Raw genomic sequence first — 72,089 nt, 5'->3', positions numbered from 1 at the left:
TAATCACTTCAGATATGGATAAAGGAAAAGGATGGAAAATGATTTGATAATGCTTTGAAATTCTCTTCATTTAACACCTTAATTTAACATCAGAAAGACAACCAAATAATATTTTAACCTCATTTTTGTATTCGGCTTGAAAAATATTCCTTATACTATGGTTTTGAAGGAAATCGATTTTTCTGACAAAAATAGTAAAAGTTGTAGGTAATAGTTCAGGGTATTTTTTAGCTCAAGAAACTTTTTCTTTCAAAATTGAAAATTAATATATTGAAACACTTTTACAACTGAAGCAATCAAGGGAAATCTATCATAATCATTTCAGTTACATCCTCAGACTTGTATTCAGTAAGAAAAATGATACTTATAATATGGTTTTGAAGGAAATCTATTTTTCTATGAAAAATAGCAAAAATCACAGGTTATAGTTCAGGATATTTTTTAGCTCAAAAAAACTTTCTTTTTGAATTGAAAAATAATCTACTGAAACACTCCTATACTTGAAATAATCAAAGGAACATATATCATAATCACTTAGTCACTGACAGATACCCAGAAAAAATGATGGAAATTATTTGATAATGCTTTAAAATTCTCTTCACTTAACAGCTTAATTAAACATCATAAAGATGACCAATTGATATATTAACCCCAGATTTGTATTAAGCATGAAAAATATTCCTTATAAGAGGGTTTTAAAGGAAATCGTTTTTCTGAGAAAAATAGCAAAATTCGCAGGTAGTAGTTCAGGGTTATTTTTAGCTTAAAATAATTTTCCCTTCAAAACTGAAAAATAACATATGGAAACACTTCTTTACTTGAAATAATCACCGAAAATCTATCATAATCATTTCAGTTACCAACAGATACCCAAAAAAACATGACGGAATTTATTTGATAATGCTTTGAAATTCTCTTCGTTTAACAGCTTAATTAAACATCAGAAAGACAACTAAATGATATTTTAACCCCAGAATTGTATTCAGCATGAAAAATATTCCTAATAATATGGTTTTGAAGGGTTTTGAAAAAAATCTGTTTTTCTGAAAAAAAAATAGTAAAAATCACAGGTATTAGTTCAGGGTATTTTTTAGCTCAAAAAACTTTTTGTTTCAAAACTGAAAAATAATGCATTGAAACACTTTTACAATTGAAGCACTCAAGGGAAATCTATCATAATCATTTCAGTTACAGACAGATACCCAGAAAACCAATGGAGAGTATTTGATAATGCTTTGATATCCTCTTCATTTAACAGCTTAATTAAGCATCATTAAGATGACCAAATGATATTTTAACCTCAGATTTCTATTCAGCCTGAAAAATATTCATCATAACAGGGTTTTGAAGGAAATCTATTTTTCTAAGAAAAGTAGCAAAAATCGCAGGGTATTTTTTTAGCTCAAAAAAATTTTCCCTTCAAAATTCAAAAATAATATATGGAAACACTTCTTTACTTAAAATAATCTAGGAAAGTCTATCATAATCATTTCAGTTACCAACAAATACCCAAAAAACATGACAGAAATTATTTAATAATGCTTTGAAATTCTCTTCATTTAACAGCTTAATTAAACATCAGAAAGACAACCAAATGATATTTTAACCCCAGAATTGAATTCAGCATGAAAAATATTCCTAATAATATGGCTTTGAAGGGTTTTGAAAAAAAAAAAATTTCTGAAAAAAATAGTAAAAATCACGATATTTTTTAGCTCAAAAAACTTTTTCTTTCAAAACTGAAAAATAATATATTGAAACACTTTTAGAACTGAAGCAATCAAGGGAAATCTATCATAATCATTTCAGTTACAGACAGATACCCAGAAAACCAAAGGAAAGTATTTGATAATGCTTTGAAATTCTCTTCACTTAACAGTTTCATTAAACATCATTAAGATGACCAAATGATATTTCAACCTCAGATTTGTATTCACCATGAAAAATATTCATCATAACAGGGTTTTGAAGGAAATCTATTTTTCTAAGAAAAATAGTAAAAATCGCAGGTAATACTTCAGGGTATTTTTTAGCTCAAAAAAAATTTTCTTTCAAAATTGAAAAATGATATGTGGAAACACATTTATAATTGAGGCAATGAAGGAAAATCTATCATAATCATTTCAGTTACTGACAGATACCCAGAAAACATGATGTAAATGATTTGACAATGCTTTGAAATTCTCTTCATTTAACAGCTTCATTAAACATCATAAAGATGACCAAATGATATTTTAACCTCAGATTCATATTCAGCATGAAAAATATTCCTTATAATAGGGTTTTGGAAGAAATCAATTATTCTGAAGAAAATACTAAAAATTGCAGGTAATACTTCAGGGTATTTTTTAGCTCAAAAAAAAGAAAAGGTAACAGTTCAGGGTATCTTTTATCTCAAAAAAAATTTTCCTTCAAAACTGAAAAATTATATATTAAAACACTTTTATAATTGAAGCAATAAAGGAAAATCTATCATAATCATTTCACTTACAGACAGATACTCAGAAAACTAATGTAAATTATTTGACAATACTTTGAAAAACTTTTCATTTAACAGCTTAATTACACATTATTAAGATAACAAAATTATATTTTAACCTTAGATTTATATTCAGCATGAAAAATATTCCTTATAATATGGTTTTCAAGAAATCTACTTTTCTAAGAAATGTAGTAAAAATCAGATTCTTTTTTTGACTGAAAAAAAATTTTCTCTCAAATTGAAAAATAATATATTGAAGCACTTCTGTACTTGAAATAATCAAGGAAAATATATCATAATCACTTCAGACATGGACAGATACCCAGGAAAAGGATGGAAAATTATTTGATAATGCTTTGAAATTCTCTTCATTTAACACCTTAATTTAATATCAGAAAGACAACCAAATGATATTTTAACCTCATTTTTGTATTTGGCTTGAAAAATATTCCTTATAATATGGTTTTGAAGGAAATCTATTTTTCTGACAAAAATAGTAAAAGTTGTAACAGTTCAGGGTATTTTTTAGCTCAAGAAACTTTTTCTTTCAAAATTGAAAATTAATATATTGGAACACTTTCACAATTGAAGCAATCAAGAAAAATCTATCATAATCATTTCAATTACAGACAGATACCCAGAAAATTAATGGAAACTATTTGATAATGCTCTGAAATTCTCTTCCTCTAAATATCTAATTAAACATCATCAAAATGACCATATGATATTTAATCCTCAGACTTGTATTCAGTATGAAAAATGTTACTTATAATATGGTTTTGAAGGAAATCTATTTTTTTATGAAAAATAGCAAAAATCGCAGGTTATAGTTCAGGATATAGTTCAAAAAAATCATTCTTTTTAAATTGAAAAATAATCTACCAAAACAGTGCTACACTTGAAATAATCAAAGTAAAATATATCATAATCACTTAGTCACTGACAGATACCCAGAAAAAATGATGGAAATTATTTGATAATGCTTTAAAATTCTCTTCACTTAACAGCTTAATTAAACATCATAAAGATGACCAAACGATATATTAACCGCAGATTTGTATTCAGCATGAAAAATATTCCGTATAAAAGGGTTTTAAAGGATATCGTTTTTCTGAGAAAATAGCAAAATTCGCAGGTAGTGGTTCAGGGTATTTTTTAGCTCAAAATAATTTTCCCTTCAAAACTGAAAAATAATATATGGAAACACTTCTTTACTTGAAATAATCAAGGAAAATCTATCATAATCATTTCAGTTACCAACAGATACCCAAAAAACATGACAGAAATTATTTGATAATGCTTTGAAATTCTCTTCGCCTAACAACTTAATTAAACATCAGAAAGACAACTAAATGATATTTTAACCACAGAATTGTATTCAGCATGAAAAATATTCCTAATAATATGGTTTTGAAGGATTTTGAAAAAAATCTGTTTTTCTGAAAAAAATAGTAAGAATCGCAGGTAATAGTTCAGGGTATTTTTTAGCTCAAAAAACTTTTTCTTTCAAAAATGAAAAATAATATATTGAAACACTTTTACAATTGAAGCAATCAAGGGAAATCTATCATAATCATTTCAATTACAGACAGATACCCAGAAAACCAATGGAAAGTATTTGATAATGCTTTGAAATCCTCTTCATTTAACAGCTTAATTAAACATCATTTAGATGACCAAATGATACTTTAACCTCAGATTTCTATTCAGCATGAAAAATATTCATTATAACAGGGTTTTGAAGGAAATCTATTTTTCTAAGAAAAATAGCAAAAATCGCAGGTAATACTTCAGGGTATTTTTTAGCTCAAAATAATTTTCCTTTCAAAATTCAAAAATAATATATGGAAACACTTCTTTACTTGAAATAATCTAGGAAAATCTATCATAATCATTTCAGTTACCAACAGATACCCAAAACACATGACAGAAATTATTTGATAATGCTTTGAAATTCTCATCATTTAACAGCTTAATTAGACATCAAAAAGACAACCAAATGATATTTTAACCCCAGAATTGTATTCAGCATGAAAAATATTCCTAATAATATGGCTTTGAAGGGTTTTGAAAAAAAAAAATTCTAAAAAAATAGTAAAAATCGCAGGTAATAGTTCAGGGTATTTTTTAGCTCAAAAAAATTTTCCCTTCAAAATTCAAAAATAATATATGGAAACACTTCTTTACTTGAATTAATCTAGGAAAATCTATCATAATCATTTCAGTTACCAACAGATACCCAAAGAACATGACAGAAATTATTTGATAATGCTTTGAAATTCTCTTCATTTAACAGCTTAATCAGAAATTATTTGATAATGCTTTGAAATTCTCTTCATTTAACAGCTTAATCAGAAATTATTTGATAATGCTTTGAAATTCTCTTCATTTAACAGCTTAATTAAATATCAGAAAGACAACCAAATGATATTTTAACCACAGAATTGTATTCAGCATGAAAAATATTCCTAATAATATGGCTTTGAAGGGTTTTGAAAAAAAAAAAAATTCTAAAAAAACAGTAAAAATCGCAGGTAATAGTTCAGGGTATTTCATTAGCTCAAAAAACTTTTTCTTTCAAAACTGAAAAATAATATACTGAAACACTTTTACAACTGAAGCAATCAAGGGAAATCTATCATAATAATTTCAGTTACAGAAAGATTCCCAGAAAACCAATGGAAAGTATTTGATAAAACTTTGAAATTCTCTTCATTTAAAATAAGTTTAATTAAACATCATTAAGATGACCAAACGATATTTCAACCTCAGATTTCTATTCAGCATGAAAAATGTTCATTATAACAGGGTTTTGAAGGATATCTATTTTTCTAAGAAAAACAGTAAAAATTGCAGGTAAAAATTCAAGGGTATTTTTTAGCTCAAAAAAATTTTCTTTCAAAATTGAAAAATAATATGTTGAAACACTTTTATAATTGAAGCAATGAAGGAAAATCTATCATAATCATTTCAGTTACTGACAGATACCCAGAAAACATGATGGAAATGATTTGACAATGCTTTGAAATTCTCTTCATTTAACAGCTTCATTAAACATCATAAAGATGACCAAATGATATTTTCACCTCAGATTTATATTCAGCATGAAAAATATTCCTTATAATAGGGTTTTGAAAGAAATCAATTTTTCTGAAGAAAATACTAAAAATTGCAGGTAATAGTTCAGGGTATTATTTACCTCAAAAAAAATTTTCCTTCAAAACTGAAAAATTATATATTGAAACACTTTTATAATTGAAACAATAAAGGAAAATCAATCATAATCATTTCACTTACAGACTGATAACCAAAAAACTAATGGAAATCATTTGACAATACTTTGAAATTCTATTCATTTAACAGCTTAATTAAACATTATTAAGATAACAAAATTATATTTTACCCTCAGATTTATATTCAGGATGAAAAATATACCTTATAATATGGTTTTCAAGGAAATCTACTTTTCTAAGAAATACAGTAAAAATTAGAGTTTTTCTTATTTGAAAAAATTTTTCTTTCAAAATTGAAAAATAATATATTGAAACACTTCTGAAGGTTTGTTGAATGTGTTTGATGATAGAGTGGCAGATATAGGGTGTTTTGGTCGAGGTGGTGTGCAAAGTGAGAGGGTTAGGGAAAATGATTTGGTAAACAGAGAAGAGGTAGTAAAAGCTTTGCGGAAGATGAAAGCCGGCAAGGCAGCAGGTTTGGATGGTATTGCAGTGGAATTTATTAAAAAAGGGGGTGACTGTATTGTTGACTGGTTGGTAAGGTTATTTAATGTATGTATGACTCACGGTGAGGTGCCTGAGGATTGGCGGAATGCGTGCATCGTGCCATTGTACAAAGGCAAAGGGGATAAGAGTGAGTGCTCAAATTACAGAGGTATAAGTTTGTTGAGTATTCCTGGTAAATTATATGGGAGGGTATTGATTGAGAGGGTGAAGGCATGTACAGAGCATCAGATTGGGGAAGAGCAGTGTGGTTTCAGAAGTGGTAGAGGATGTGTGGATCAGGTGTTTGCTTTGAAGAATGTATGTGAGAAATACTTAGAAAAGCAAATGGATTTGTATGTAGCATTTATGGATCTGGAGAAGGCATATGATAGAGTTGATAGAGATGCTCTGTGGAAGGTATTAAGAATATATGGTGTGGGAGGCAAGTTGTTAGAAGCAGTGAAAAGTTTTTATCGAGGATGTAAGGCATGTGTACGTGTAGGAAGAGAGGAAAGTGATTGGTTCTCAGTGAATGTAGGTTTGCGGCAGGGGTGTGTGATGTCTCCATGGTTGTTTAATTTGTTTATGGATGGGGTTGTTAGGGAGGTGAATGCAAGAGTTTTGGAAAGAGGGGCAAGTATGAAGTCTGTTGGGGATGAGAGAGCTTGGGAAGTGAGTCAGTTGTTGTTCGATGATGATACAGCGCTGGTGGCTGATTCATGTGAGAAACTGCAGAAGCTGGTGACTGAGTTTGGTAAAGTGTGTGAAAGAAGAAAGTTAAGAGTAAATGTCAATAAGAGCAAGGTTATTAGGTACAGTAGGGTTGAGGGTCAAGTCAATTGGGAGGTGAGTTTGAATGGAGGAAAACTGGAGGAAGTGAAGTGTTTTAGATATCTGGGAGTGGATCTGGCAGCAGATGGAACCATGGAAGCGGAAGTGGATCATAGGGTGGGGGAGGGGGTGAAAATTCTGGGAGCCTTGAAGAATATGTGGAAGTCGAGAACATTATCTCGGAAAGCAAAAATGGGTATGTTTGAAGGAATAGTGGTTCCAACAATGTTGTATGGTTGCGAGGCTTGGGCTATAGATAGAGTTGTGCGCAGGAGGATGGATGTGCTGGAAATGAGATGTTTGAGGACAATGTGTGGTGTGAGGTGGTCTGATCGAGTAAGTAACGTAAGGGTAAGAGAGATGTGTGGAAATAAAAAGAGCGTGGTTGAGAGAGCAGAAGAGGGTGTTTTGAAATGGTTTGGGCACATGGAGAGAATGAGTGAGGAAAGATTGACCAAGAGGATATATGTGTCGGAGGTGGAGGGAACGAGGAGAAGAGGGAGACCAAATTGGAGGTGGAAAGATGGAGTGAAAAAGATTTTGTGTGATCGGGGCCTGAACATGCAGGAGGGTGAAAGGAGGGCAAGGAATAGAGTGAATTGGAGCGATGTGGTATACCGGGGTTGACGAGCTGTCAGTGGATTGAATCGGGGCATGTGAAGCGTCTGGGGTAAACCATGGAAAGCTGTGTAGGTATGTATATTTTGCGTGTGTGGACGTATGTATATACATGTGTATGGGGGTGGGTTGGGCCATTTCTTTCGTCTGTTTCCTTGCGCTACCTCGCAAACGCGGGAGACAGCAACGAAAAAAAAAAAAAACTTCTGTACTTGAAATAATCAAGGAAAATATATCATAATCACTTCAAATATGGACAGATACCCAGGAAAAGGATGGAAAATTAATTAATAATGCTTTGAAATTCTCTTCATTTAACACCTTAATCTAATATCAGAAAGACAACCAAATGATATCTTAACCTCATTTTTGTATTCGGATTGAAAAATATTCCTTATAATATGGTTTTGAAGGAAATCGATTTTTCTGACAAAAATAGTAAAGGTTGTAGGTAATATAGTTCAGGGCATTTTTTAGCTCAAAAAACTTTTTCTTTCAAAATTGAAAATTAATATATTGGAACAATTTTACAATTGAAGCAATCAAGAAAAATCTATCATAATCATTTCAATTACAGACAGATACCCAGAAAATTAATGGAAATTATTTGATAATGCTTTGAAATTCTCTTCCTCTAAATATCTAATTAAACATCATTAAAATGACCATATGATATTTTATCCTCAGACTTATATTCAGTATGAAAAATGTTACTTATAATATGGTTTTGAAGAAAATCTATTTTACTATGAAAAATAGCAAAAATCGTAGGTTATAGTTCAGGATATTTTTTAAGCTCAAAAAATCTTTCTTTTTGAATTGAAAAATAATCTACTGAAACACTCCTATACTTGAAATAATCAAAGAACATATATCATAATCACTTAGTCACTGACAGATACCCAGAAAAAATGATGGAAATTATTTGATAATGCTTTAAAATTCTCTTAACAGATTAATTAAACATCATAAAGATGACCAAACAATATATTAACCGCAGATTTGTATTCAGCACGAAAAATGTTCCTTATAAGAGGGTTTTGAAGGAAATAGTTTTTCTGAGAAAAATAGCAAAATTCGCAGGTAGTACTTCAGGGTATTTTTTAGCTTAAAATAATTTTCCCTTCAAAACTGAAAAGTAATATATGGAAACACTTCTTTACTTGAAATTATCTAGCAAAACTTATCATAATCATTTCAGTTACCAACAGATACCCAAAAAACATGACAGAAATTATTTGATAATGCTTTGAAATTCTCTTCGTTTAACAGCTTAATTAAACATCAGAAAGACAACTAAATGATATTTTAACCACAGAATTGTATTCAGCATGAAAAATATTCCTAATAATATGGTTTTGAAGGGTTTTGAAAAAAATCTGTTTTTCTGAAAAAAATAGTAAAAATTGCAGGTATTAGTTCAGGGTATTTTTTAGCTCAAAAAACTTTTTCTTTCAAAACTGAAAAATAATATATTGAAACACTTTTACAGTTGAAGCAATCAAGGGAAATCTATCATAATCATTTCAGTTACAGACAGATACCCAGAAAACCAATGGAAAGTATTTGATGATGCTTTGAAATCCTCTTCATTTAACAGCTTAATTAAACATCATTAAGATGACCAAATGATATTTTAACCTCAGATTTGTATTCAGCATGAAAAATATTCATTATAACAGGGTTTTGAAGGAAATCTATTTTTCTAAGAAAAATAGCAAAAATCGCAGGTAATACTTCAAGGGAATTTTTTAGCTCAAAAATATTTTCCCTTCAAAATTCAAAAATAATATATGGAAACACTTCTTTACTTGAAAGAATCTAGGAAAATCTATCATAATCATTTCAGTTACCAACAGATACCCAAAAAACATGACAGAAATTATTTGATAATGCTTTGAAATTCTCTTCATTTAACAGCTTAATAAAACATCAGAAAGACAACTAAATGATATTTTAACTCCAGAATTGTATTCAGCATGAAAAATATTCCTAAAAATATGGCTTTGAAACGTTTTGAAAAAAATTTTTTTCTGAAAAAATATAGTAAAAATCGCAGGTAATAGTTCAGGGTATTTTTTAGCTCAAAAAACTTTTTCTTTCAAAACTGAAAAATAATATATTGAAACACTTTTACAACTGAAGCAATCAAGGGAAATCTATCATAATCATTTCAGTTACAGACAGATACCCAGAAAACCAATGGAAAGTATTCGATAATGCTTTGAAATTCTCTTCATTTAACCGTTTACTCAAACATCATTAAGATGACCAAATGATATCTTAACTTCAGATTTGTATTCAGCATGAAAAATATTTATTATAACAGGGTTTTGAACGAAATCTAGTTTTCTAAGAAAAATAGTAAAAATCGCAGGTAATACTTCAGGGTATTTTTTAGCTCAAAAAGATTTTTCTTTGAAAATTGAAAAATAATATGTTGAAGCACTTTTATAATAGAAGCAATGAAGGACAATCTTTTTCTTTCTTTCTTTCATACTATTCGCCATTTCCCGCGTCAGCGAGGTAGCATTAAGAACAGAGGACTGGGCCTCTGATGAAACATCCTCATCCAGCCCCCTTCTCTGTTCATTCCTTTGGAAAAAAAAAAAAAAGAGGAAAATCTATCATAATCATTTCAGTTACCGACAGATACCCAGAAAACATGATGGAAATGATTTCACAATGCTTAGAAATTCTCTTCATTTAATAGCTTCATTAAACATCATAAAGATGACTAAATGATATATTAACCTGAGATTTGTATTCAGCATGAAAAATAATCTTCATAAGAGGGTTTTGAAGGAAGTCGTTTTTCTGAGAAAAATAGCAAAATTTGCAGGCTGTAGTTCAGGGTATTTTTTAGCTTAAAATAATTTTCCCTTCAAAATTGAAAAATAATATATGGAAACACTTTCTTACTTGAAATAATCTAGGAAAATCTATCATAATCATTTCACTTACCAACAGATACCCAAAAAACATGATGGAAATTATTTGATAATGCTTTGAAATTCTCTTCATTTAACAGCTTAATTAAACATCAGAAAGACAACCAAATGATATTTTAACCCCAGAATTGTATTCACCATGTAAAATATTCCTAATAATATGGCTTTGAAGGGTTTTGAAAAAAAAAAATTTCTGAAAAAAATAGTAAAAATCGCAGGTATTAGTTTAGGGTATTTTTTAGCTCAAAAAACTTTTTCCTTCAAAACAGAAAAATAATATATTGAAACACTTTTACAATTGAAGCAATCAAGGAAAATCTATCATAATCATTTCAGTTACAGATACCCAGAAAACCAATGGAAAGTATTTTGAAAGTTTTGAAAGAAATAATTTTTCTGAAGAAAATACTATAAATTGCAGGTAATAGTTCAGGGTATTATTTACCTCAAAAAAATTTTCTTTCAAAACTGATAAATTATATATTGAAACACTTTTATAATTGAAGAAATAAAGGAAAATCCATCATAATCATTTCACTTACAGACAGATACCCAGAAAACTAATGGAAATTATTTGACAAAACTTTGAAATTCTCTTCATTTAACAGCTTACTTAAACATTATTAAGATAACAAAATTATATTTTACCCTCAGATTTATATTCAGGATGAAAAATATTCCTTATAATATGGTTTTCAAGGAAATCTACTTTTCTAAGAAATACAGTAAAAATCAGATTTTTTTTATATGACAAAAATTTTTCTTTCAAAATTGAAAAATAATGTATTGAAAAACTTCTGTACTTGAAATAATCAAGGAAAATATATCATAATCACTTCAGATATGGACAGATACCCAGATAATGGATGGAAATCATTTGATAATGCTTTGAAATTCTCTTCATTTAACACCTTAATTTAATATCAGAAAGACAACCAAATGATATTTTAACCTCATTTTTGTATTCGGCTTGAAAAATATTCCTTATAATATGGTTCTGAAGGAAATCTATTTTTCTGACAAAAATATCAAAACACACGCAAAACATCATCAATGCTTTGCCTCATTCAAGAGATCAAGATCCTATGAACCCAAAACTTGGACAAGAAGACTTCAGGAACTTTGTTAATTCTTATTCCAAGCCTAGACATCTGCACATGGTAATCAAGGCCAAACATAAAAAAGTACTAACATGAGAGCGTAACATCATTGCAACGTGGATATATCTTAGAAATTATAAAGTTAATACATTTCTATACAACTTCTAAAATTTGAAAACACAGGTTTGGTAAAGAAATCTAACTCAGAAGTGAAGGGGTCAAAGATAAAGCTGAATGATATCATTTTTACCATTTTTACAATACAATAAGAAAATATTTGATCTTTTTTTTTCTTTTCATACTACTCGCCACCCCTTGCGTCAGCGAGGTAGTTTCCATGGTTTCCCCCGGACGCTTCACATGCCTTGATTCAATCCACTGACAGCACGTCAACCCTGTATACCACATCGCTCCAATTCACTCTATTCCTTGCCCTCCTTTCACCCTCCTGCATGTTCAGGCCCCGATCACACAAAATCCTTTTCACTCCATCTTTCCACCTCCAATTTGGTCTCCCTCTTCTCCTCGTTCCCTCCACCTCCGACACATATATCCTCTTGGTCAATCTTTCCTCACTCATTCTCTCCATGTGCCCAAACCATTTCAAAACACCCTCTTCTGCTCTCTCAACCACGCTCTTTTTATTTCCACACATCTCTCTTACCCTTACGTTACTTACTCGATCAAACCACCTCACACCACACATTGTCCTCAAACATCTCATTTCCAGCACATCCATCCTCCTGCGCACAACTCTATCCATAGCCCACGCCTCGCAACCATACAACATTGTTGGAACTACTATTCCTTCAAACATACCCATTTTTGCTTTCCGGGATAATGTTCTCGACTTCCACACATTTTTCAAGGCTCCCAAAATTTTCGCCCCCTCCCCCACCCTATGATTCACTTCCGCTTCCATGGTTCCATCCGCTGACAGATCCACTCCCAGATATCTAAAACACTTCACTTCCTCCAGTTTTTCACCATTCAAACTCACCTCCCAATTGACTTGACCCTCAACCCTACTGTACCTAATAACCTTGCTCTTATTCACATTTACTCTTAACTTTCTTCTTCCACACACTTTACCAAACTCCGTCACCAGCTTCTGCAGTTTCTCACATGAATCCGCCACCAGCGCTGTATCATCAGCGAACAACAACTGACTCACCTCCCAAGCTCTCTCATCCCCAACAGACTTCATACTTGCCCCTCTTTCCAAGACTCTTGCATTTACCTCCCTAACAACCTCATCCATAAACAAATTAAACAACCATGGAGACATCACACACCCCTGCCGCAATCCTACATTCACTGAGAACCAATCACTTTCCTCTCTTCCTACACGTACACATGCCTTACATCCTCGATAAAAACTTTTCACTGCTTCTAACAACTTTCCTCCCACACCATATATTCTTAATACCTTCCACAGAGCATCTCTATCAACTCTATCATATGCCTTCTCCAGATCCATAAATGCTACATACAAATCCATTTGCTTTTCTAAGTATTTCTCACATACATTCTTCAAAGCAAACACCTGATCCACACATCCTCTACCACTTCTGAAACCACACTGCTCTTCCCCAATCTGATGCTCTGTACATGCCTTCACCCTCTCAATCAATACCCTCCCATATAATTTACCAGGAATACTCAACAAACTTATACCTCTGTAATTTGAGCACTCACTCTTATCCCCTTTGCCTTTGTACAATGGCACTATGCACGCATTCCGCCAATCCTCAGGCACCTCACCGTGAGTCATACATACATTAAATAACCTTACCAACCAGTCAACAATACAGTCACCCCCTTTTTTAATAAATTCCACTGCAATACCATCCAAACCTGCTGCCTTGCCGGCTTTCATCTTCCGCAAAGCTTTTACTACCTCTTCTCTGTTTACCAAATCATTTTCCCTAACCCTCTCACTTTGCACACCACCTCGACCAAAACACCCTATATCTGCCACTCTATCATCAAACACATTCAACAAACCTTCAAAATACTCACTCCATCTCCTTCTCACATCACCACTACTTGTTATCACCTCCCCATTTGCGCCCTTCACTGAAGTCTGTTGGGGATGAGAGAGCTTGGGAAGTGAGTCAGTTGTTGTTCGCTGATGATACAGCGCTGGTGGCTGATTCATGTGAGAAACTGCAGAAGCTGGTGACTGAGTTTGGTAAAGTGTGTGGAAGAAGAAAGTTAAGAGTAAATGTGAATAAGAGCAAGGTTATTAGGTACAGTAGGGTTGAGGGGTCAAGTCAATTGGGAGGTGAGTTTGAATGGAGAAAAACTGGAGGAAGTGAAGTGTTTTAGATATCTGGGAGTGGATCTGGCAGCGGATGGAACCATGGAAGCGGAAGTGGATCATAGGGTGGGGGAGGGGGCGAAAATTCTGGGAGCCTTGAAGAATGTGTGGAAGTCGAGAACATTATCTCGGAAAGCAAAAATGGGTATGTTTGAAGGAATAGTGGTTCCAACAATGTTGTATGGTTGCGAGGCGTGGGCTATGGATAGAGTTGTGCGCAGGAGGATGGATGTGCTGGAAATGAGATGTTTGAGGACAATGTGTGGTGTGAGGTGGTTTGATCGAGTAAGTAACGTAAGGGTAAGAGAGATGTGTGGAAATAAAAAGAGCGTGGTTGAGAGAGCAGAAGAGGGTGTTTTGAAATGGTTTGGGCACATGGAGAGAATGAGTGAGGAAAGATTGACCAAGAGGATATATGTGTCGGAGGTGGAGGGAACGAGGAGAAGAGGGAGACCAAATTGGAGGTGGAAAGATGAAGTGAAAAAGATTTTGTGTGATCGGGGCCTGAACATGCAGGAGGGTGAAAGGAGGGCAAGGAATAGAGTGAATTGGAGCGATGTGGTATACTGGGGTTGACGTGCTGTCAGTGGATTGAATCAAGGCATGTGAAGCGTCTGGTGTAAACCATGGAAAGCTGTGTAGGTATGTATATTTGCGTGTGTGGACGTATGTATATACATGTGTATGGGGGTGGGTTGGGCCATTTCTTTCGTATGTTACCTTGCGCTACCTCGCAAACGCGGGAGACGGCGGCAAAAAAAAAAAAAAAACATAAGGAATAATCATAGGCTTTGGTTATCTTGATTCAATTAGCAATCTAGTAGTAACACATGCAAACTGAAAGAGGCAAAAAAAATTTTCTTAGGATTACTAACATATAAAATTATGTACTCGTTAGATTAGCTGTGTGCAATAACATGGTTAAAAATAAAGTTTATGGGTACTTCTACTTTTGTCATATTTGCTTTTCTGCTTTTATCACATTAATGTCAATGTCACAAACAGCCACAAAAGGAACCAATGCTCATTCTTTCTATTCTGTGAAGTATTACAAAGACTCTGTGTAAATACCATTCAACTCATTTCTCTTCATTGTTCATCTGTATAAAATCAAAGACATGAGACCTTAGCCCTTAGGATTTGCCTTTGTCTCTCTAATCTCAATGCAACTGTCAAAAATCAAACCAGAGACAACAATAAAAATGACTAAATTGAAGAAGTTGACTGGTGGACAATTGCAGTCAAAATAAACTATTCAGCTAAATGAACTACTACCCCAACTATTCATGAAATAGTCTGTTATCATCAGCATGAAAGCAAAACATTCAAAAAATACCTGAACTCAAGTATGACCATCAATATCCAGGTCCATACACCATACATCTAGAGTGAAATATTCCAGTATAACAAAAGGGAAACACAAAGAAAAAGCTTAAAAAAGCAGAAAACATAAAGTGAAGAAGTGTACAATTGCCACAATATCAGGGCATCTAACATAAGTGCTATCTCCCATGTGCACTAGTCCTCAAAAACTATTCACAATGATATCAAGGATATAGATCTGACACCTCTAAAAGGCCAAAAGTGAAAGAAATAATGCCACTGAAGAATGTGTACTATAGTCAATAGGCTTGCACTACCTATGAAGGAGAAAGTGACTGATGATAGTTGCTGTATGGTTTCCTGTCATTATGAATGAACATCTGCAAGCTTCATATGTGTTAAGATGATCAAAGATGGTAATTCTCAAGGACATACCCAATTCTCGGGATGCAATAGGGTTTTAACTCTGCATTAAGCAACTGATATTTCAGATGCACATGGGGCATGTCCATTGGTGAGAAATTCATCATATCAATTCTACCATAACAAGTCTTTTGGAAACAACTACCTTATCATCAACTTCACGCTGCAGGATACTGCTGAGGGAGGCTGCATCCATAACAATATTGGAAGCAAGCTGGCGAACTTCACGTAATTCCTGAAAGAATTTAAGACATTTTGTTTCTTACTGTCCAAAAAATGCAAAAATGATTGAAAACACACATCCATTTTACATAAAGAATCATCCTTCTCTTCCCTAATCAACCTTGAAATTACATTCCCTAACTGTAATCATCTAAATAAGGCCCCTCATTTGTACTTCAGCAAAAATTCAGTTTTCAACTCTGATTTGTCTTCACAATATGAACTACCATTCTTCTAACTCTAAATAGTTTATTCACACACATAACAGGTGCTCCATTTCTTTCTATGCATGACATTCATGTTCCTCATAAATGAACTTACATCTGAACAGTTTACACAATACATCAAGTAAGAGCAATGTGTTTGAAACTACCATTATACACTTGAACAGGAACTGCAAGTAAACTGATGTAAGAACTGTATCAAAAATATATGCCAACTCAGTATCAAGAGTTCACCCAGTTTATAAAGATTACCTATAACAAAAAGAAAAAAAATCTGTTAAATTACAGTATGAATAGCATAAATAATACCATCATTATCATTATACTTAATCGCCATCTCCTGCGTCAGCGAGGTAGAGCAAGGAAACAGACGAGGAATGGCCCAACCCACTCACATACACATATATATACATAAATGCCCATACACTCACATATACATTTCAACATATACATACATATACATTTATATTATATTCATTATACTTTGTCGCTGTCTCTCGCGTTAGTGAGATAGCGCAAGGAAACAGATGAAAGAATGGCCCAATCCACCCACATACGCATGTATATACATACACGTACGCACACATACATACCTATACATTTCAACATATACATATATATACATACACACATATACATATATACACATGTACATAATTCATACTGTCTGCCTGCCTTTATTCATTCCTGTTGCCAACCTGCCACACATGAAATGATGATCCCCTCCCCCCGCATGCGCTCGAGTTAGTGCTAGGAAAAGACAACAAAGGTCACATTCGTTCACACTCAGTCTCTAGCTCTCATGTACAATGCACCGAAACCACAGCTCCCTTTCCACATCCAGGCCCCACAGAACTTTCCATGGTTTACCCCAGATGCTTCACATGTCCTTGTTTAATCCATTGACAACACATCGACCCGATATACCACATCGTTCCAATTCACTCTATTCCTTGCACCCTTTTCACCCTCCTGCATGTTCAGGCCCGATTGCTCAAAATCTTTTTCACTCCATCTTTCCACCTCCAATTTGGTCTCCCACTTCTCCTCATTCCCTCCACCTCTGACACATATCCTCTTGGTCAATCTTTCCTCACTCATTCTCTCCATGTGACCAAACCATTTCAAAACATCCTCTTCTGTTCTCTCAAACACACTCTTATTACCACACATTTCTCTTACTCTTTCATTATTTACTCAATCAAACCACCTCACACCACATATTGTCCTCAAACATCTCATTTCCAACACATCCACCCTCCTCCACACAACTCTATCTATAGCCTAAGCCTCACAACCATATAGCATTACTGGAACCACAATTCCTTCAAACAAACCCATTTTTGCTTTCTGAGATAATGTTTTCACCTTCCACACATTTTTCAACACTCCCAGAACTTTAGCCCTCTCCCCCATCCTGTGACTCACTTCTGCTTCCATGGTTCCATCCGCTGCCAAATCCACTCCCAGATATCTAAAACACTTCACTTCCTCCAGTTTTTCTCCATTCAAACTTACCTCCCAACTGAATTGTCCCTCAATACTACTGTACCTCATAACCTTGCTCTTATTCACATTTAGTCTCAGCTTTCTTCTTTCACACACTTTACCAAAACATACAAAGACATATACATATATACACACGTACATCTTCATACTTGCTGCCTTCATCTATACCCAAATACTGTAATGCAAGGAATTCCTATAAATCCTCAGAACATTAAATACTAATACTGCACTTAATTATGTAAAAAAATCTTTAGGAGTGTTACCTTATTTTCTCATTGAGGTAGATGTTTTGGCTGAATTGGTTGAGACACTTAAAATAACTAAAACTGAACAAAGGAGACTAACACTCACATAATTTTGTACATCAGCATGGACAATGAAATGAATACAGCCTTTGAGACTTTACTCTCTAGAATGATAAAACATCTTTAAACTAACTATCCATCAGACCTATACATGGTAGTTATTTTTCAATAACCACATGTCAACATAGCAACAGATGTGTAGCACTATATCCAGCATATAAAGGAAGTGTTTACTATGCAATGTGTTTAACTATTCTTGGAAGTGGCCCTCTTGATCCTAATTCATGTAATCAATGAGTAAAACTGATAAAATCTGAGGGGATCTGTTCCATAGCTCACTTGCTTACTCCTTTCTTTCTCTCATTAGCATTGATGCAATTCTCACATACACTGCAAGATGACCATGGTTTAAGGAGACAACTGCTATGACTCTGCACATCTTACAGATCACTACAATTTCATACATTCATGTGCTGGGAACATAATCTGTCAAGTGGCTGAACCTATAGCAAGAAAAACCACTAAAACCAAAACTGTCCTCACCCTAATGTCAGACTCTTCCACATTTGTGGTATATACAAGGTTTGAGATCTACAATCAGCCTCTCTATGTTACAATAACAGATCAGCCTCTCTATCTTAGAACAACATCAATTAACCCAAGCTATAAAAATCATTTGATTTGCATGATCTTTGTTGCTGCCAACCAATCTGGGAGTGAAGGGAGTCTGACTGCATTACCAAATGTTGTCTCTCCTGAAGTTTCATATACTCGTGTTTATGACTAATTTTGCTCAGTATGAGCCAAACACATTATGAGAAAGATGTGGAAATAGCTGATCAGGAATGAGACCCACATTCATTTTCAAAATGAATGAATATGGAGCAATCAAAGCCAGCTGATACATCAGAATTATAAAACCAAAGTTCTATCACAAGAACAGGAATAATCAAAGTAACCGGTTCCACAGGCAAGATGTACAAAATAGTATTAGTATCTATTATAATTCAGTGACATCATTCAACAAAAGCATGAAGAAACAGAATCCTTCCCTCCATTATCAGCCTGCAAAACTCCTACAGCAGCTATCTATGTGTTCATGCAGTTCTGGGTAAGACAATTCTGTACCCTGCTGGGCTGAAAAACTAAACTGGAAGTGCTGCCACCTACAGATGGGCTTTAGAAATACAAGAAAGTGAGCCAGTTGTTGTTTGCTGATGACATGGCACTGGTGGTAGATTACATTACATTACAGTAACCCAGGACAGCTGACACAACCAGTTCCAAAACTCACCTTGACAGACACAGCAGCTGAGAAATCAGTTTGTACTGGAAGTGCCTCCTCACTGACCACTGCTGGGTATACAGCTAACTGTGTGGCTTCACAAAGGCTCTTTGTAATTTTCAGCAGTTCCTGCACTGCTAACTTGTCTGCACCATACAGCTTTACAGTATTCAAACGAACTCCCAGTTTTTGATACTGTCAAGAGAGGGGAATATTGTAGTGCAAAGGATTCAGTTTAAAATATCAAATAAAAGTCAATATGCCCATGAAAATTGGTCGAAGAACTGCAAGCTCTAACGAAACCATTAGATTGTGTAAAAGACAACTATATAAAAGACCAAATGAAAACAGGGTGTGGTGTTCAAAAAGAAACTGTCTTAAATATATGAATGAACAAAAAAGACAAACGAATTCCACAATCTAAAATGAAGTCTCACACTGAAAGCAAGATATTGAGAAAAATTAAAAATATGTAAATACTTTGTAAATTATAGTATTCAACAAAGACAATCCAGTGAAACATTATGAAGTGGGTGATTCTGACAGCAACAAAATATAGCCCAGTTTTATTTACACATGTGAAAAGTGAATTTGGGAGAAAAACTAGATAATACAGTGTACAAGAACCAGAGAGGAATGCTATAATAAACAAGATGCAAAATTCAGAAAGGGGACACTCAAATAGGATGAACCTTAAAGGAGAAAGAATTATTATGAAATCAGTTGAGGTAAATACACAGAACAGAGAAAAAAAAATCAACATAACAAACAATGAACTTCTGAGATAGAGAAGTACCTTGAGAAAAACAGGTAAGAGTGAGATAAGCAGCCATAGATATTGGGAGAACCAAAGAAATTACACAAAAAAAAGGTGCAGATAATGATGCATAATGATGAGTGTGAAGGGGACTTCAACAGACATGTGCAACACAAGCAATCACCTTATTGTGTTTTCTACAAAAGACTAGTCATTAACTTCCTAATAATAACATGATACAATGTATACTGTTAAATTAGTATATGCATCCTTATTTTCATTATTATTCTTCAATTATACTTTGTCGCTGTCTCCTGCGTTAGCGAGGTAGCGCAAGGAAACAGACAAAAGAATGGGCCAACCCACCCACATATACATGTATATACATACATGTCCACACACAGCACATATAAATACCTATACATCTCAACGTATACATACATATACACACACAGACATATACATGTATACACATGTACATAATTCATACTGTCTGCCCTTATTCATTCCTGTTGCCACCCCGCCACACATGAAATGACAACCCCCTCCCCACACATATGCGTGAGGTTGCGCCAGGAAAAGACAACAAAGGTCACATTCATTCACACTCAGTCTCTAGCTCTCATGTATAATGCACCGAAACCACAGCTCAATTTCCACATTCAGGCCCTACAAAACTTTCCATGGTTTACCCTAGACGTTTCACATGCCCTGATTCAATCCACTGACAGCACGTCGACCCCGATATGCACCATCATTCCAATTCACTCTATTCCTTGCACGCCTTTCACCCTCCTGCATGTTCAGGCCCCAATCACTCAAAATCTTTTTCACTCCATCTTTCCATCTCCAATTTGGTCTCCCACTTCTCGTTCCCTCCACCTCTGACACATATATCCTCTTTGTCAATCTGTCCTTACTCATTCTCTCCATGTGACCAAACCATTTCAAAACACCCTCCTCTGCTCTCTCAACCACACTCTTTTTATTACCAAACATCTCTCTTACCCTTTCATTACTTACTCCATCAAACAACCTCATACCACATATTGTCCTCAAACATCTCATTTCCATATCTTGGAAAGCAAAAATGGGTATGTTATATGGTTGCGAGGTGTGGGCTATATATAGAGTTGTGCGCAGGAGGGTGGATGTGCTGGAAATGAGATGTTTGAGGACAATATGTGGTGTGAGGTGATTTGATCGAGTAAGTAATGAAAGGGTAAGAGAGATGTGTGGTACTAAAAAGAGTGTGGTTGAGAAAGCAGAAGAGGGTGTTTTGAAATGGTTTGGTCACATGGCGAGAATGAGTGAGGAAAGATTGACAAAAAGGATATATGTGTCAGAGGTGGAGGGAACAAGGAGAAGTGGGAGACCAAATTGGAGGTGGAAAGATGGAGTGACAAAGATTTTGAGCGATCGGGGCCTGAACAAGCAGGAGGGTGAAAGGTGTGCAAGGAATAGAGTGACTTGGAACGATGTGGTATACCGGGGTCGACGTGCTGTCAATGGATTGAACCAGGGCATGTGAAGCGTGTGGGGTAAACCATGGAAAGCTCTGTGGTGTGCAAAGTGAGAGGGTTAGGGAAAATGATTTGGTAAATAGAGAAGAGGTAGTAAAAGCTTTGCGGAAGATGAAAGCCGGCAAGGCAGTGGGTTTGGATGGTATTGCAGTGGAATTTATTAAAAAAGGGGGTGACTGTACTGTTGACTGGTTGGTAAGGTTATTTAATGTATGTATGATTCATGGTGAGGTGCCTGAGGATTGGCGGAATGCTTACATAGTGCCATTGTACAAAAGCAAAGGAGATAAGAGTGAGTGCTCAAATTACAGAGGTATAAGTTTGTTGAGTATTCCTGGGAAATTATATGGGAGGGTATTGATTGAGAGGGTGAAGGCATGTACAGAGCATCAGATTGAGGAAGAGCAGTGTGGTTTCAGAAGTGGTAGAGGATGTGTGGATCAGGTGTTTGCTTTGAAGAATGTATGTGAGATATACTTAGAAAAACAAATGGATTTGTATGTAGCATTTATGGATCTGGAGAAGGCATATGATAGAGTTGATAGAGATGCTCTGTGGAAGGTATTAAGAATATATGGTGTGCATGGCAAGTTATTAGAAGCAGTGAAAAGTTTTTATCGAGGATGTAAGGCATGTGTATGTGTAGGAAGAGAGGAAAGTGATTGTGGCAGGGGTGTATGATGTCTCCATGGTTGTTTAATTTGTTTATGGATGGGGTTGTTATAAAGGTGAATGCAAGAGTTTTGGAAAGAGGGGCAAGTATGCAGTCTGTTGTGGATGAGAGAGCTTGGGAAGTGAGTCAGTTGTTGTTCGCTGATGATACAGCGCTGGTGGCTGATTCATGTGAGAAACTGCAGAAGCTGGTGACTGAGTTTTGTAAAGTGTGCGAAAGAAGAAAGTTGAGAGTAAATGTGAATAAGAGCAAGGTTATTAGGTACAGTAGGGTTGAGGGTCAAGTCAATTGGGAGGTAAGTTTGAATGGAGAAAAACTGGAGAAAGTGAAATGTTTTAGATATCTGAGAGTGGATTTGGCAGCGGATGGAACCATGGATGTGAAAGTGAATCATAGGGTGGGGGAGGGGGCGAAAATTCTGGGAGCCTTGAAGAATGTTTGGAAGTCGAGAACATTATCTCGGAAAGCAAAAATGGGTAGGTTTGAAGGAATAGTGGTTCCAACAATGTTGTATGGTTGCGAGGCGTGGGCTATGGATAGAGTTGTGCGCAGGAGGGTGGATGTGCTGGAAATGAGATGTTTGAGGACAATATGTGGTGTGAGGTGGTTTGATTGAGTAAGTAATGTAAGGGTAAGAGAGATGTGTGGAAATAAAAAGAGTGTGGTTGAGAGAGCAGAAGAGGGTGTTTTGAAATGGTTTGGTCACATGGAGAGAATGAGTGAGGAAAGAGTGACTAAGAGGACATATGTATATGTGTCAGAGGTGGAGGGAATGAGGAGAAGTGGGAGACCAAATTGGAGGTGGAAAGATGGAGTGAAAAAGATTTTGAGTGATCGGGGCCTGAACATGCAGGAGGGTGAAAGGTGTGCAAGGAATAGAGTGACCTGGAACGATGTGGTATACCAGGGTCGACTGCTGTCAATGGATTGAACCAGGGCATGTGAAACGTCTGGGGTAAAACATGGAAAGTTCTGTGGGGCCTGGATGTGGAAAGGGAGCTGTGGTTTCGGGCATTATTACATGACAGCTAGAGACTGAGTGTGAATGAATGGGGCCTTTGTTGTCTTGTCTTTTCCTAGCGCTACCTCGCACACATGAGGGGGGGAGGGGGTTGTTATTCCATGTGTGGCAAGGTGGAGATGGGAATGAATAAAGGCAGACAGTATGAATTATGTACATGTGTATATATGTATATGTCTGTGTGTGTATATAGATGTATACATTGAGATGTATAGGTATGTATATTTGCGTGTGTGGACGTGTATGTATATACATGTGTATGCGGGTGAGCTGGGCCATTCTTTCGTCTGTTTCCTTGCGCTACCTCGCTAACGCAGGAGACAGCAACAAAGCAAAATAAATAAAAATAAATAAATAAATAATATATATATATATACACTTATATACTTTATTATTAACTTAGTTAACTGTGATTAAATAACCATGACCAATGTGTGCTTATCTGCAATTATAATAATAAGTTTACCCTGATTTGTTGTGGTGTTTACAACAGTGGCTCTCCTCCTGCCAGCCCACAAGAATGCGACAAAGTCATGTTCCCCTGTAGCTCACAGTGTACACAGATGAGTATTCATCTGTGTTTTCACATACTATGTGCAATTTTCCTCAAAAGGGATATCATCCAATCCAAAGTTTCAGGATAGGACCTGATCAGCCTTCTCAACGTAATGGCTGGCAGGGTGTACTGAGTTTTCCATGGCAGAGACTGAGGAAGAGACAAAAGGAACTGACAGAAGAAGAGAAAAAATAGACCTAGAGGCATCAATGAAAATGACAAACACAGAAATTTTCTTAGTGAAGCTATAAGAAAGGACAAAATACTCTATTGGTGACAGAATCATCAGGGAAAAACATGAAGCATATGAAAAAAGATTTTGCAAAAAAGAGTTATCAAAATTAATGCATTATAGTGAAAATTCAAATATGAGAATGAATCACTGCCATGGAGGTGTAGGACACAGTCAACAATTGAAGTACCCCATCATTTAAAAAAAAGAAAAAGAAACTGCAGCCAAATATGAATGCTGAATGCCTACAGAAACAAATATTGTCTTACAAATATGTGTTACAATTATGAAGTGTCTTTGTCACCCTTATACAGTATAAAAATTCTACTCACTCTGTGATACATATCTTTGACAGAACCAACTTACAAGATTATGAGTGTCCTAAACACCTTAAAAGGACACTTTCCATATATGACCATTTCAAAAAGATAATGCTACCCAACATAGCAGGATCTGCTTAATGCTTCATCTGTAACTGAGTGTGCCTTAGGAAATATTTCATAATTAACAAACTTAGACGTAGTTGATGTTTCCTTTTTACCACACCATGAGACAAGAACAAACAAGAATCTGAGCTAAAGATGGTAAGTCAGAATGAATGCTAGATATTGGCCACATGAAGCACTCATGTCAGCAGACTGCAAGCGCTGATGTATCAGAGGTGATGGCCGCTATTTTTGCCATCATTAAGATATTGAAATGAAATTTTTCGAAAATTAGCATTTAACCATACTTCACTAATCACAATAATCACAATGAACTTATGAAATATATACAATCAAGCTTGATTAACTTCTTGACTGGTAAAAAATACTGATCTTATCTGACCAAAAAAACTTGCAAATCACAAGTTAAAACTTAACAATTTAATTGGGATAAGTTTATTCACATCAATTAAAATGATTTAAAAATAAGAAACTGCAAATCACTGTGTAGACTTAGCCACAAGCAGTATGCTTACAAAGTTTCACTAAACATCATCTGCTGTCAGCTTTAATGGTTTCTATTACTTATGTTCTTATAGGAGGATGAAATGAAAAGCATTACTTGTGAGATATTGGCATTTGGAAAGCACTATCTCTGGTGTTTATCTCAAGTAGATATTGAAGTGGAGTAAGGATGTGTTTCATTCCATCCCCCAGATATGTTTGATCATTCTTAATCATAACTTTCCCTTTATATAGCTAAATATATGTTGTGGTATTCTTTTGTTCTCCTTTACATCTACACAGATGCTCACTTCTTGCAATGAATTTGATCTGGTATTAGCTACAACAACCCACATGTAGGTAAACAGTAATTTTGAACTTAACATTACCAATTAATAAAAAAAGAAATTACAATGTATAACCTCTTACAACTCACAGAAAGAACTGCTGACAAAATAAACGTATGTGACGGTGTGGCCACTTTGCTGGTACCATGTACTGCTATCTCAGTTTTCCAAATTTAGAGCTCAAGCCACACATGAAGAATGACAACAAAAGAATCTTTCCAAGGGACTTATATTACAGGAGGACACATACAGAATCTTTTCAAGGGACTTATATTACAGGAGGACACATATAGTCTCACTTAAATGAACTTGTGAAAATCAGTGTTGGCCTGAGCATTATACATAACTTTGCTTCTATCATGAACATCACTTTCAGTCTTCATTTCTCCAAAAAGGCTCAAAGCTATTCAATTCTACACTTTCCCCTTAGTATAATAGTTTGTCAGTGCTACTATCATTAGGTAAGGTGACAATCACTTACTGTACTATGATTAGCTTTTCATCTTGAAAAGATTTTGGTACCTAAGACTGAAATGAGATTTATCTCATCTTGTTTCTGCTGGGTTCTCAGTATAATCTCAGTCTAGTTTTCAGTTGCTTGAAGAGGACAGAAATGTTTGCTTTTGAAGTAGTTTTTCAGTGAACGACCATGGCAATTTATTTCAATGGACACTAAACACTGAGCAATTCAAGAAAATCTTTAGTCAAACTTAGTTCCTGACTGTGTTCCCTTTCAATATAAAAGGTGCCCTCCATTCTTTCAACTGTTGATGTATGAATTCAATCAAATTCATATCTGTGAAACATTAAATAACTTAAAAAGCTCAGTACCTACAAAAAATATTGCAGCCAAGCGGACCATAATGACACGGTCCTGTTCTGAGTCAATGTTGGTAGGAAGATCATAATCACTATCCACCGTCATCATTGTCCAAGTGAGAATTTCACTCACAAGTTGAAAGTTGGGTGATGAGAAGTTCTCTAAGGACACCAACCTTGAAAAACCAAGTAGTCTCAGATGTTCCACTAGATCTGCAAGCATCAAGAACCAAATATTTATTACATTATATTATGGCCTCCAGAAACTTTCACTATACAACAGGTAAAATATACTGTAATTATACTTACCTGCTCTGTTTACATATACTGCCCTTAATATTCTTTTTGAAATGTCTACATTCTGATGTCCTTTCTATCTATCTAATGTGTCTATCATCCTTGTTCTGTGTCTATCATCCTTGTTCAACTCTCAATTCCATGGGGTTCATCTGGTGCATACAACCTCTTGAAATCATTCACACAGCCTCAACATATACAAAAGGTATTAAAGTGGAACATGAATTTCTACACTTACCTCTTCACAAAGCACAAAAAAGTCATTTGTCAAATGAGACCAACATCTCCACTCAAATCCCATTACATCACATAATACTCAATAATAATCAATCATTCCTCTACTATCCTCATCTGAAATACCCCCAGTCCTAATCAATTCTTTCATTGCATCTATCCATCTCTTATCAGAAAAAGCTTACAACCTGAATATATAATTACATCAATAAAGTTTATAAGTCATATAAAACAATTCAAAAGTACATAAATATACCATACCCTAAACAAGTAAGAAAAGGATACACATCTATGCTAGCATGGAAAACATCCTCACAAGTCTGAGATCCTGAAAATAATGAGGCATGCCAGTAACCTGAAGACCAGTATAATGACATCAGGGCCATGAAAAGGTTGCCGAATGGTTGGTGGGCGGATCCTGGCTGATCCAGCACACCACTAGCACTAAATAAGGAATTGATGATGGGTGAGAGTCATTTACCTATAAGGGATTAATGATGGGTGAGAGTCATTTACCTATAAGGGATTAATGATGGGTGAGAGTCATTTACCTATCACAAGATGCTGCTAAATTGTCAAAGATCCTGGAGATTTTGCCAAGGCTCATAGGATGATCCAACCCAAGGGAAAAAATACATCTCAAAATAAGCTTCTGAAATTTAAAGATTAACAAAGATTATACAATTTCTGATATGACAAGATTACCATATATTTTGCTGAGCAAATGTTTCCTCCCCTCTACCACAAGTTGGGACTGGCAATACAGTGAGTTGATTTTACTGTTTTTGTTTTGTTTCATATATATCTAGGTATATCTTATATTCCTGGTAGCACACTGGGTTGATGTGAGAGGAATACCACCTGTGATATGAAGAAATAGAGTGGAAGAATACTGAAGGGAGAAAAATGGCAGAAGAATGCATGGAATAGAGTATGTGAGGGAAGCATGTAAGGACAGGGATAAGTAGAGACTCTTTTGCCATGGCCTTCCACTTGATGGGAGTTCACAGAGGGAACAGGCATCAGAGGTACAGACAGATAGATCACTACTATACACATGTAATAGGATCTCTATGGGTCTCAAGACATGCTATTTTGTGCCAATGGTTGGATTGTACACAATTGCACAATACCATCAACCCCTCTTTGAATGAATTTGTGACTGTTGCCACAGGATATAAGAAGTATATTTTTCTTGCATTGTTTCATAGTTGTTACGGTGTATTTTACATTTTCTAAAAGTTACTTTGCAAAATCTTTTATTTCAGTTATTTGTTTCTCCAAGCCACAAAAGGGGAGGGGAAGTACTCATGACCACTCTGGATGAGTCAACCCTAAAACTGGGACCATCAATTAACCTCCCTACCACTGGGCACAAAAAACACAAAATTCAAATCTCTTAAAAACATTACATTCTCATAGAATCTGAAATATGCATGTACAAGAATAAAAAATTAAAAATAAATAATTTATCTATCTTTGTGTTGCCATGACGAAGTGCCATCATAAGTGTCTTGGGTTGTCAAGCTGTGTACCTTGCTGCATAGTAGGGGAGGAAGGAGGAGATTTGGCAAGGGAGGAGGAAAGATTGAATGGAGTGGTGAACACTGTCTGTGTGATGTGCGGGTGGTGGTAGGAGGCCTACTTAGACATGAGATGGAGTTTATGAATGTTAACCTTGGTATGCAGTTTGAAAAAAGGTACAGAAATCTGTCCTTATGTAAGACATGTTGCACAACAACAAACAAAGTAGCTTTCCAAATACAAATTGAAGCTTTCTTTTTTTATCTGATTTAGGCTTTCCTGCATGTGGCATCACAAATACTTTTCCATTATTAGTCAAGGTTTGTTTATACAGCCTATACCATGAACAATGACATGTACAAATTTACTTATAGTCATTGTCCATATTTCTCATCTTGTGGCCAGTAACTGGAATATGAAAAATTAACCTTCCAACCAGCAGTCTTTTGTGCATGCTTAGTAAAGAGACGTGTGCTCATTACTTTAACTGTGTTCTAAAACAAAGAAATGATACCTCAGTGTGGGGGAGAATATTGCACATATGAGAATATAAACTTTCCATGTTGTGTGGAAAAAAATTAATGGTTCTGCTTGTCATCTAAATAGTCTTGTGTGTTTGCTTTCCTAAACCAATGATATTATGAACCTCAACACATGGCAGTGATATAGATACCAAAAGCAATGGCAAGTTCATGAAAACTAATGAAAAAAAAATCAAAATTAGATAACTCATGACAGCAACAAAGTCCTCTTTCAACACAGCTAGACAACAAACTGTTAAAGGAACAAACTCTAGTGCCAGTGTGCTGATGAACAGCAGATGACCTTGTCAAATTCTTTACACAATACGATCACCTAAGGTGACTTAGCAGAGTACCTAAGCTTAAGGAAGTCTCTCTCAGTCGGCATGGTTTTGCTAGGCCATCATGAGGTATCAGAATGTGACATGGAGTAGTAAAGTACTGGACAGAGCTGAAACAATAACACAGCCAGCAAGCCTACTCAAGACTTTCAGTGTCTGAATATTTCCCCATAACAAGTACACAGTATGAGCAACCACATGTACAAAGACAAAATATAAGTCCAGCTTCACTTAATACACAAAGATGCCTCCAAAACACTTGTGTCCTTAATTACCTGCAGTACTGAACACACCATTGTTGTTAACACAAGTATGATTATGAGTGATCTGTTATTTAAAACATATTTCATGCAGATCAAAAAACTCGAAAAAAGGTAATTACTCAGACAGAAAATCAAGCAGCTTGCAGAATTTTTCAGCTAACATTTTGAGAGTTACTCTCAGAAGACTATTATTCTAAACTCAAGAAAAAAACCTTCTATAAAAAGATGTACAGTAAAGAAACAGACATGATGAACAGGATCCTTACTTCTAATTTCACGAAAAGACATAGTTAGATCTTATGGTAATATGAAAATCTTGTGCTATTCTCAGTCAGCGTCAATGAACTCTGTCTCTTGTACGTGTAGGGAGTCAGCATTTACTTCATTTCCTTCTTGACTTCTGGTGGGATCCCTTTTACATCTTACTATTCTAATGCTGGCTGAGATAACTGCTCCGTATGTGACTGAAAACATATTAAAAAAATGTTAAGACTGAAAACACATAAAAAAAAACATTAAGAATCTATATAATAAAACTAGGGAAGATGTGTACAAGAAGCAAAGGCACAAACACAGAGGAAAACTGCACTGAGTGAAGCTTTTGCATGACAGTTCTGTTATATAGCTGGGAAATTCAGAAAGAGCATGGAGAAAGACTAAAAACAAGACGTACAACCAGTCAAGGACAAACAGAAGTACCTGCGTGAAATTCAGTATAAAATTCTAGTTTCACTTAAAGAATTATTTCCCCTTAGTCACTGGAAGTGGGTAAAAACAGTTATGTGCCAATGCTATTTCAAATGGCAGCCAACATCAATTGATGCTTTATTTTTTCCGTCTGCTTAAATATCCAGCAGTTTATCATACAATTAGTAACCCAGAAAGGTCTCTGCCACTGCTACAAAGGTGAAAGAAAAATTTCTGCTGTCCTCATTATCCCTGAAGTCATTATTATATTTGCAGCTTGTTAGCCTGTTGAATATCCATACACAGTAACCCCATAGAAAATACACTGATAACTAGATAACATAGGTGATTAGGAGGAACACCTATATAACAGTCTGTGAGGAAAATTAAGAATAACAACATAGGAAATGTAAAGAAATAAGTGACTTACAGCAGAGTGATTTTAGCAAGACTACATAAAAAGGAAGGAGGCCTATATGGGATGTATTCCCTGTGACCCTACACTTATGGAAGAAACTACATAACAACACCAAATCTTCTCTTTATGAAACAATGGGATGATGGTGAACTCTGCTAATAGAAAACAAGTTAAGTGAGAATATTTCCAGAGAAATTATGCCACTAATATACTTCCCACACATGCCACATAGTTCTCACACTTATCTGAAGCATGAGTAGGTAACACCTCTAAACTGATTTACAGTATTTACCATCAAAGCTGAGCCTATGTATGAAATTAGGGTACACTGTGAAACTGTCTTCAAATTGAAGAAACAAACAGACCCTTCAATAACCTTCCCACATGAGTGAGCTACTTGCTGTCCTCACATGTGTAATATTTCTTGGCATCAGAGTTCACATTATTTACCATCAACATTGTTCATGGGCATGAAATAAGGGCACTGTGTGAAAACAAGCCCAATTTTTATAATCAAGAGCAATCAGGCATGTCATGCACATCCTCCTCTAGCCCTCATTCAACGGTATACCTGGTCAATACGAAGGTATCAATATAAGTTTCTGTATAATATCATTTCTAAAATCTAAGCTATAATGTCTTAAAATAAAAGGTATTTCCATCTTGTTCATGATGACAAAATTCCTGGGCTATGACTGCAATATAACCCACTGAGTAAAAATACTTTGGAGATATACTGTGCCTCAATGTAGCAATTCAAGAAAAGTTAAAAAAAATTATAATAATTTTTTTTAACTTTATCATCAAAAACAGATATTTTCAAAATATATGTTGTAGATGAGAGAGCTTGGGAAGTGAGTCAGTTGTTATTCACTGATGATATAGTGCTGGTAGCTGATTCGGGTGAGAAACTGCAGAAGCTGGTGACTGAGTTTGGTAAAGTGTGAAAGAAGAGAGCTGAGAGTAAATGTGAATAAGAGCAAGGTTATTAGGTACAGTAGGGTTGAGGGACAAGTCAGCTGGGAGGTAAGTTTGAATGGAGAAAAACTGGAGGAAGTGAAGTGTTTTAGATATCTGGGAGTGGATTTGGCAGTGGATGGAACCATGGAAGCAGAAGTGAGTCACAGGGTGGGGGAGGGGGTGAAGGTTCTGGGAGCGTTGAAAAATGTGGAAGGCAAGAACATTATCTCAGAAAGCAAAAATGGGTATGTTTGAAGGAACGGTGGTTCCAACAGTTGCAAGGTGTGGGCTATAGACAGAGTTGTGCGGAGGAGGGTGGATGTGTTGGAAATGAGATGTTTGAGGACAATATGGGGTGTGAGGTGGTTTGATTAAGTAATGGAAGGGTAAGAGAGATGTGTGGTAATAAAAAGAGTGTGGTTGAGAGACCAGAAGGTGTTTTGAAATGGTTTGGTCACATGGAGAGAATGAGTGAGGAAAGATTGTCACAGAGAATATATGTGGCAGAGGTGGAGGGAATGAGAAGTGGGAGACCAAATTGGAGGTGGAAAGATGGGGTGAAAAAGATTTTGAGCGATCGGGGCCTGAACATGCAGGAGGGTTAAAGGTGTGCAAAGAATAGAGTGAATTGGAACGATGCAGTATACCGGGGTCGATGTGCTGCCAATGGATTGAACCAGGACATGTGAAGTGTCTGGGGTAAACCATAGAAAGTTTTTTGGGGCCTGGATGTGGAAAGGGAGCTGTGGTTTTGGTGCATTATACATGACAGCTAGAGACTTAGTGTGAACGAATGTGGCCTCTGTTGTCTTTTCCTAAACTACCTTGCGCGCATGCGGGGGAGAGGGGGTTTTCATTTCATGTGTGGCGGGGTGGCAACGGGAATGAATAAAGGCAGTAAGTATGAATTATGTACAGGTGTATATATGTATATGTCTGTGCATGTATATATGTGTATACGTTGAAATGTATAGGCATGTATATGTGCATGTGTGGACATGTATGTATATACATATGTATGTGGGTAGGTTGGGCCATTCTTTCGTCTGTTTCCTTGCACTACCTCGCTACCGCGAGAGACAGCGACAAAGTATAATAATATATATATAAACGCCCACAAATGCACATATACATATCAATATATACATACACACACACAGACATATACATATATACACATGTACACATTCATACCTGCTTGCCTTCATCCATTCCCACCGTGCCACAGGTAACAGCATCACTAACCCCCCACTTCAGTGAGGTAGAGCCAGGAAAACAGACAAAAAAGCCACACTCTTTCACACTCAGTCTCTAGCTGTCATGGTTTAACCAAGACACTTCACATGCTCTGGTTCAGTCAACTGATAGCACGTCGACCCTGGTATACCACATCATTCCAATTCACTCTATTCCTTGCACGCCTCTCGCCCTCCTGTATGTTCAGGTCCCGATCGCTCAAAATCTTTTTCACTCCAACCTTCCATATCCAATTCAGTCTCTCCATTCTCCTTCTTCCCTCCACTTCTGACACATGTATCCCCTTTGTCAACCTTTCTTCACACATTCTCTGCATATGCTGAAATCATATCAGCGCACCCTCTTCTGCTACCTCAACCACACTCTATTCATTACCACACATCTCTCTTACCCTTTCATTTTTTATCTGATCAAACCACCTCACCCTACATTTTGTCCTCAGACATTTCATTTCCAACACATCTACCCTCCTTCGCACAACCCTATGTATGCCCATGCTTTGCACCCTTATAATATCAATGGGACTACTATTCCTTCAAACATACCCATTTTTGCCCTCCCAGGTAATATTCTCTCTTTTCAAACATTCCTCAATGCTCCTAGAACCTTTGCCTCCTCCCCTAGCCTGTGATACCTACACTTCCATAGTTCCATTTGCTGCCATGTCCACTCCCAGGTATCTAAAACACTTCACTTCCACCAATTTTTCACCACTCACACCCCAACTAACCTGTCCCTCAACCCTGCTAAACATTTACTAATAATTTTGCTTTTATCCACATTCACTCTCAACCTTCTCTTTTCACACACTCTTCTGAACACAGTCACCAGCTTCTGCAATTTCTCACTCGAATCTGCTACCAATGCAGTATTATCAGGTAAACAACAAATGACTCACTTTCCAGGCTCTCTCATCCCCCACTTGCCCCTCTCTCCAAGACTCTTGCAGTTACCTCCCTCAACACTATCAATAAACAAACTGAACAAGCATGGTGACATTACACCCCCCAGCCACAGACCAACCTTAATTTGGAACCATTCACTCTCCCCTCTTCCTACTCGTACACAAGCCTTACACCCTCAATAAAAACTCACTGCTTCTGGCAGCTTTCCTCCCACACCATATATTCTTGACTTTCCACAAAGCATCTCTATCAACTATATCATATGCCTTCTGATCCATAAATACTATATAAATATACATACATTTCTGTGTGTGACTGCTTATTCCCACATATGTGAGGCAGCACCAGGAACAGAGGAAAAAAGGGCCACATTTGCTCATATACATTCTCTGGTTGTCATTTTGAGGGCATCAAAACCATAGCTCCCTATCCATAACCAGGCCCCACAGATCTTTTCATGGTTTTCTCCGGATGCATCACATGGTATGGTTCAGTCTATTGAAAGCATGTCAACCCCAGTATACCACATTATTCCATTTCATTCTATCTTGTGCACACCTCTCAGATTCCTGCATGTTCAGACCCTGGTCACAAAAAATCTTTTTTGCCCCAATCTTCTTTGTCAATCTTACCTCACTCATTTTCTCCATACGTCCAAACCATTTCAACACACCCTCTTCTGTTCTCTCAACCACACACTTTTTATTACTACACATCTCCCATACCCTTTCATAACTTACTCAATCAAACCACCCCATACCACATACTGATGTTAAACATTTCATTTCTAACACATCTGCCCTCCTCCATACAATCCTATCTGTAGCCAATGCCTCGCAACCATATAATTTCGCTGGAACTACTATTCCTTCAAATATACCCATTTTTGCCATCTGAGACAACATTCTCTCTTTCTACACATTCTTCATCACTCCCAGAATCTTCACTCCCTCCCCCACCCTATGACTCACTTCCACTTCCATGGTTCCATTTACTGCTAAGGCCACTCCCAGATATTGAAAACACTTCTCTTTCTCCAGTTTTTCTCCAATCAAACTTACATCCCAACTAACTTGTTCCCCAACCATGCTAATCCTAATAAACTTGCTTTTATTCATATTTACTCTCAAATTTCTTCTTTTACACACACTTCCAAAATTCCAAACTTCTTCAGCTTTAAAAATTCTAATGGCAAGAAAGAAACAAACTCACTGGTAAGATCTGTGCAAGCTGGTTTCCTGTAAACTGATGTAGAAAATGCTTATCATCTCTCTAAACATCAATATCTAGGAACAGAAACTTATTCTGGTGTTCATTGCAAGTACACTGAATATCAGGGTATTTCAACTAATCTAAGAAAAACTGAATCTGATGACTACTTCTGATAAACACAAGTGTGTCATCAACTCTTCTGTCACATAATAAAGGTTTAAAACTTATAGGACATGTTTACAAGATAGATGAGAGAATTCTAGTATCATGACCTGTGTTCTGCTCTTATGGAATTGCTGTTGCCACTATCAAGAAAGATTTCAGAGGGTGGGATTTTCCTTTTTCTACTTTAAAAAGTAATCTTTCAATATCAAGAATATCAATATCGGTGGATTATAAGGAAGAAGGAATAAGTAGGGTTCAGTAATACATAAGTGCTACAAAATACCAATAAGTATAAAAACAAAAAAAAATAAGTTTCCTGCCCTGACACTTCAGAGGTCTTGTAGATTCTACTGTTAGTGAAATTTCATTATGAAAACGTGCTCCACTTTAAAGTGGCAAGATTCTTTTAGTATGAAAGACAGAAGTGAGTTCAGATCTGATAAGCATTAATTCAAGCCCTGAATTTATGCAGATGTATTAACTCACCAAAATATTTGCAAAACTTGCATTTAATCAGATTCAAAAGTTACAACACATAAAAGCATTTAGTGGAATTCATAAATAAAGAAGGAAAATACACATCTATACACTCAGCCAAGTTTTCTTGTATTACAGCTTCAAGCCAAACATATTGATATATGAAATGAATAAAGCCGTATAAAATCCACACCAGCATTAAGTGAAAGTTTTTTGAGACATCTGCTGGGGCAGCCACTATTGTAATGTCTCCTCACTATACATGAGGATATTAGAAAATGATTTTAAGATGGCAAAAGTATCCCTCCTGTTCGGCCACAACTAAACAGAAGCCCTACCCACTTTACATAAACTAGTAATCAATGGGGGCAGAAATCCTAACCTACGATTTATTTTTTGTGAAATATCAAATCTTATCATATATCAAAAAAATGTACTGGAGGTCCCACATGTATAATGATAGATAATTTCATTACATGCAAGCATAACTGTACAATCAAAGCTATCATAAATTATTTGGATCATTACTAGGATTAGGCCATGCACATGTAACATCTTGTTGCAGTCAATGCACTCTGCTGAGTCTAGCCATAATACTTCTTTAAATTCTTATCACTGCATGTACACATCTTGATCTGTATTTATATTTCTAATGTTCATAATGTTGCCTCGAGTTTCACCTTTTCATAGTGATTTTTCAGTTACCAAAAATACACATTTGGGAGGTAAAAATTAACAATCTATGAATTCTCAAGGGGAAAGCACAATTTTTCTTTTCGTCATTATCTGAGGTTCTGTACTGCAATACCTTTATTCTGAATCAAAGTATAGTTCTGAGGTAATGCTTTTGAGGTATAATATCAATTTATTTTGCGCTCAATTTACTTAGTAGATAAGATGCCACAGAATGATTAATGGTAAAGAAGAAAGGTAAATTGTACTCAAAATTCAATACTGTAATGCTATGTACAACGTCTTTATTGTTATTTGGTTTCTAATATTAATAATGGTGCTTCAAACTCCATTTCAAAAAGAAGTTTATTTAGATAAACCAAGTTTTCATTTGTTTTAAACATTAAAACTTTTTTCTTCTATGATATACAGAAACAGCTACTCTTAATTCGAGTTATTGTACCTCTACACTGGTATTTTGAAGAAAACTATAATTCTTAGATTATGTCTTTATGATATAATTTATTAACAATTTATTTTCAACACAATTTTTTGTGGTCTTAATGGGTGATACAATATATTTTCATTCAATGTGATCATTTTACAAGTTTTGATGAGCCTGCGTTCTAGTAAATAAAACTAAATATGCTTCAATATAATCATTTCATAATTCACAAAGATAAAAAGAAAGGGTCGCAAATTAAAACTATATTGAAAAAATAGAAAATAGAAAATTCTTTCTTCTAATGAAAGAGCACAACCTGGGCGAGTATGTCCCCCATTACATCCCTGCCCACATGCCACACAATATATGATCTCTCTACAATATAAGGATTCCATTGGTATCAAAATAGTTATTTTCCATAATTTTCTTGCCACTCGGGTCCATACACTACACTAATATCAGCAATTGTGCCGACTACACGGCAAAATTGTCTGAAACTGATGCAGACTCGACGGCATAATAAACTGCCGAAAATTAACTGCAAAACCCTTAATTGAACAACCTCACTTCTACTAGGTATACTAGACCACTGACATGCCATATCTATGTCATATCACATGTGACCCTACGCTAAAAATCTATCAAAATATATCACCAGTAACTTCAGCCTTCAACTGGTCAAGACTCATCTCACCTCCTGTACGAGACACTTTTCTATAATTATCTTTTCTTGTCTTCATGTACAGTGTCCTCTTCTACCTCCAAGTACTCCACTTGGTATTTAGATCTTTAGATAAATAAATATGTATCCACATAAATATCAATACATTTGTGTTTAATATCTTTAGTATTTGATGGTCAATCCCTTTGGAAGCTGCAGAGGCTGTGAACACAAACATAAACAATGGGTGGATTCCCATCGGTGACCTGGAATCAGATTAAACTCATTCCAAGTCTGACTTCCTTTCCTAGGAATTAATCTTATTCCAAATCTGTTTTCTTGCCCTGGGAATTATATTCATTCCAGGTCTGACTTCCTGATTTGAAATAACTCAAAGAGGATGTATATTTAACCAGGGAAAACCTTTCCCAGACTGGAAGGAAATTTTGGCCAAAGCGAGGATTGCGCTTACAAGATGCCAAACCAACCAGAAAATCTTTTGAAAGAAGACGTGTTGTGGATGAATGAAATCCATGTATATATACTGCAAGGAGACCTGAACTGGGCTTCCCGGAGGGGTATGGCTTGTATCAAAAGAAATGGCCCATATGTAAGAAGTTTTTAGAGTGCATGAAATACATTTATAAGAGTGGCGAATGAATGAAATTTAATGAATGAGAAAATAGTTAAGGCAGACATCGCACAGAAATGCAAGTTGTGTGATAGTGTACTGAGGGAAGTTAGCTAGTTGAGGTTGATAGGCTTGCGGGCTGGTTGAAGAGAGCTTGTCCGGCGGGTTGGTAACTTGGTTGCCTAAACGTATGCGCATGGCGGCTGCCATGGTTACACGTTCGTTAAGTTTGGTGAAAATTTTGCATTATCTTAGCAGGTATGTGGCTGACTTGTGGAACAAGCTTGTATATGGTGCAAAGAGTTATATGTTGTTGTGATGACATTGGGGAACTTTCGGCAGAGGATATTTTGGATTTTTGACAGAAAATAGTGTCGACGACTCGTCGTTATCTGAGGAAGGCCTGGCCGCGAATGTACGTAATGTAATACAGTATCAAGAATTGCACAGTATCAAGAATTGTGCAGCAGGTTCTGACCTGCTACTTTGTGTTACGGACGGCCATATTGAGGCCCTTATCATTCCAGCTGCAAAGGTACTGTCCTGTGCCAGTAATTGCACCCGAACGCATAAACCCCAGGAATGAAACCAGAAGGCGAATTTTACATATACACGTAACAGATAAATTCTACTATTTTTGCTATTTTCTTCCATGAAATACGACGTGAAAGACTTTTTTTTTCATGGGTCAACTAACTATTTAGAAGGAATGCGAAATGAAAGAGTCAAGGGCAATGGAAAATGTTACTAACATCACTGGACAAATCTTTTGATGTGTTGTATGTAGTTCATTCTGAGACCACAAGTGGCCCTTGACCACTCGGGGAGGATCAGTCCTCGACGTAATCATCACACATGTTAACATTAACACTTAAGCTTGAGTGGGTTTTCATAGGATAGCGTAATATTTTGCCATGTTTAATAGGAGCTTCAGTGTGGCTTTAAGATTCATTTGAAGCATTAGCATCTATTACATGTAATTCTCAAGTTTAAGATATTTTGACTATGTCGTCTAGCCTCTCTGAATATAACTGAATTTCCTATTAAAGATTGTGATCAGGATGAAGATTATACCATCAATTTCCTCTTTTATGTTCCTGTAAGGTAGATGCCTCATCTTCTTCTCCAGTGGTATTAGTATAAAGATGCTGGACCTTTCACACAAATTGGTTTATTGCTTGACAGTTTTATTGGCTCTACATTACACATTTAACAAATGTTGAATATCCTTCAAATATGGTGACTAATGTAAACCCCCAATGATCATGAGGACGAATGAAGGGGTCATACAGGATCTCAAACTTTTATATCACCGGAAAATTGTCCACTTCCCCCATCCAATAATTTATCTATGTAGATTAAATTATAATTGGTTACGTTCGTATCATAACCTAGCCTAAGATTTTTTTTTTTTTTTTTGAGGGGAGGAGGAAAAACGAATGAAGTTATCTTTCGTGTCAAAAATTCTCGTTGCTGCTTCCATGTTAATGATCAACGTTCCAATGTTGTACTCTCTATAATTTTCCCTCCTGATGTGTCTCCTTTTGCATTTTTGTGCACATATTTCGAGGCCATTCTATTAACCATTTACTTCCCTCAAAGGTCTTGAGTTTCTCTGTTGTTGCGTCCGTAAACATGCAAATTTACAACATCGGGTATGACTAACTTATTAACTGTAAACAAAATGTCCTAAACAGATACTTTTGGCAGTTTGCTGTCAATTACATTGTGAGTTCTTTCCATGTACCGACACTTTTTGTCCTTAGTGTATGTTGGTACTGCGCCATAAATATTTAGTCACTGGAATAAGTTAAAGCGGGGACCAGTAATACATGCCATTCAGTCATCTTGAATCAACCTAACCTAAATGAAATTAAGGAAAGTAGCCATTTTTTAAAAAGGTCGGCTAAATAACGTTAACCTCTGATGCCAATTCGTCGGCAAAATAAAATTTTGCAAATCTCAAATCTGAATTTTGGTTTGAGGTTGAACACGTTCTGATCTCGGTGTACCGTACATGTGTTGACCTGTTCACACAACCGTGGTTGCTGGGGGTACTAACGAGATATAAAGTAGATAACTGCAAGTAAAACTTGTAAAAAACTGGTTGATTAGAGTACATATGGTCAGGTTAGAGAACCTAGTATAAAGTGCGATGCATGATAAGAGCATTTTATTCCATAATATTGAATAAACCAACGATAGTGGTGAGGGTTATGAATGTAGGCGAAAATGCCAGGCCTGTTAACGTAAAAATCGACGATACTTAAATACCGAACTTTATTTTCTTCGAAGTCGAGATGTATTATGATTTTAAATACTGTAGTCAAATTATACACGGTATACTCATGGTTGAACAACACACCAACTACCATGACCAGGTGAACATAAGCCGGCATTTCTACCTACCCTGGTCTACTTACCTACAGGAAGACATACTATGAGGTCCCGGACAGCTGGATAAAGATGTTAAATATGTATGCGGTAATTTATTAGTTTACCTTCGTCTGGAAACTAGCTTTACGTATTTATTACTTTTTGTCTGAAATGTTAATGGTTTCCAAAATACAGCACAAATGCGGAGAATGATTTTGAAGTATCATCTAATAAAAAACATATCAAATACAGGAATAGTAGTAAGGGTTATGTATATTAGATAAAATGGTTCCGTTTTATAAAAGAAGATAAATTAAGAATATAATTAACGGGATTAGTAAAATATCCTTCAACTCAACGGTGCTTTCTGGGCGTTAATGGACGTGACTAGTAACTCGTGGACTACTAGTTTACTTTAGAGCCTTTACACTTTGCTTTGATGACTAATTCGCTCCAATGAATCGTATGGAACTTGGCCGACTGATGCTTTCCATTACCACTGTGACACACTGAATTGGATACTTCATGAGTAGCTGAAGTTTGTCTCGTTCATTACTCCATTTACCTGTACTAACCACCATACATGTCCTACCTTTATGGATGGTTAAGACTGAGTTCGGATACATACCTTCTCTAGTATACCAATACTCTATAAACAAGTTCCACTAGCTCCACAGCAAGTAATGTATCTACTTAAAATTAGTCGGGAAAATGTTTGACCCAATGATGCTGATTAATCGGTAAAATAACGTTTGACCCACTGATGCCAAGCAATTGACATAATAGCCAACTGCCCAACAAAAAAACGTTTGAAGAGCTGATTACAACTATTCCGCCGGCGTTTAGTGCTATTTTGCCGACTAGTTGGCAAAATGAAGTCCGAATCACAAATACCAAATAGTTGCCACTGGTAACATTAAGTGATGTATTTAAGGTTTATGATTTAGTATGCCAAAAGTACGACGAATGAGTCTTGATCAAAGAAGAAGGAAAGACAGAAATAGGAAAAGGGAACAAAGGAACCAACAGCGAGAAATGCAGAGGTTAATGGATCTCGTAAGTAATTACAATTATTACTTACTTTTTGATTAAATAGTAGATAACTACTTCTTTCTAGTCACATGGTACACAGTCAGTTACGTGTGCTTTCACAGAAACTTGCCATAATTCACTCAGCGACCATTACCATTCTCACTTCCTTGTCTACATGTGTTGCTTCTCCATTTTGCTTTCCTGGATAACATGATCAACTCTTATCCATCACTTTGTATGATGCAATCGACCATCTATTGTTTTTCTTTCCATTGTCCATCCATTTTATCATTAAAGCACATTAATGGGCAACATAACCTGTTACAGTTTTTAAATCAGATGCTCATTTAAATTTACACAGTTGTCTCAGCAATTATAGGATGAAATGGCATATGACCAGAGACTCTGCTTTGGATTTTGTAAAAATTATAAAAAGGTTTAACCTGTACCCTAACCTACTTTGAAGAATATTTAACCATTGGCCACAAACATTAACATGTGCTGTTTCTCAACATCTTGAGAAGTGAGTGGCACAAGACCCAGAACTGTAAATTGATTTTTATATCGTTTAAGAAAAGGTTTATCCTGGAGCTTAACCTGGCCTATAACATAAAGAAAACTCTCTATTTGGTCATGCAACTTGGTGTTGCCTGTTTAGCATAGTAGACAGTGATCACTTTGTTTGTCACTATTATTCAAGTTATTTTTCTTAAGGGATGAATACTACTCAAGGCATTAGTGTCTTGCATTAACAAATATTTTCTTCTCCAGAGACACACCCCCATGGACACTGTGGATAATGCTGTTGTGACTGATGGTGATGATAAAGCTGGATGGAAACTGTTTGGCATTCCAGTAAAGGAAGAAAATTTGGAGTGTCACGGATTCACTGAAGAGATGCAGAAACAGACAGTAAAGTGTGACATGTATGTGAAGGAAGAAAAATTAGATAGAGATATATATGTTAAGGAAGGAATAACAGACGGTTATGTGGATGGAAAGGAGGATATAATAAGCAATGGGAGAACTTTGAAAATATGTTCTACAAATAAAGTAGATAGAGTTAATTCTGGCTCAATGTTTGTAGCAGATGGGCTAGTGTGAAAAATATATCACCTTTTTGGTAGTTCTGAGTGTATTATAGTTGGCTTGACTGGGCAAAGGGACTCATACACATGATGCTATTCATTGATAAAGATGTGTTATGATGGTGCATCTGAGAGCCAGGGGTCTTTCAATCATCACCTTAAAAGATCTTAGCTTAGTTGTTATCCAGAGGTGTCAGAGAAGGAATGGTACATCTAGTACTACTCATTGTTGTCAAAAGCCCTCGAGGAATTACTCCTGTTGCCAAGTGGACATGTCTTTATCATGGAAAAGCTGCCATATTATATGTTACTGGTATCAGAGACGATTGTAATGATGTTAGATGTCACATAAATTAATTTGACCATGCCTCACAAGAAAAGTTTGATTCATACATTCATGAATTCAATAACTTTTTTGAAGATAATCATTAAAATATTTGATTCTTACATTCATGAATCTCTGATAATTTTTTAGACAATGTACACACTAATATCTTTGATTCTTACATTCATAAATTTCTTGTCATTTTTTGGTCAATGTAAACATTTAAACATTTGATTTTTTCATACATATTCACCATTTCCTACATCAGCGAGGTAGCATTAAGAACAGAGGACTGAACAATAGAGGGGAAAATCCTAACTTGGCCCCCTTCTTTGTTCCTTCTTTAGAAAAATAAAAACAGGAGTGGAGGATTCCCTCCCACACACACCTTTTAGTTGCCTTCTACAACACGCAGGGAATATGTAGGAAGTATTTTTCCCCCATCCCCAGGGTTTGATTATGTTCAGGAATTTCTGATAACTTTTTATAGGGACATATAGATAGAGTTGTGCGCAGGAGGATGGATGTGCTGGAAATGAGATGTTTGAGGACAATTTGTGGTGTGAGGTGGTTTGATCGAGTGAGTAACGTAAGGGTAAGAGAGATGTGTGGAAATAAAAAGAGCGTGGTTGAGAGAGCAGAAGAGGGTGTTTTGAAGTGGTTTGGGCACATGGAGAGAATGAGTGAGGAAAGATTGACCAAGAGGATATATGTGTCGGAGGTGGAGGGAACGAGGAGAAGAGGGAGACCAAATTGGAGGTGGAAAGATGGAGTGAAAAAGATTTTGTGTGATCGGGGCCTGAACATGCAGGAGGGTGAAAGGAAGGCAAGGAATAGAGTGAATTGGAGCGATGTGGTATACCGGGGTTGACGTGCTGTCAGTGGATTGAATCAAGGCATGTGAAGCGTCTGGGGTAAACCATGGAAAGCTGTGTAGGTATGTATATTTGCGTGTGTGGACGTATGTATATACATGTGTATGGGGGGGGGGGGGTTGGGCCATTTCTTTCGTCTGTTTCCTTGTGCTACCTCGCAAACGCGGGAGACAGCGACAAAGTATAATAAAATAAAATAAAAAAATGTCTTTTTTCTTATTCTGCAGTCAATTTCTCTACTGAAAATAAATAAGTTCAAAAATGAAATACATTTCATTACTTTAATAGTTAAAGTATATTTATATTTGCATGATCTTTGGAATGGTATTTAATACATAAGTGGCTATTTGCAATCATGAGAACCCAAACTAAATAAGCTCTTTTTCATATTATAGGTTTAATTGTCACAAAACCACAATGTGAAATAATAGTATCTATTTGCAATCATGAGAATCCAAACTAAATAAGCTCTTTTTCATATTATAGGTAATTGTCACTAAACCACCATGTGAAATAATAGTATCAGGTACATAAGTGTGTGGTATCTTGGAAAGTTTTCACTCATTTGTTCAATACCGGGAAATGATGAAGAGGCATTTTAAGATACCATGTACTTGTATATAAAAAGGTATCATTCCATAGGAAATAGCAGCAATACTGGAATTTTTTTTCCTGCATTTTCATGTAGTTTGTGTAAAGTTGACCATTCCAAGCTAAGCATTTTTAAAAGTTTTGAAGATAATTCATGGGTGACATAGATAACCCAAATGCCCTTCCCTCTTCATTCCATTAACCTTCAGTTCACCCTATCCTACTCCTGCAGCACCTAAAACTTTCATATCCATGTTTTAATACAGTGCCTTTTCATCAACTTTTCACTAAATGTTGTTCAAATTGTCATCCAAATGTGACACTAAGCATATTCAGGTATATCATAATCCATCCATAAAAGTTACAATGGGAAAATTTTGGTCTCGAATGTAGGCCTTAACATGGGTTTCAGTGGTTCGACTTACAATGGAATCAACTTATTGCTTTACAGATTGGTGATGTGTATGATTTTTTTTATTATATTTACCAATGTATATGTGCAGACTTCAGTACTTGCACCATGACCATATCTTCAAATAATTGGCATGTTAGCAGTGTTGTGAATTCTTCCAGTAGTCTTTCAATAAATAGTTTTTCCATTGATATAAAATACAAAGAGATCTATCTTTATTTTCCCTTGTAGTCGTTTGGTTAATATTAGTCTTGTTATTAAGAATTTCCCACCTTATATGCTATATTCTAACAATAAGGATGAGGTGATGTAAATAATGGTGTCCAGATCAACAACTTCCCATCAGCATACAGTGGTGATGCTGCTGGGTGACATTGCCTTAGGGGTCATTCTGAACAGCATTTACATGAAAATGTCATATGCCAGTTAGACTCTTCAAGATATGTAATATGCTAAATGTGGAGACCACCAGAACATTAGGCTCTATCTATGCAATGGTCTTTCTAACCAACAGATCACATTAACTTGGGTATCTTAGTAACCTGTAATTTACTATTCAGTGTTTTTCACTATGTACAAGACTTTAAAGGTAAAGATATTTGCCAGACAGATCTCTATGGCCCTGTGACCTATCACTTAAAAAGACCTCTAGATTAATGTTGCTCCTTAGGTATAAATATGTTTAGGTGGTCTTCTTATGTTGAGTCTAAATGACCTTGTGGTGTTACACCTTCTTGTAGGTCACTTTTTTGCGTGTGTGACCTGTTCGAGTAGAAACACCCTTAAGGCAAAATGACCTGCTGAGCAGAAAGGCTCCACAGGCTGTGACATTTCATATTATGTGGTGTTTTTATTATGTCATGAATGTGATTGCCACAGAGACATGTCTCACCTTGGGACAAATATGTATACAGAGAAGTGTCTTACCCAAAGACAACTATGTGTACAGAGATGTCTCACCCTAGGACAACTATGTGTACAGATATGTCTCACCCTGGGACAACTACATATATACAGACATATATGTGATCAGAAAGAAGACTGAGATTCAAGATGTCTGAGGATATGGGAGCTGAAAATGGACTCTGAGACTTTGGAAATAGATTTCAAGCGACAGGATGATAGTTCAGAGGGGTCAGAATGGTCACCATTCTTAGGGATGGGCTATACCGACACGTTTCAAAATAGAAGGAAAAGTTCCAGTTTTTAAACCGAAGCAAGCAAAAGTGTAGGCTTGGATTCACTCTTTCAGTACATGATGATGGATGCCATCAGGTCCATAAGTCTTGCTTATGTCCAGAGAGAGAAGTGCTTTTCAGACAGTCTGAAAAAAGATTATGGGGAGGGGCATAAAATTCATAATTGGAGCATCAGGGGAAAAATGTTAAGAGTCATCCAAGGTAGAGTGAGAGTAAAAACGAAAACCAAAGACAGTTGTTATAATTATGGGAGACAACTATAGAACCATCACAACAGAAATGGTGAATGTGTGTCTAAAGAGTCACCAGGTCAAGCCTGACACAGGTTGGGTGTGCATCTCTGAATATATAGGCATATTAAGGTGGATGCATTGTATGGTGCTGCAATTAAATCTAGTAACATACAAAACTGATAAACTAAGTTTTTTGTTTCATAATAAACATGTACTATTTTCATTTTGGAAATAAGTTCAAGAATCTATGTACAGGGTAAAATACTTATGCTGCTTTATCATACACAATTAATCATAAAGCTGAATAATAGCATAGATGACAAGGCAGCCAACCACACCTCCCAGAATCTAACTACAGACATGGCAGTGTCTGTCAGCACTACCAAAATGGCAACCATTGGGATAAGGTCTGGTGACATGAACCAATTCCACCACTAGCTTTGTGTCACTATACAGTCACCATTGGTTTCCTAGTATGCCTGAGCCACTAACTACCTGCCACCAAAATAGTGGCACCAGAGAGAGGAAAGAGTCAATCTTCAATAATTTGCCTTGCATATCTGTGCAACCTGCAGCTAGTACAGCATTCATGTAATTACTCCTCAGTCTTTTCCAAGGTAGGCAAATTTAAAGCTTCTATCCTTTCCCTGTAATTCAGCTCTTTTAATTCTGGTACCATCTTTGTTATCCTCTGAAGGGCAACATGTGCACTAAGACATACTACAAAAAAAAGTAGATTTAGAAGAGCTCAGAGAAGCCTCTGCTTCTGCTGTGGGCATTTTAAGGTGTCCTTCAGGGACAAACTTTGTCAGAAGAATGTCACTGCAGATCTTTGTGAATACTCAACACCACCTTTGCATGGAGGATGAAGTTGGCCCGATCAACCTGATGATGTTCAGTAAAAGATCCAATTAGTTCCAAGCACCTTATAAAGTACACAGTAGCAATGGAGATTTCTCTGATCTTTTCAAAACCTGCTACTTTGTGTGTTGTTTTTCAAAAAGCATGCATAGCTATGTACCCAAGGATATAATGGAGCAGGGAATGTGACATAATCTAGCCTTAATAAATGACAGTACACAGTAACAAAAATATAATTAGCATTACCTTTCAAGCTATATCTTATTACAAGGCACATCTCCATGCAATCAATTACTTGCAAACTTCATACTTACTCTTACTTAATGGTCTCACAAGCCTTCCCAATACAGTACTCCCAAAGCTTAAACTTTGCTCGGCCTACAGAATTATTTTCCAGACATTGGGCAAATTCCATATAAGTGCCCAGTACATGACTGGGTCTCCATCAAACTTAACTATCCTAGCATACGAGAACTCAAGTATATCAGCCATGAGCCTTTGTTAATGATGAATCAACAAAGAAGCATTTTCAAGAATAGAAACTGTTCCAGATGCCCCTTGCCAATTAGAAACTTCAAGTGTGGCATGGTTAGCTAACAGTTCAACCTGAGATCACTGGTTCCACTACAGGAGTATTTGGTGCATCACCTGAAAGATCACTCTGATGCCAAACATTTGGCTGTATAACTTCTGAACCTTGGACACGCCTCTGCCCTGCCTTGCAAAGTCTTCATATATTGGGTTAGACTTGAGCCTTCTTGACTTTGACAAGGTAGATATAAAACACTCCGCAGCTTCTGACCTACAGAAAGTCCAGATGGCACCTCTCCGTGGACCTAGTATTGAAATTGATAAATTATAATATACAATAAAATCACTGGACCAGTACATACAGTGACTAACGTGCTCATTAACTTGGGATGTTGATGCTGTACTCTGATGCAATGACAGGCCTTGGCTAACAGATATGACTTTCCTTATTTCAAGTCTATCTTCTATCTGCGGTTCTACTTCATTTACACCTGAAACTCATGAGGGCACTTTAGTTTTTCTCTCCAAGATATCAATTTCAGCACTCAAAGTGTTAATGTCTATTAGACTGTCAACCATATCCTCATAAGAGGCACTACATCAAGCAACACTATCCTTTGCCACAAAAAGTGACGCCTACTTCAGCATGGGAAGCATTACTCATGGTCCCAACAATGTGCTCCAGTGCAGCATACACTACAGTCACTAAACTCAGCAGCACCAGCTAGCTCATGTATCATTTTTTCAAGATGAACTACATTTTATATCATCTGTGAATGTCTATAGAGATCTACAAGCAATGAGCTGTCCCCAGTTATTTTCAAAGCCTCACTTCAGGTCATCTGTAAACCTAATGTTTCTCATCATGCACAACCTCAAGTTAACTTGGACATCCCACGAGGCAATGGTTCACCTCAGCCGGTCACTTGTATGTGAAAGCACTGAACGAAGTCTTCAGCTCCGTTCCTGAACACGTAACCTCGTCTCTAAAGACAATGACAATAAGTTCTTTCTAATCACACAGAATATGATGACTAACAACGACAAACAAGCCCTATCAACAGGTGTTTACACCCAACACACAACGTGCGTTTTGTTTACCTCCATCAGCTGGAAGTCTTACGCCAGTGCCAGACGAACGACCAACCACGTGCCCCTCATGGGGACATCAGCAGATGTATTGTTAGAATTGAAAGAATATTTCCATGTCTCAATATTTTCATAAACGAAAACAAAACATATGCATTCTATTTGATTACCCAGACTCACTGCATTAATATCAAAGTGTACAGTTATGCCTGTTGACGTTACAACACGGAACTTACAAATGCTAAGTAAAAAGACAGAGAACTACACTGAAACTTCTGTGGTATAGCCATGAAATAATGCTAAACTGGGATCAGCACCATCTCATACTAAAACACAAGTTGTAACAACCTCCTTACCCCACCAATCCCTTTGGGAGATTAACACAGTGTACAATATGCTTTAGAAACAGTCCAGCCTTTACTTTGGAGGAAACTTCTGAAATTTACGGTGGTGAATTAAATCACATTTCCTTTGACAGAAATGGCAACTCAGCTTTTTCTTTTTTTCTCTTACGTTGGAAGATCCAGCAACAACGCTGGGGATTAGTTGAACTATAAAGAGGTTAATGAGAAGGGAAAAGAATGGACAAGGAAAAAGATCTACGAATTTTGGAGTAACAGGGAAACGTGTCATTAAAAAGAAGTCAGTTATAGTTATTGGGAAAGACATACGAGGGCAGAGAGTTCCAAAGATTCGAGGTGTAGGGATAGAAACAGTTATCAAAACAGCCCTCTCTTGAGTTTCTAACGACCACACAGTAATCCTGTTTGCCGAGTATTGCATGGTGTAGCTTGTGGTGGGGGTACACAAGCAGCCAGCTCTCGGGAGCAAAAAACAAAGTGATAGCTATAGAAGAGGAAAGTGAACTAACACTAGTGTAGGATGAGTGGGTTGTTTTGAAATAAACCTGGGGGAGTTTATAAATCAGACAGCTTTCGACCCTGTCAAGTAAGGATGCAGAGCTAGAATCACTCCAGATGTAAGAATAGTACTCCATGCAAGGACGGATCAATCCTTGGTACATATCAAGGAGATGTTCGAAAGAAAAGAAATTTAGTCATAAAAAAGGAGTTTCTTAGTTGCAGACTTCGCTATTTTCTTTCAGTATACGGGGATGGATGCTATCACGGCCATAAACCGGCTTGTGTCCAAAGAGAAAAGCGCTTTTCGACCAGTTTGAAGATTACGCGAAGAGGCATAGCATTAGTAAGAGGAGCATTAGGGGGTGAAGGAATGTTAATCATTAAAGGGGAAGTTAAAGGAGAAACGGGAACCACAGTTGTTTTGTCTACGGGAGAGATAGCTAGAGTACCGTCAGAACGGAAAAGTGAAAGAGAGAGCGACAGAAGTTGTATGGCAATGACTTAGCTAAAGACCTGAATGGCCTATCAGAGGATGAAATTATTTACCTCACGGATAACGCACTTGCAATTATAATAGTAGTCTGAGCAGTCTGTGAAGATGGTTGCACTTCACTCGTATGAGAACTGAACTAATTTGGCGTGAAGCACTTCATCACAGAGTTTACACACACACACACACACACACAACACACAAGTCCACCTACGAGGCCTTAAGTCACAGGTGGGCCGCCCTGAGCTACTCGTAATGTCACCCTCGAAGTTGGAATGTTACCGACACGCGCCGCGTGACGAGCTGGTCGGCGGTAGTTTACATACACATGGTCAAATGATTAACTAAGTGGTTAAAATATACATTTTCATTTCACTGGGGACAGTACGTAAAGAAAAAAGTATATACTTATAATGAATATAGTCCTCATCGCACATTTAAGATAAGGACAAACAATAATAAGGTACGAAAGTATAGTTGATGGAAAAAAATAATGTCACCAAGACTGAAATTGATCATGCAACAGCTGAGTATAATTACTAGTGCAATGTAGGATTATAAGAAATTTGTCGCATGAAAAAATATATAAGTCATATGCTGAAAAATTAAGTTGACAGAAAGAGAGAAAAGATATACGGTTGGGGGAGACCACATTTCTGGTTACATAACTAAATCACATAATGGTCTAAATTTTAAGCGGGCCAAATGTGTCCTGCTACTGTCAAGATATTTTTTTTTGCATATACTCACACATTCATAAGCAAAGATATAGATTTTTTGCTCACTCTTGTATATATATATATATATATATATATATATATATATATATATATATATATATATATATATTTTAATTTCATTTTGCTTTGTCGGTCTCCCGCGTTTGCGAGGTAGCGCAAGGAAACAGACGAAATAGCCCAACCCACCCCCATACACATGTATATACATACACGTCCACACACGCAAATATACATACCTATACATCTCAATGTACACATATATACACACACAGACATATACATATATACACATGTACATAATTCATACTGTCTGCCTTTATTTATTCCCATCGCTACACATGGAATAACATCCCCCCCCCCCCTCATGTGTGCGAGGTAGCGCTAGGAAAAGACAACAAAGGCCCCATTCGTTCACACTCAGTCTCTAGCTGTCATGTAATAATGCCCAAAATCACAGCTCCCTTTCCACATCCAGGACCCACAGAACTTTCCATGGTTTACCCCAGACGCTTCACATGCCCTGATTCAATCCATTGACAGCACGTCGACCCCGGTATACCACATCGATCCAATTCACTCTATTCCTTGCCCGCCTTTCACCCTCCTTCATGTTCAGGCCCTGATCACTCAAAATCTTTTTCACTCCATCTTTCCACCTCCAATTTGGTCTCCCACTTCTCGTTCCCTCCACCTCTGACACATATATCCTCTTGGTCAATCTTTCCTCACTCACACCACATATTTTCCTCAAACATCTCATTTCTAGCACATCCACCCTCTGAACAACCCTATCTATAGCCCATGCCTCACAACCATATAACATTGTTGGAACCACTATTCCTTCAGACATACCCATTTTTGCTTTCCGAGATGATGTTCTTGACTTCCGCACATTTTTCAACGCTCCCAGAACCTTCTCCCCCCTCCCCCACCCTGTGACTCACTTCCGCTTCCATGGTTCCATCCGCTGCCAAATCCACTCCCAGATATCTAAAACACTTCAATTCCTCCACTTTTTCTCCATTCAAACTTACTTCCCAATTGACTCGTCCCTCAACCCTACTCTACCTAATAACCTTGCTCTTATTTGCATTTACTCTCAGCTTTCTTCTTTCACACACTTTACCAAACTCAGTCACCATCTCCTGCAGTTTCTCACCCGAATCAGCAACCAGCGCTGTATCATTAGCGAACAACAATTATTTCTTGTTTCAGTTTGGCCTGACAAACCATTTATTACTACCTGTTACTGTCACGATTTGTTGAAGATTTGAAATTGAATTTATGATCATAATGCGATGTGTCTATTCTAATATGTGCCAGATCTAGTTATATGTCAGGTAGACTTAAGTTGAGGAGAAATGTCTCGCCTCTCCCATTGATTTGTAGTGTATTTAGGTTGCATTGATTAGTAGTCATTCTTACTAATTAAACTGTACTGATTGGTAATGAAAATTAAGGCTCCCATAGTGAGTAATGGGGGTATTTCATAAATCTCACATCCTTTACCATTCGTTTATCTACCCCATACGTAATCAACTCATCACATCAATTGGGGTTCCAACTGTACTGTATTACTATACATATATTATGTTATTGTGCTTAAGTATTGTTTCTGTCATACTTATATTCTTCTGAGTCAACATGCCAAAATGAATGTCCACAGATGACAAATGTCCCATGAATACTGTGGTACTTGCTGGAAATGAAAGTAGGCTATGTAAAATTAATCCTTACCTTGTAAACAGAAATTAGCTGTTTGGTTGTCTAGGCCTCTTAACTACCAGGGTCATGATAACCATGAAGTTACATACACCCGCCAATCACATACCCTTGTACTCATGTCCTTCAGATATTCACTGTAATTGTAGTGTCATACGCACACTTGCCATGAATATGACCACTTGAAGATCCGCCCAACACCATCGTCCTTTACCTGTATCTCCCTAAAACATATTCACTAATGGCATCTTCAAACCAGTTTACATTACTTCTTACTCTTCTCAGTTCATTGGTAGACAAATTTAAAGCCTCCAACCTCGCAACATTACAATTGTAGCTTTTAAATTCCTGTACCATCCTTCTTGTCTCTATTAGAAGCTTTGTTAAGTGCCATGACCAAACATAAGGCATCATTTTTCATTCCAGTATAACCTCTTTATATATTAACAGGAACTCCTCTCTACATTTATTTGTGTTGCATTCATTGCCAATCAAACAGTCTCTCCAGCCCAAAATGTCCGTAGTTCAGTACTTTTTGAAATGGATTGTCCATTTCCTAAAATACTAAAAAAAATAGTGCATCTGATTGATTAATAAATGCTCCTTAAACCTATAAGACTACAGTAAATTAGGTTAATTAAACACTTTCCATTTTGCTATATTTCTATTATACCTGTAAAAAATCAATTATAGTAACTGATCCACAAGTTTTTCTAACCTAATCATGGAAGAATGACATACAGTGAGAATCATGAGCCAAGATATAAGATCACCATTTCACTGTTAGTTTATGGATAAAGGAGTGTACCTTTACAAAGTTATAAAAATCTCACTCTCAACAGACATATACCTTAGAGAAGATCTTCAGGGGAAAGAACTTCAATATCATTAGTCAAGCATGGCACCACTGACAGCAGTAATGTTCACTTGATCAGAAATATTGCTAATGTGATTTTAAACACAAAACTGTAAGGCAATTTATGGATACTTAAATATCTGTATATGACTAAGTATTATTGAGAATTCACTAATAAGGCATTTGAAATGAATGGGCTAAAGATGGTTTGGATAAAAGCTCTCTCAATTGGTTTACTTGAGACAGACTCTGAAAAACTTTCCATGTTCTTACTTGGAAGTGGATGTGACCATGAGCTGTTCTCTTTCTCCAAGAGCCATTTTCTTTCCCAACACATGCATACATGTTACCCATGTGCATGCAGCATAACATACTGTACTGTCTTTATTAGAGAATATTTCAAAAGCTACTATTTTTAGTTAGTTGCTCATTTCACATATTTACTTCCTCAAAAAAGGTGTGTAAGTTTTTTAGTAATAAATACAATCTTAAATGTTCCCAGTAGAACTTACTGTTATAAATCTAAAAATCCAATGAAAGCACTGGGATGCAAGGATTTGTGGCTTTGGTGCACTGAGAAGATATTTTTGCCTGTGTGGGCTCCCATAACATATACCGGGAAATTTGAAACATACAGGCGAAAATATTCAAGTAAAAGACCAAGCCCTTCAAGACAAAAATTTTTCCCACTAGTGAGGAGGAATCAGCAGTTGAATCACTTGACAGGTGGTTTTATTTTTTGCACCAGTTGCTACTTAGAACTGTGAGTGAATATATCTTTTTTGCATGTATTTCTTTGCCATTATATAAACATTCTAAGTTTTTGATACATCATTTTGTTGTTGCTAAGTACTACAATGTATCTCCCTAAATTTGAACACTAAATATAGGAACCTCCAAATCCCAGACATTTTGAAAACCTGATGATGTCTGGGTTTTGCCAAAGTTACATGAAAATATAAAATGATGCCATTCCTGGTTTAGAATACCTTATTGAAGTCATGTGATTAATGATACACAATTTTCTCTCAAATCCCAGAAAAATATCCAAAAGATGGACCAAATAATCTGGATCTGGGAGGATATATCCAAGTTTGTGAGAAGTTTTTTCCTTAGTGCCAAAATGTATCTCAATCCAGATACTCTTGTACGCAAATTAGTCTTTGAGTTTGAAATACACTGTATTACATGAGAGGGAGCACAATATATATATTATTCATATTCTATTTATCATACTTAATTGCCATTTCCTGTACCTGCAAGTAGCACCAGGAAACAGATGAAGGCAGACCCATCCACTCATATACACACACACACACACACACACACACATATATATATATATATATATATATATATATATATATATATATATATATATATCTTTCTTTCATACTATTCGCCATTTCCCGCGTTAGCAAGGTAGCGTTAAGAACAGAGGACTGGGCCTCTGAGGGAATATCCTCACCTGGCCTCATTCTCTGTTCCTTCTTTCGGAAAATTATTATTTTTTTTTTTTTGCTTTGTCGCTGTCTCCCGCGTTTGCGAGGTAGCGCAAGGAAACAGATGAAAGAAATAGCCCAACCCACCCCCATACACATGTATATACATACGTCCACACATGCAAATATACATACCTACACAGCTTTCCATGGTTCACCCCAGACACCCCACATGCCCTGACTCAATCCACTGACAGCACGTCAACCCCGGTACACCACATCGATCCAATTCACTCTATTCCCTGCCCTCCTTTCACCCTCCTGCACGTTCAGGCCCCGATCACACAAAATCTCTTTCACTCCATCTTTCCACCTCCAATTTGGTCTCCCTCCTCTCCTCGTTCCCTCCACCTCCGACACACATATCCTCTTGGTCAACCTGAGTGAGGAAAGGTTGACCAAGAGGATATGTGTGTCGGAGGTGGAGGGAACGAGGAGAGGAGGGAGACCAAACTGGAGGTGGAAAAAGATGGAGTGAAAGAGATTTTGTGTGATCGGGGCCTGAACGTGCAGGAGGGTGAAAGGAGGGCAGGGAATAGAGTGAATTGGAGCGATGTGGTGTACCGGGGTTGACGTGCTGTCAGTGGATTGAGTCAGGGCATGTGGGGCGTCTGGGGTGAACCATGGAAAGCTGTGTAGGTATGTATATTTGCGTGTGTGGACGTATTATATATATATATATATATATATATATATATATATATATATATATACCTCGCAAACGCGGGAGACAGAAAAAAAATATATATATATATATATATATATATATATATATATATATATATATATATATATATATATTATCCCTGGGATAGGGGAGAAAGAATACTTCCCACGTATTCCCTGCGTGTCGTAGAAGGCGACTAAAAAGGGAGGGAGCGGGGGGCTGGAAATCCTCCCCTCTCGTTTTTTTTCAATTTTCTAAAAGAAGGAACAGAGAAGGGGGCCAGGTGAGGATATTCCCTCAAAGGCCCAGTCCTCTGTTCTTAACGCTACCTCGCTAACGCGGGAAATGGCGAATAGTATGAAAGAAAAGAAATATATATACATATATATATATATATATATATTTCTTTTTTCTTTCGTGCTATTCACCATTTCCCATGTTAGCGAGGTAGCGTTAAGAACAGAGGACTGGGCCTTTGAGGGAATATCCTCACCTGGCCCCCTTCTCTGTTCCTTCTTTTGGAAAATTGAAAAAAACGAGAGGGGAGGATTTTTTTTTTTTTTTTTCTTTAATTTTTCCAAAAGAAGGAACAGAGGGAGCCAGGTGTGGATATTCCACTAAGGCCCAGTCCTCTGTTCTTAACGCTACCTCGCTAACGCGGGAAATGGCGAATAGTTAAAAAAAAAAAAAATATATATATATACATATATATATATATATATATATATATATATATATATATATATATATATATATATATATATATATATATATCTTTTCTTTCATACTATTCGCCATTTCCCTTGTCAGTGAGGCAGCGTTAAGAACAGAGGACTGGGCCTCTGAGGAAATATCCTCATCCAGCCCCCTTCTCTGTTCCTTCCTTTGGAAAAAAAAAAAAGAGAGAGGGGAGGATTTCCAGCCCACCGCTCCCTTCCCTTTTAGTCGCCTTCTACGACATGCAGGGAATACGTGGGAAGTATTCTTTTTAAATTTTCCAAAAGAAGGAACAGAGAAGGGGGCCAGGTGAGGATATTCCCTCAAAGGCCCAGTCCTCTGTTCTTAACGCTACCTCGCTAATGCGGGAAATGGCGAATAGTTTGAAAGAAAAATATATATATATATATAGGATAGGGGAGAAAAAATACTTCCCATGTTTTCCCTGCATGTCATGGAAGGTGACTAAAAGGGGAGGGAGCAGGGGGCTGGAAATCCCTCCCTCTCATTTTTTTTTTAATTTTGCAAAAGGGGAGCGGAGAAGGGGGTCAAGTGAGGATATTCCCTCAAAGGCTCTGTCCTCTGTTCTTCAAAAACACCCATTTTTGCTTTCTGAGATACATTCTCTTTCCACACATTCTTCATTGCTCCCAGAACCTTCACCCCGTCCCCTATGGCTCACTCTCATTTCCATGGTTCCATTTGCTGCCAAGTCCACTCCCAGATATCTAAAACACTTTGCTTCCATGGTTTATTCTGGACATTTCACATGATGGGTTAGAGTCAATTGGAACAAAGTGGTATACAAGGGTCAACTTGCAGTCCATAGTCTGAATCAGGATATATGAAACATCTGGCTTAACCATGGAAAGGTTTGTGGGACCTGGTTGTGGATAGGGATCTATAGGTTTTTGGTGCATTACACATGACAGCTTGAGAATGGATGTAAGCAGATGTGGTCTTTCTTCATTTGTTCCTGGGGCTACCTCACTAATGCAGGAAATGGCCTTAATTTCAGGTTCCATACTCTGGCTGTTTTATCCCTATATCTGTCAAAGAACTAGTTGCTGTCTATGTTATCAATCTGTCTTAAAAATATAGTGTGCTCAGGTCACCCCTCACTCTTCTCTCTTCCAAGGTAGACAAATTTAAAGTCTCTAACCTTTCCCTGTAACTCAGCTGCCTTCATTCCAGTGCCATATTTGTTACCCTTCTCTGGACCTTTTCTATAAGCTCTTTGTGCTTCTTTAGGAATGTTATCTACACTTGAGAGGCATACTCTAGTTTTGAAAAAAAAATCAAACTAAAAGTATCCTGTACTGCACTAGTAACCTAAATCAGCATTGTGGTGTTCTTTTCAGACTAAAAGAATATGTGTTAGAAATTAAATGTCTCAGGACCATATGTGGTGTGAGGAGGTGATCAAATAAAATATGATAGGGTAAGAGACTGGCATGATTGGCATGACTGACACAGAGCCGACTAGAGTGATGTGGAAAATAGTGGGTGACATACCGTCAATGGGTTGAACAATGGCATATAAAGTGGTCAAGGGAAATCAAGGATAGACAGGTTTTGGTGCATTATGCATTACAGCTAGAGAGTGGATGTAAGCAAATGAGGTCATTTTTCTTCTGCTCTGGTGCTAATATGCTATACAGGATATGACATGTATGAAAAAATTTATAAACCAAAAGTTCCATGTACTATGCCAGTAACTAAAATCAGGGTTGCGGTTTACTTTTTGGACTGTAAGAATATCAATAATGAGTACAGTGATTCAAGTTAAATGGTATACCACAAATTCATTATGCTTATACTAAAAAGTTATGAGCATCAACTTCATCCTCTTCTGCTATGCATCAACACAAACTCATGACTTCCCTTGCTGCAATTTTTGTCTGATTAGTGTTGGGAATAATGAATGAAATAAGAATGTGTACTTTAAAAACTAAGATGAATCAGTTAAACAGCAAAAAATTGGTGAGAAACGCTTTGGATCTCTAAAATGGCTCCTCCTATCATACACAGCCAGCACCCTGGTTAGTTCATTCTTTCATTCACTTTTAAAATTTTTCATATTTCAAAGATACTGTCCATGAAAAACATATATGAAATATGTTTTGTTTTAGATACATAAGGGAAAACTAAAAATTGAATCATTCACAGCTGACACCAAAGTTTCTGCCATGTTACATATTGCCAGGTTAAAATTCTGATGAATTACCAGAGCTACAGATAGTAGTCTTGTGAAAGTCAACTAGTCAACTGTAAGAATATCTGGAGGTCAGTATGAAATTTACAGATACATGAAGACCAGCATCTAGATTATCAATATAAGCATACAAGAAACATTAATATCCTTAATCACATTACTCTATAACCTGGTCTTCACACATATTAGCCTTTTTATTTCACATAGGTTAATCTAGGCCAATGTTTAAGTTTAGTTCAAGTGATGAAAATAATCCAGCAACTAGTGCAAAGCAGAGAAAATAAAGCAACAAGTTATGTGGCAGTTATCATCCTGTTTCAACTCTGATATCTAATAAATTACAACAGAGTGGATTTATGAGAACTCCATCCATTGTCCTACAGTTTGGAGGATGAAGAATATCGTTTCCATAAGACTTCCCTCTAATTGTTTTTGTACTTGCAAATCTAAACTTGACCAACATGCGTGAAGAAAGGGTGAAACCTAATTGGCTGTCACTAATAAAGTTAATGACCAATATGTTAAAGGAATTTTCTGAAAAAAATCTTGGTAGTTAGTGGGTTTTTCTATTGAGAATTTTAAATAACTGATACATGATAGTACAGAACATGATATATCAAAAATATTGTTAACACAAGAGTCTTTGTGAGCAGTAAGGTTTTAGTTTTTTTAATATATGGATAACAGGTCATAAACATGTAAGCACCAGTGATAACTATTTACACCGACAACACTGCTAAGAACACATGGCACATTCTGATACACTTTGTATACACAGTAAATGGGTAATCAATATGACATGCTTAAGTACAGATTTCATAAAAGAGGTTCATGATCATTCTAACACTTCATCATGTTTATGGTATCCTTTTCTTTCCATATCTTTAGATTTTTCAACATTTGAACCAGGTGTTCTAAAAAGGACATAATCTAACATTACTTTATGCAACTAAGTAAAGCACTTGACTATTGGTGATAAATTGACTTGAATATTGTCATATTTTCACCAGTTCCAAACATCATCAACATACATTCATCTAAGTTAACAAGTAAACATAATTCAAATATATCAAGCATACATTGAAAACTGGATCAATAGTTACAAAACCCACATAGTTTTGATGTCTTTCTTACTTATGACTGGTCTTGAAATGGATTTGCATTCTATCTTATTCTAAAAATTCACAGAGAAATTAAAATATTACATCAGAAATAGAGGTGCAAGATTAAAAAATTACGAACAGAATGTGGACTGTTCATCAAATTTTCCACATTATAACTACATGAGCAAAAACAATTTAATATATTCTTGTTATTGGGGATGCTGAAATTGTTTTCTTTCCTTTTATGCCTTTTATCCCATACTGTAACTTACTTTTCTTCACACCATGAAGAAATACACATACAAAGGTAAAATTTTACATTTCTTGATCCCACTGTTTGATCATCCACTGATTGCTTTCTTGATAAAGACTGTCATTCATATAGATAATGAATCTATCAATATTCTCATTATTTTGAATGTCTTCCAAAACATATAAAGGCACATTTGTTGAGCACTTAAGCTGATAAAAATACATGAACTTAGCATTCATGGCCTGTCCGAGGTAATTCTAGATACTATAATTGCAAAATTCTTCTCTATACTGAGAATGTAGTTCTAAATAGATGGCACATACAAAAACCTTTCCCATCACTTTGTCACATTTATCTACAAACTCAAATACAGGTGTACCTCATTAATTCATACACTGGGTAATCCAATCATATAGTGACCTAATACACCAGGTTTCAATGGTAATGATGATTACAATGACTATAACTTTTTTTGTTTAGCATGTGTGTACATATGCAACCTAGGGAGCATTTGTGCATATGGGTTAGGAACTCTATGCTTGAGGAACCTTCTCTTAATTTCATGTTTCCTTCATGCAAGTTCATGAATTTTCCAGTAATAGGAATTTACTATTTCTTCACTGTTTCATATGTTCACAGCTGTCACTAGATATTTTCTTATGTCCTCTCCAGCCCACTTTCCTTGAAATTTCTGCTATGCCCTCTGGTCACAATATCCCTCTTTAATACATCATGGTCCCTGAGAAATTCAAAGACATTTAGCACATACCCCTAACTCTGTTCTCTCTTGTAGGTCATCTGAGGGCTACTCTCATCTCTTCACATAGTATTGTTCCTAATTCTGGGACTCATTGTATGTACATGAAGTTTATGAAAGTTAAAAGCATTTCCTTACATGGAGGAACCAAGCCAGTGATATACACTACTTTGGGTTGAATGTCATAAACATCTTCATGAGCATTTCACTGTCTGTGGTTTCCTGCCAACCTGTACGATGTGATTTTTTGGGATAAATCAAGTTTTATGTCCACTTCACTTCTCGGTTGACTACTACTGCTTGTCTACCCTATGTGACGTTCACAGATTGGTCTTTCCTTATCATAATTCATAATCTATTTGGGTTGTAATTTCTTAGCCATTTACTTAGCAAATGTTGGAATGTATCCATGTTTTGTTGTGACATCTCACTCTTGACTACCGAATCATTCGCATAGACCAGAAATAACAGCAGTCCTAATACTCAGCACTATAATTACCTATTTGTAAACTGTAAGTTTCCACTTTGTACTTTTGCCTGATTCAAGTACTCATCTCAAATGTGATCTTTAATCTCTTCTAATAGAGTAACCTCAGTAAATTTAAGAAAAGTAACCATAATGCCACTTTAGAATTCTTATTTCTTCAGCCCATTCCTGTGAAGTACAACATTAAAGCCCAGGCACAATCTACCCACCCATCTTATTCCCTGATGTTGCATACCCTCTCACATTAGTCTATGATTTTTATGCATAACATCTTTCCTCTTAATTTACAATGCCTATCATGTCATTTAAGCCAAGAATCCATCTCTCTGCCTCCTTACTATCTTACCTAGCAGTTTACATACCTCACTTATAAGTGACAGAGGTATCAGTAGCATTGGCTTTCTTCCATATTCTATGAATATTGATGTTGAGATAACATTAGACCCAACAAGTCTTATTTGAGGTTCAGTTCCTTCAGTAACATCCCTTCTTAATTCCCATGTTCTCTTAACCTGATTTTTGCTGTCTGTCTATGTGTTTTGTGTTTTCTACGTATTGCAGTTTCATGCCTACAGACGAGACAATTTGGAAAAAATGAAAAAAACGTCAATTCCTTTACACAGTTGTCTTAAAACTGAAATGGTGGTTACATGTCACTCATGTGATAAAATCTACTGATTGGTAAAGGGTCTCCAGAATTACAATGGATTATTGAGGTTTAGCTGTATTTAGGAATATTTAGTGACATTTTCATCATAGAAATACCTTATCAACCAGAAGCCAAGGACATTCATCCTATAAAGGGGGTGGTTATTGATGTCTGAAATATATATGATCATGGTGTAAATGGATCCCATCTACAAGTGGTAGCATTATAAGCAAGAAGTCATCTTCATCAAGGCTGTATCATCATCAGAGTATGGAAAAAATACAGTATTGTTGACAATCCTCTTGCTTCAAGGTAGCTCAGCTCGTTCAGCTTCTATATGGAGTGCAGCCTTGAAGCTGCAAGAGCCCCATAAAAAGGGTCCTAGGGTAAAAAAAAAAATCTATGACCCATTTTACTACCTCTATCCATCATACATTAGTACCAGTCACAGAAGGTCACTAAGAGTGGCAGGAGCAGGTGGCTGGAAATCCTCCCTTCCTGTATTACTTTCCAAAAGAAGAAACAGTGCAAGGAGCCAAGTGAGGAATTTTCCCCTCAAAGTCTATGTCATCTGTTCTTCATGTGACCTTGCTCATGTAGGAAAAAGCGAGCATGTATGGAAAAAATCCTTCATATATTCATTCATACTTGCAATTATTTCATTCACAACTGCCCTCGCTCTTGAAATTTCCTGAATCTTCGTTAATTCATTTTATCAAAAACAATTCTCTTACCCATTTTTCTGCTCGTTCTTCTCCCCCTAAAGCATTCCTAACAATTGCACCAATTTCTTTTTATTTTCTCCTCTGTACTTCTTCACTCCTCCTCTGCCTGCACCTCTTGTTATGCAGCCAATTGTTAAAAAAAAAAGTGCAGATAATACTAACATTCTAGCAACTTTAGATTTTAACAGTGTAAGTTAAATGTATGTATCATATATCTTTTATTTTCTCTTGAAGTATCATATACTGTGAATTCCTTACCATGACCAATTTTTTCTGAAGTGCGTACAATTATCATATACTTCGGAAATATCATTTGTATATTTGAAATTAATTATGTGTAGGTAGTAATTTGTAGGCAGCCAACGACCAGGGAGGTGTATTACCAGTACTACCTGTCTGGGTATCAGGAGGGTCAGTGACATTGCTTACTGAGCCAGCACTTCAGTAGTTGTCAAGTTGCACTCCTCTGACCCAGGTAGCTGTCTTTTCTCTCTGCCTCATTAACATGAGGACAACTGACATTCTGTCCACAAACATACAATCTCTCCTTGTCATATGTAACTTTTGTCAACACCTAACTCATGCAGCTCATTCTTCATAACTCTAGATTTTCCTGCGGTTAGCACTATGCGCTAGACATACCTTTTGGCAAAATGGCAGGATTATTAGGTGGAAACATTAGGTATAAGTAGTAGGCATGAACATTTAGGCAGGATCATTAGGTAGAAACATTAGGCAGAAGTAGTAGGTAGGAGCATTTGATATAAATAGTCATTCGGAACATTAGGTAGGAGCTTCTGCTAAACATTGAGCTACACTTGCCCTCTGCAACTGCCCTCTTTAGGGTGAGGTACTAAAGGCTAGGAAGCAACACTGGAGTTCTTTAGTTATGGAGATTTTGTTGCCATGGCCATCCCTATGAGGGAGTTCCAACTGGAACAGGTGTCAAAGATATAGACAGATAGATTGAAATTAATTTCAAAGGAATCAGCAGAATGAAAAAGATATTCACAGTTTGCTAAAGATATATCTATAAACATTATCATCATGTAAATTAACAGTAGTGACAAACAAGACAGAATAATGCTTGAACTGTCTTACATCTCAAGTTCCAAGGTAGAAAAATTCCAAAGTGCAAAAGTTTTAGATAAGAAACGTCAGTTGTGCTAAGAAGGTATCACTAAAGTGCAATTGCTAAGTAGGAATAAGAGGCTGTCATGAGTTCCATTCAAGATGCCAAGTAAATACAGAGCTCACAGAGCCCAACTATAACTGACCCACACAGATGGAGTCTGTAGGAATAAGTGGATATGTAAACTATTGGAACACTATATCATCATATTGTCTAACAGTTCTCACATGAACTCTGATTAGATACAAACAGCACTTAATTTACACATCAAAATTCTCATCCTAAGAACTGAAAGCTTATACAAAACTGAGACACATTCCGGTTTTAGTCTGATTAAATATAGCTATTTTCAAGACTAATGCCTTATACCTTAAAACAAACTATTTGATAGAGCTTTGTTTAATCTTAGTCTGAAAATATCTGTTTACAAAAGACAGTAAACTGAGAAAGCTTACTGTGACTGCTGTAGACAAATACTTCAAAGAGAATATATATTTCATGCTGGTGAAGGATTAACAAGATGACAAACTGGATTCCAATATATAGGTATTAATCATTCCTATGACCAGTAAAATGTCTATGGCATCAACCCCCACATATATCTGTATATAACTACAATAAAAAATCACTGAGAAATGATTATCAGTGACATTAAGTTCATGTACTTGAAAAAAATTACAGTAATCTCCTTTCAGAAATTTGTTTCATTTGCATTCCTTATTTACTATACTTAATCAAGGATATACATAAGTATAAACAAATAAGCTTAGTTATCACTGGTTACACCGCAATTAGCTTTGATAATCTCCTACTGCATCATACATAATATTTCAAAAGTCATCTCAAAGTCAGAAACACTTAAAGATAAAATGCTATCAGCGCAGTCAATATTACTAGTACTACATAAAAAGTTGTGACCCTCACTGCATGAGCTCTGATAATGAACAGGATCAAAGTGCTTACTCATAAACTGTATTTAGACTCATGTCAAAATGCTACAAAACATAATTGTGTCACCCCAAAGTCACAAGAAATCATTCCAAAGACTAAGACACAATTATCCATGGTTATGACAAAGGACGTCCCATCAGATGATCACCCTGAAAGACTATATGGTTCATTCTCTGTAAATAGAATACTCCCATGGTGAACTGGAACATACGACCCACCTATTTCATATTATGACACATTGGAAAGTAGATTACTCCAGCTGGATAATTTCAGCAGAATATGTAATTCATAATGCTGTCCTTTTTGGGCAGACTCTCCCAAAGAATTGCCCTTTCTGACAGGCTTTTTTTTTTTTTAGCTATTTGCAGCATATTAATCTTCATGCACATATCAAAATGCTATATCTTCTTGAAAGAAAGGCAAGGTCATATGTGCATATCAATCTTCCTGCACATATCAAAATGCTATATCTTCTTGAAAGAAAGGCAAGGTCATCCAAGAAATGAATAAAAAGTTATATACTGTAGGTATATAATACTTGGTACTTTATTGTAGCTTACAAAATACGACATAATAACCAATCCTTAGTCCATTTCATCCATGCACAAGTAATATTCAAGGAGCTTTACCTAATAACTATATTACTTTTATATTATCATTATTTATAGATTAGTTACCAGTTACAGTTTTGCTGTCTCCTTAATATAAGGGCAAGCATAGGAGATAATGATGTGCAATGCAGCACTGAACATTATACCACATCCAGGGCTTTCTCAAAAGTATAAACACACACACACTTACACAAGATCAATTCTGCTATTGATGGATATGCTAAAGTCAATGGTTTTGTGGTTATCCCAAAGGTATTCTCAAGCCAGGGTTATACCTTCAAGTTAAAACTCCATAGGTCTATTCATCTTCCATGAACAGAGGAGTATGTTCATAACACCAGAATTAACAATGTTCAGAAAGGTAAGCAATTTCATGCCAACCTCATAGAGCAATCTCAGATTCAACAAAAAATCAAATAGCGATACATCATGATCCAACATTCATACACTGTATCAAAAAAGTTAAGATCCTTCATATCAGCATCCATGAGCCTTTGGCAACAATGCTAGAGTTGCCCTATGCTGTTGGCCTGTTCAGGGTGAGGCACTAAAGTATGAAAAGAGGCACTAGAGTTCATGAGTTATGAAGACTCTTATGCAGTGGCTATCCCTTTGAGGGAGGACCTGGAGGGAATGGTTGTCAGTGATACATACAGATAGACAGATCAGCATCCAGATTCAAAGTATCACCAAAGGAGCAAAGAAATGGAACACCAGTATCCTATAGATGTGAACTTTAACCCTTCCGATCACGTACCAGAGTCATTACATATACAGACTGAATCAAGTTCATGCACACAAACCGGCTGCCTAATGATTTCCATGTCAGATCTGTTACTACAGACTATATTACCTTCAGATTACCAGAATAAGCACTTACAGGGTGTCCACCAAATTATAAAGTCAATTAAGAAAGAGTAAATCATATAGACAAATAGATACACTAACCCATTATTATTCTATAACCCTACAGCATAATAATCACAGCATACAATTAATCTTCAGTTTTTATCAGTCAAAACTGACTATGCAAGTGTCAATTCTCTTAAAGCCAGCATAATGGTGTTCCATGGACATCAAAGTTAACTTCCATTATATACGTGAATTCAGATATTTACATCCTGAAGTTATGTAGTTAGTATTTTTCAATACACAAAAGGTCATTCACTTTCTTGCTTTGCTAACAAAACCCAAAGAATAAATACCAGTTTTCAATAAAAATTTAAAGTGAGAAATTAGCAAGTTCGTCCTCCTTTCCAGCTCTTCATACATCAAAGTAATTCACAGAGGATGTTCAATACAATATTCATCATTACACATCACTAAGATGATTCACAAACTGAACCTTGTTAATGTATAATACTGTTTTATTACTAGTTGATAAAAATAGTTTGTTTTTATGCATAACATATTTACTTTTATGTAAAGTTCAAAATGTAATTCCAATATAAGTTAACCTTCACTCAAACACTACAGCAAGATCTCCCTCCAAACACTTCAAGTTCTCAAGCCTTTCAACTATACAATAAGAATTTTCTCATTCAACTCTTACTAACTCATATTTTGATACCTGTATGTAAAGAATATCAACTGTCTACAGGTAGGTCATTTTTTTGTGACTAATAACTGTAAATGGTTGTTGGATACTGCCACTAAATGCAATCCTGTACCACTCAAATATGGGCAATTAAGTTAAAAGATTCAATTTATCAATGATTTACCACACTTTACAAAATTTAGCAAAACCTGGTTGGCTGTGGAAAGAAGTGATGACCTTGGATGGTGTGACATAATTATTAGGTATACAAAGGATCAATGCCAAAAACCACCTAAGACAACATTTCACCGCCACCAACGCAAGAGAACTACTCTTAAACATTAAATATATTTCTTTTATCTAGGAAAATTTCTATGCGGAATATATGATGGTCATTCCAGTGATACCCAAAAAACTACATGCAGTTTACAAGTGTACAAAATACACCTCGTCAAAAATAATTAAATTTCATTTGTCTTACTGATGCCTTCAAAATCTGTATCATCCTCATCTGTTTGAAGTTTTAATGATGAACATTTTTAATATTCAATGATACAATTAAAAGTTTCTTATACAAGGATGAACTTTATAAAATGCTCATACTGGCAATGGATAAAATAATTCTAATGTAGAGCATCTTAGGTGTCTGTCTTCTGTATGGTCATTAATAAGAATATTCCAGAACAACTGCGGTTACACTTTCATGAGTTGTTCAACTTACATCAGAAATGGATCAATCTGTTACGATCTCCAATCTAATCAGGTAAACTTGTAATGAATATATTATAAGTCAAGATGTCCAATGTAATATCTAAACTTCAAACACATAAGCCAATGTTCTAGGAAAGATTACAGACACTGGATGATTGTGTGTACAATATTGAGAAGAATTACCACTACATAACATTCTGAGAGACTAACTCTGCACAAACCACATGGAGTAGCCAACCCTGTGCACTCCATATTAAGTGGCTAGCACTGAGCAAAGCAAAGAATGCTTGTATAAGTGAATGGTTACAAAAATATTCACCATACAGAGTAGCCTATCCTTCACAGAAAATCTATGTGGTACACTATGCACATACTATATTTATCAATTAACCCTGTGGATACCACAGTGAGTGCATAATGTTGAACGTAAGATAATGAATAGGCAGCGCTGCTTGTATAATGACTGGCTCTGCACAAAAAATGATGAATGGCTTCCCTGCACACATTTTAAAGAACTGTGAACCACTTGCATACCACAATGAATGAATAACCCTGTGAATACTGTATAGTGTTGTCACCAACGATCAAACCATATTTAGAGGCCCAAACTACATGAACCAAGCTGAATGGACACTATCCAAATCCATATTGAAAGGCCAAAACTACCAATATCTCACCAAGTAGCTGACAATACCAAAACCAAGATAAGTGGCCAACACTACCAATTTCATACTGATTGACCATCACTACTAGAAACATAGTGTGGCCAGCATTTTCCATTTCAGTAAACTAGCACCAGAGACAAACAAAAAATTGCCCCTTTCACTCGCATTTGCTTGGTAAGACCTATACATATATATACATACATATATATATGTACTATCCCTGGGGATAGGGGAGAAAGAATACTTCCCACGTATTCCCTGCCTGTCGTAGAAGGCGACTAAAAGGGGAGGGAGCGGGTGGCTGGAAATCCTCCCCTTTCTTGTTTTTTTTAATTTTAAAAAAGAAGGAACAGAGAAGGGGGTCAGGTGAGGATATTCTCTCTAAGGCCCAGTTCTCTGTTCTTAACGCTACCTCGCTAACGCGGGAAATGGCAAATAGTATGAAAAAAAAAAAAAAAAAATATACATATGTACGAGTAGGAAGAAAGGAAAGTGATTGGTTCTCAGTGAATGTAGCTTTGCGGCAGGGGTGTGTGATGTCTCCATGGTTGTTTAATTTGTTTATGGATGGGGTTGTTAGGGAGGTGAATGCAAGAGTTTTGGAAAGAGGGCAAAAATAAAGTCTGTTGTGGATGAGAGAGCTTGGGAAGTGAGTCAGTTGTTGTTCACTGATGATACAGTGCTGGTGGCTGATTCATGTGAGAAACTGCAGAAGCTGGTGACTGAGTTTGGTAAAGTGTGTGAAAGAAGAAAGTTAAGAGTAAATGTGAATAAGAGCAAGGTTATTAGGTACAGAAGGGTTGAGGGTCAAGTCAATTGGGAGGTAAGTTTGAATGGAGAAAAACTGGAGGAAGTAAAGTGTTTTAGATATCTGGGAGTGGATCTGGCAGCGGATGGAACCATGGAAGCGGAAGTGAATCATAGGGTGGGGGAGGGGGCGAAAATCCTGGGAGCCTTGAAGAATGTGTGGAAGTCGAGAACATTATCTTGGAAAGCAAAAATGGGTATGTTTGAAGGAATAGTGGTTCCAACAATGTTGTATGGTTGCGAGGCGTGGGCTATGGATAGAGTTGTGCGCAGGAGGGTGGATGTGCTGGAAATGAGATGTTTGAGGACAATATGTGGTGTGAGGTGGTTTGATTGAGTAAGTAATGTAAGGGTGAGAGAGATGTGTGGAAATAAAAAGAGCGAGGTTGAGAGAGCAGAAGAGGGTGTTTCGAAATGGTTTGGGCACATGGAGAGAATGAGTGAGGAAAGATTGACCAAAAGGATATATGTGTCAGAGGTAGAGGGAACGAGGAGAAGTGGGAGACCAAATTGGAGGTGGAAAGATGGAGTGAAAAAGATTTTGAGTGATCGGGGCCTGAACATGCAGGAGGGTGAAAGGCGGGCAAGGAATAGAGTGAATTGGATCGATGTGGTATACCGGGGTCGACGTGCTGTCAATGGATTGAATCAGGGCATGTGAAGCGTCTGGGGCAAACCATGGAAAGTTCTGTGGGTTCTGGATGTGGAAAGGGAGCTGTGGTTTTGGGCATTATTACATGACAGCTAGAGACTGAGTGTGAACGAATGGGGCCTTTGTTGTCTTTTCCTAGCGCTACTTCGCACACATGAGGGGGGGAGGGGGATGTTATTCCATGTGTGGCGAGGTGGCGATGGGAATGAATAAAGGCAGACAGTGTGAAATTGTGTGCATGTGTATATATGTATGTGTCTGTGTGTGTATATATATGTGTACATTGAGATGTATGGGTATGTATATTTGCGTGTGTGGACGTGTGTGTATATACATGTGTATGGGGGTGGGTTGGGCCATTTCTTTTGTCTGTTTCCTTGCGCTACCTCGCAAAAGCGGGAGACAGCGACAAAGCAAAATAAATTTATAAATAAATAAATAATGTATTTAATGCTTGTTGGGTCATTTCAGTGTGCATGTGTTTTGTTAATGTTATATTTGCTTGGGGTGGAGGAGATGTGTGTTTAAGTTGCTGAAGCGTAAGGTAGGGTTATGCTTTTAATTCTAACTTTGGGGTTGGTAGTTTGCAATGGGGTGGTCTAGGTGGGAGAGGGTCTAATGCTGTCAGACAGAAATGAGTGCTGAGCATGATCAGATGGAGCTGCATTTTGTGAAGTCTGTAGCTTTACTATATTTACTTTTGTGGCACCTGGTTGTGGAAAGGGGGCTGTGGTTATGATGCACTGCATATGGCAGCTAAAGAATGGATGTGAGTGAGTGAATCCTTTACTTCATCTGTTCCCAGTGAGGAATGGTGATCAAGAATGTAAGATGTGTGTGTGTGTGTGTGTGTGAAAGTCTACTTATTCTGTTATCTTGGTTACCTTGTTTTCTGCTATCAACTCTTTTGTATAGTTTATTCTTCCATGATTTAGAAAAGATTTGTATAACTGTTTTATCATAAGATATTTCTTTACCTACAATATCTATTACCCATGGTGATCCTGAGGATTTGATTATAAATGAAAACAATTGGTATCTAACTTCATGAAATGAAGACATCCTTACCATCAGTAAATATAAAAATAATGAAAAAGTCTGCCATATTAAAATACAACTTAATTTAAAGAAATTATCTTCCTAAGAACACTGCTAAGTTATCAGACAAAAAAGGTACTGTACTTTATTATTGTCAAAGAGACATGCCTAACTTTTTATTTTGGACTTTTTGATGACAAATTTAGGATCAGTGACATTAACTGCTTTATCACACATACTGCCATCAGTCAGTACCAGCACATAAACTTGTACTTCAATAAAAACTCTTGGAGACATACAGAAACTTCTAACAAATGTCCCTGAATTCATAACCACTGGAACAGGGTTCCATGTTTCATAAAATCATACATGAAAGTCAATCTCTTCCCTGACTAAAGGGTCTTTCTTTCCTATATTTTTCAGGTCTTTCATCACTGTTTGTTTCTTTTCATTAACAGCACCTCTTTGATTTGTGCAGAGTAATCCATACTATTCGTAACAATTAAATATCTTCTTATAACAATAAATATGGATTGGCACTTTACTCTCAAATGATTTGGTCCTTCCATTCATTCACAAACCACAGAATCAAGTGCAAATTTCTTGTCACATGCACACAAGGTATATCAACTGTTTCTTATCATCTCATGTAAAAAGGGACTTCCTCCACAATTACAAAACCTGGGTAATCACAGCTAATTTTACAAATATTGTTCAAACCTGATAATAAGGATATTTCATTAATATCCAACACATCATCTGCCATTAAGCAACAGATATTACTAATGAGGATTGATAGAAGCTTCTTTGGCCAACTTCCTGGCCTGTACACGCCAGATGCATGGGATGAAGAAGAGCATTAGGCCAGAAATAGCTATCATACTGCCAGCAAGTAGGAAGCTATAATCGTAGGAGAGTGTCATGTCAAACAGTGCTCCTGCAAAGATCCATTAATTTAGTGCTTGTTTTCTGCTAAGTATCTAACTATCATCTTTACTTTCCCATTCACAATGAGTAGATTATAGTCATATAAACCTACAAAAGTTCACTCATCTAAATCTTCAACTTACAAACTTACTAGACTTCTCTAGTGATCCATTTAACATTACTACCTCTATTTCTAATCCCATGTGATGGATTACATACATAAAGGCTTTCAAATCACTAACACACATCTCCAATCCCAGTGTGTTCAGTCCATGGTATGGCTATCCATTAAGGTGACTAGATTAAAGATGGGCTAGCCAACCAAAACCATCAAATGGTGAAATATATATGATACCTTAAAAGTCAGCCCACAACCCAATTCTTATTCACAGTAAACACAAATCCACACATTTATCAACACGGAGGTTATAAGAAGAGACCCAGGCAGTGATCCCAATTTCTATCAAGACTGTGGAGTATCTACAGCTTATAAAGCCTGTAATGTACAAGTTAGGGGGAGGCAGAGCATGATGTGACACCCTGGGTGGTATATGCATTAGATGTTCAGATGTGAGTGCCAATTTTGTGAGTTTAAATGGGGTTTGGGAGTGGGAGCTTCCCAGTCTCAAAGAAAATGAAGGAGTGCTGCCAACCTCAGTGAATCAAGATCTTTTCTTTCTTTTCTTTGTGTCCCTTTAAGAAGACCCAATTCGTAAGAGGGTGAGGGAATAAGTTTAGAAAGTCAGAACATCATACCTACATATGCAAAAGGAGATGGGGAACAGGTGCTGAACTATAAACCAGTTTCACTAATGAGTGTGGTCTGTAACGTTATGGAAAAAAATTATTGGAAAGCAA

At 36.5% G+C, this 72,089-nt stretch overlaps 2 protein-coding genes and 1 long non-coding RNA gene across 9 annotated transcripts in view; 1 reads left to right on the top strand and 2 right to left on the bottom strand.

Moving 5' to 3' along the window:
• Window positions 1-15,787: 15,787 nt before the first annotated feature.
• LOC139749616 (clusterin-associated protein 1-like) lies at window positions 15,788-48,458 on the bottom strand. Of its 4 annotated transcripts, XR_011712999.1 has the most exons (6): window positions 37,245-37,521; window positions 29,619-29,816; window positions 26,189-26,385; window positions 23,756-23,995; window positions 19,325-19,510; window positions 15,878-16,005 (listed from the first exon to the last, which is right to left on the bottom strand). XR_011712999.1 is itself a non-coding variant. In XM_071663749.1 (5 exons), exons 2-5 carry the CDS (start codon window positions 29,638-29,640, stop codon window positions 15,874-15,876), a joined length of 537 nt encoding a protein of 178 aa, XP_071519850.1. In that variant the 5' UTR covers window positions 29,641-29,816; window positions 47,149-48,458; the 3' UTR covers window positions 15,788-15,873. The 4 variants fall into 4 exon arrangements, 3 of the variants coding, with proteins under 3 accessions (XP_071519850.1, XP_071519849.1, XP_071519848.1); XM_071663749.1 differs by lacking the exons at window positions 23,756-23,995; window positions 37,245-37,521 and adding an exon at window positions 47,149-48,458 and having other exon boundaries at window positions 15,788-16,005; XM_071663748.1 differs by lacking the exons at window positions 23,756-23,995; window positions 37,245-37,521 and adding an exon at window positions 41,300-41,445 and having other exon boundaries at window positions 15,788-16,005.
• Window positions 39,846-44,749, top strand: LOC139749618 (uncharacterized). The gene is made up of 2 exons (XR_011713001.1): window positions 39,846-41,274; window positions 42,022-44,749. It is a non-coding gene; the product is annotated as an uncharacterized lncRNA (long non-coding RNA).
• Window positions 48,459-56,441: 7,983 nt separating the features above from the next.
• LOC139749613 (monocarboxylate transporter 14-like) overlaps window positions 56,442-72,089 on the bottom strand; it is a 154,212-nt gene continuing 138,564 nt past the window's right edge. For all 4 annotated transcript variants that reach the window (XM_071663745.1, XM_071663743.1, XM_071663744.1 and 1 more), the window contains one exon: window positions 56,442-71,241. In XM_071663745.1, the coding sequence (XP_071519846.1) occupies window positions 71,087-71,241 (155 nt within the window). In that variant the 3' untranslated portion in view covers window positions 56,442-71,086. The remainder of the gene's footprint in view (window positions 71,242-72,089) is intronic.

This window comes from Panulirus ornatus, chromosome 7 (assembly GCF_036320965.1).
Source record: "Panulirus ornatus isolate Po-2019 chromosome 7, ASM3632096v1, whole genome shotgun sequence".
NCBI classification, from domain to species: Eukaryota; Metazoa; Arthropoda; class Malacostraca; order Decapoda; family Palinuridae; genus Panulirus; species Panulirus ornatus.
This window is presented reverse-complemented; position numbering and strand designations above follow the sequence as displayed.

Coding starts and splice junctions, on each gene's coding strand:
- LOC139749616 (XM_071663749.1), bottom strand. CDS start 29,640: ATGTCTTTTCGTGAAATTAGAA. Junction 19,511..26,188: donor GCTTGGCTGCAATATTTTTT/GTAGGTACTGAG, acceptor CTCTCTTGACAG/TATCAAAAACTGGGAGTTCG. Junction 16,006..19,324: donor CAGCTGCTGTGTCTGTCAAG/GTGAGTTTTGGA, acceptor AAATTCTTTCAG/GAATTACGTGAAGTTCGCCA.